This window comes from Hesperophylax consimilis, chromosome 15 (assembly GCF_061612785.1).
Source record: "Hesperophylax consimilis isolate HC1 chromosome 15, BYU_Hcon_1.0, whole genome shotgun sequence".
Classification (NCBI taxonomy): domain Eukaryota; kingdom Metazoa; phylum Arthropoda; class Insecta; order Trichoptera; family Limnephilidae; genus Hesperophylax; species Hesperophylax consimilis.
Genome location: NC_142850.1, coordinates 7,000,090 through 7,072,178, shown reverse-complemented (window position 1 = coordinate 7,072,178; position 72,089 = coordinate 7,000,090). Strand labels below are relative to the sequence as shown.

Genomic DNA, 72,089 nt, shown 5'->3' with positions numbered 1-72,089 from the left:
CCCGAAGCCGCTAGATGGCGCCGCAGTCGTCGGGTACTCCGCCTGTGGAGCGGTGGCGTGTGTCTCCGGTTGCCAGGCTGCAGGTGAAGCTGTCCGCGGGAGGCCCTTCAGCGTGGCGATCAGTTCTGCCATCTGTCGGGTGTGGTCCTCCTGTAGCTTCTGGTTGTGCCGCCTCTCAGCTCTCAGCTCGAGCTGCACCTGCCGGAGCGTGTCCTCGCTGGAAGCCTCGCTTCTTGACGAGACGTCGGCCGCGGCAGGGGGCGTCTGTGGTGGTGATGCGCCGGAGGGACCAGGCAGTAGGTCCGCTCGGGGATCAGAGGGGGCCAGGGGGGCGGTTGGCCGGAGTCCGGGGGGCGCGGCTGTGGCCGCCCCGGTTGGTGTGGGATCATCGCTTCCTTGCGATGAGTCCCCGTCAGCCTTATTCTTCCCAGAGCGCAGTGAAGGTGACATCTTTCCACGGAGAGATCCGGCGTCGAAGGACCACTTATGTGCCAGACGTAATGTGTGACACACAAGACTGTAAACAGGGCGGTGATCCCAATCCGTGGAGGCGTGAGATGTCTTCCTTCAGTGGCGTGGAGGGGTAGAACGGGGCCGTCTCTGAAGCCGTTGTAGCTGGTCCGATGCTGATTCTGGTCCTTGTCGTAGATCCGGGTCTTGTTGTAGAGGCAGAGAGGTCCGGGGTGAGGCGAGGGTCAGAAGAAGAAGAGAAGGCGAGTAGAGTCAGAAGTCGGAGCGAGGTAGAAGGCTGAGCAGAGAGAAGTGTAGAGCTGGTGGTGGTTGCTGGATATCTAATGTTTCAAGGGACTGTTCCCGTTTTATAAGACCCCGGCGGCCTTCGCTGGCCGAGCGACGCTCACACGGGCCTGCTTTCTCTTTGATTCCTGGAATCGAGGCCCGTGTTTTGTGGCGCGCCCGCGGCCCGCCGCCGGGTTAGCTACCGCCTCTCGGCCGGTAAGTTCGGGCCCTGTGGTCGAACGTGACCACGGCCTCTCTTTGTTCGGGCACGGTTCCCAGAATCGCGCTGGTGGAACGTTCGGGCGGCAAACCACCTCGTACGCTATGACGGCGCACGGCCCTTTGCTTCGGGTCGCGGCCGAACGTTCCCTCTCGTATAAGCACGATTCTCATAACCGTGCCCGAATTAAATGCTACTAATCCACCAGCTCTCTCGGTATACTTCTCTGCCCGTGTCTCCTAGCCAAGCTCCGACGTTTCATTTATTGTTTATATATTCATTTACATTACATTTTTACAAACAGAGGGTTATACAAGTTATCTTTTCATACATTGACATTTTCATTTTTACATAATTTACTCCAGTTTATTAAATTTAAAGACAGGCAAAGTTAAGGAAAATAAAGGATTTTAATATGGGGCGACCGCGTCCGATCACGGAGCAGTACGTCCGTTACAGGCATAGACTTAAGATATTTTGATTCGGTGGATCCTGCAGACAAACTGGCATGTGACAGCTTTGTTGGTCTACCTATTTTGTTAAATAAAAAAGTGTTATACATATTGTTTTAAATAAATAAATAAATATCAAAAACATATCAAATTCCAAATTGTCAATTTATTAGTATTTTTACCTTTGACGTAGCAGTACTAATCTATTGCATTATCAATATCGGTCTTGCTATCAACAGCACGACCGAGCTCGGGAAATCGCTATAAAAACGTCGAATGTTTCGCCTATCCATCCGAAACTATAAGGTTATCGATTTCACTGTGCCACCACCAGACCACCTGAAAATTTATGTTGTGGCGTATGATCTAATTATGATTTGACAGCACAGTGCTAACTGTACACACTTTTATTGGGTGTAACACACTTTTATGTGTATTGTACACATTTATTTTGTGTGTAACGGTACACGTAACTACACTATTTAAGTGTAGTCAGAATTTTAACAATGAAGCCTACTTTCTACTGGAACATATATAAAATTACGTTCGTTCTTCTGGAATCTACAATGTCAACAGTTTATTTGTATTTAACTATAAAGAAATCTAAACAACGTTAAGAAAAACGTTTGTTTATGTAAATTATCAAAATTTATCAGCCTGCGGTCTACCGAAAACATTTACACTATATTTACGAAAACTGGTAACCAAGAAAGATTGTCGGGTTTACCCCGCATTTCAGTAGGTACCGTAACTACGGTAGACAGCACCCTTTATTAGAACCGATTGTTGTGATTTTTATATACCAACCTTTCTAAATTATTAGCCCCGGCGTTGCTCGGGGTTGTGAATGGTTTAGATCAGAGGTTCCCAAAGTGGTCTATACAGACCCCTAGGGGTCGATATCGGCTTGCTGGGGGTCTATGTCAGCGAGAAAAAAATTTGGGGGTCCACGAGATTCAAATGGGGGTACATACGAGCGGACCTACATTTACCTCAAGTCAACATTTAGGAGTTCCGTAAATGACACAATAGACCTAACACAAATATAATAGACTGAGAAATCACTTATTTTATATTTGTATTTTTATACATCGTAAAGTTGTTTATTGAGGTATATAAATAGAGTCTTCGTTCTTTTTCTCGTCAGAATTAATATATTCAAGCAAAACATTGCACATTGGAAGCTGCGAATTTTCCTAGTTCCCCAACTTGTTTTTGAACAACGTCCAGGGTAATAATAACGTTCAACATTTAAATGCACTTTACACAGACTTTAAAACTAAGTTTGAGGACATTTTGACTGTGGAAATGGAATGTTGAAGAATCGGATATCATGTGACAAAAAGAACTGACCGGAATAAGCACTACAAAGAACTTAAGGGGCAGTTCTGTAGGGCCAGCTACAGAAAGAAATTCCCGTTGCTTATCCTGCTTTATTTTCATTTGGTGTAATACCTCACAAGAGCGCCCCTGTCTGCACAATGTAAAGACAGATGAACTATACCGCCACACGGTTGTTGGACAGGCAAGGGAAGGGAATCTTTTTACGAAAAAAATAAATGATTATCTCATGTTAATAGTTTTAGGAAAATTCAAAATTCGGCAGGCAGGGGGTCAACGGAAAAAAAATTTTTTGGCAAGTGGTCTACGGGGCAAAAAAGTTTGGGAACCTCTGGTTTAGATTAATGTTTTGAGGTTGTGAATTCTAGTGTACTTCAAAACTGGGTATATTTTCAAGAACACTAGATTATATTGACTTTTATTCGACTCCGTATCCCATTTCAGTGCACATGTAATGCGTTAAGTCTTTCTCGGGTATTCCCGACATTTTTCACTACTGTATACCACATCGTTTCTATTAAAAAAGCTACATTATAACTTTATTTGACTCTGTGTCTCATTCCAGTGCAAATTTAATGCGTTGAGTCTGCCTCGTCCCCAACTTTATCTACCACGCAAACAAACCACTCTCTAAACTCTGCTGACAATTCAATATACCTTTTAACGTAAGGTTTATCAGCCTGGGGGGGGGGAGCTGCTGACAAGTTTTTTAAGACCCTCAACACAACTCATAAAAAATTAATTAGGATTGTGTTCAAAAAACCATATTATATGCATCCAACGGAAAATCTCCTTATTACAAATAATATAATAGATATTAGAGAACTATTCATTAAAAAGATCATTCAAATAAACTGCATAAAATCCTCACCATGCCACGTAACTCACCCACATAACACAAGGGCAAAATCACAGAATCAACTTCAAGTGCCAAAAATTAATTCAACCTTTGCCAAAAAGCACGAATCCTTCCTAGCACCTTTCATCTTCAACACATTCCTAAAAGAAACCACTTATTGCAACACTCAGAAACACCCAAAAAGTTTACTCAAACATTTCAACACATGGTTACTATACAAAAAAGGGCATGCATCAGCAAGTTACTAGCAATCCCTTAATAATAATAATAATACCTGGATGACTTTTATAGCGCCGTTTTTGTGCAAAAACACCTCAAGGGCGCTGTACAAACTTATAATACATTTCTACAGTGTTATTACTTAACTATTTATGGAGAAAATATACAGTACAATACTTACCTGGTAGGTCACTTGAGATTAACACTTAATTAATATTATCTATTTGTTTATTGGCGAAATTTAGATACAGGGTTTAGGACTTAATTGAAAAATTGAATATAACTGGACTTTCTCTTAGGATTGGTATATTTAATTTAAGGGTACGACAACTTAAAAAGGTAAGTTTTTAGTTTAGACCTGAATTCATAGTCTAATTCTCATTCCTTATTTACATACCTACATGTGTTATTAACATTTATTGAGATTTACTCTTTCTTATTAAAACTACTTTAGTTTTACGTATGCCTAGTTTATCAATACCTAATACTGTTGTTTAAACTATTTTTTGATATGTTATTATTATGAGATTTAGACGCTACCATTTATGTAAATTTAAAGTTCCTACGAAATTCCTGTTTTTTTTTATGTAACTATATATGGAATGCTCCATGTATATATTGATATATTTGTATAAATGTATGTGTATGTGTAAGCATATATATGTACCTGCCTCAGAACAGAAATCTTCTAGTGAGGCGGGTTACTTTAATGTTTGTAATTTTAATTATGCTATTGCAATAAACGCTCGGGTTGCCGGCAATTAAAAAAATAATAATAAAAAATAACAAAATAACATTTTTTCATATTTTAGCGAAAACGGTTTAGTAGTTTTTGAGTATATAGGGGACAAACAAAGAAACATTCATTAATATACATATAGATTATCTACTAACGATCAGGATGATATTACGTAACATTTTACAACCCTAAAAGAATTATATTTTTTATTTCACCTACAACAAACAATACCTCAATCACTATTTACAAATTTTCGGTTTTACGCCTCACCTTTAAATTTATTTCTTCATTTTAAAACGAAAACACAGCATTTTTGTAACCTCAATAAAAAAACACACCCAACGATTTGGCGGTGTTACGAAATCTGTCATGTCCAACAGATTGTCGTGTTTTTTAATGTAGAATATTGGGAAGCTAAATTCGTATTATAAAGGTAATGTTAAATTCTCTTTAGAATGTTAAAATGATATTCCTTAGTTTGCCAAAAAGATAATAATTTTCTTCGTAATAAATTCTCCTCTCCTGAGCACTAGTATCAGCTTTATAAGAAGATTTCGTGTAATATAGTATAAACTCTCCTCTCCTGAGCATAAGCATAAGATTTATAAGGATAGTTCGTGTAATATAATAAAAATTTTCCTCTTCTAAGCACAAACATAATATTTGTCAGGAGAGTTCGTGTAATATAGTATAAACACTCCTCTCCTGAGCATAAGCATAAGAGTTATCAGGAGAGTTCGTGTACCTAATGTAATATAATTTTTTCCTCTTCTAAGCACAAACATAAGATTTGTCAGGAGAGTTCGTGTAATATAATATAAATTATCCTCTCCTGAGTACAAGCATAAGATTTATCAGGAGAGTTTGTGTAATATAATATAAATTCTCCTCTCCTGAGGAGTACAAGTATCCACTTTATTAGGAGCGTTCGGGTAATGTAATATAAATTAATACTACTATCTTGTGATAAAATTTATTATTATTATTTTTAAAAATGACATAATAACTATAACTTCCCACATAAGATTGGGTAGCGTAGTTTTTTTTTTGTGAACCTGCACCAGATTCCCAACTGATTCCAACCGTTTGGAGCCAGTGTGACAATGGCATCCCCAATTGGGGTATGTTGTGAGACTGAAGGTAGTAGAAGAAAGGGGAAAGAGATGGGGAAGACGAAGGTGGGGGAGTACCTAGTTATTCAGATCTGATCACCAAACATGGCTAAAGCCATTTCAAGCAAAGTTTCTCTGGAACAAGCCGCAATTATACTTTATATTATTTCAAATGAATTAATTGTGAAATAACACAAATTCATAACATTAAAACAAAAGTGGCTCACAAAATAATATAAGTCAAGTTATGTTTGATGGTTGGAAGCATTTGGGTATATTTAGTGCGATATTCACATTAAACCTCACTTCACCTCTTTATGTTTTTTCACAATTTTTTTTAACCTTTAAAGGCCACACTTACATAAGTAATTTAAAATTTACGTTCTGATTTATGTACGGTAAATGGTTGTTAATCTATATAGTATGCGTAAAATTTAAAAGACATTAATTAGTAACTTAGAAATATATTTCAACCAATGTATTTTCAGATACCTATATCTACCTTAAAAATCTAAATCTTTGTATTACATTACATCACTTGAATTTTTTAAGAAACATAAAAAACTAGATAAAACATGATGCAACCCTATAGCCATCCCAGTTCCTGTTAAAACCAAAACCACGAGGAAGGTAAATATGCGGAGTGCTGTACCTACTAATTTTTGAGAATATTCATGCACCATTTATGGAGATTCGAACACGTTGCCGCCTTCACTAAAGGGGGAACATAAGTTTTTTTGCCAATTAAACCGTTTTTTTTGTTATGTAAGATTCCCTCTCATTCTTGATTTATAATATCAATTACAAATAATTAATAATAGCACACAACTGCTGACCTTTAGCAGATCTTAGGTTTTATTATTTTATGTTATGAAATTATGGTAATATTGTCTTTTTTGTTCTTTTATCCATTTCTTAATTTTGTGTCTGAATTTATTTTTGTTTTCCTCAATTTTATTAAGTGTTAGACTGTTGAATGCTTTTATAGCATGGTATTGATAGTATCTTTGTCCAAAGCCCAAGAAAGCTTTTTTTTTGGAGCCCAACATACTTGAAAAAAACCATCGACTCTATGCCGAAATGGGCGATCCGTTTGATATATTGTCTTATCAAACGGATCGCATTCTTTAGGCGTCACATAGAAATGCTTAAGGTATTCTACCAATATTACAATAGAAGATGCTCCGAGGAACTAGAGTCGTTTTTTCCTTCAGCACCGGTGCATAGTCGGGTAACACGCCAAACACTCCCCAAACATTTGAACATATTTTTCGTTTGTTTCTACGACTCGTTCTTGAGGTCAACAGCTTGGCTGTGGAACCCCTCCACAAAAACGAACCCCTCCTCCAAAAAACCCTCCTCGTACAGAATCAACAAAGGCGACATAGGCTTGGAGTTAATGTAAATTTTAAAAAAGTGCTTTGTTTTTAAATATTTATATATTATTTATTCATTCAAATTCTTTTTTGGAGAAAATATTAATGCGATATATCACAAGAATTTCATATAAGACAATAGAAGAACGCGCACGCTGTAAGCGATTCGCACATAATGTGGGGACCATTAACTACTTTTTTGGATATGCAAATGTGACCAAAGAACCCTCGAATATAACGTATCATTTGTATTCAACAAGTTTCCATATGATTTAAAAAAATGTAGCTTGTTGCCAAAAGGCCTGCATATGTTAAACATAAAAGGCGTGACTTCATAAGGCATAAAAATTTAAAAGAGAATGGAATACCAACTAGACGAATATACCAATTATCTAATTACGAGATATTTTTAGACGAAGAAAAATGAGTTTTGCTGATTTATTCAAATCCTGTTAAAAATTTGATAACATGCCGTTTCCTAATTAACATTTAGTACATTCATTATATATCAGAATACGTCTTCATGCACCTGCGTTTATCCTGATAATATACAATAACGAAATTTTTTTCTCAAATTTTGATGAACTGAACTTTCGTTTTATTGAAATTTTATTAGGAAACACTGTCAATTTATTTGTTAAAGGCCTTCAGTCCTGTTTGCTAACGAAAATACGAATAATTTAAAGGGATTTGGCAATATTTTATATTAGTTAGTTTTCTCCGTGTACCGCACAAGAGTCCCAACTGCTCCCAACCGTCTGGAGCCATTGAGACTATGGGTAAGTTGTGAGGCTGAAGCTAGTGGGGAGGGTAAAGAAATGGGGAAGTGTAGTTTCATTATCATAGTGCATTGTCATTTTTTTTTCAAAGCTTGAGCAACTGTTTTAAAGCGTGTTTGTAATACAGCAAACATTTATTACGCTCGATTTTACAGAATATAACACTTTTAAAATACAACGGTATAAAATGGTGTACATTGGTATACAATGGTATATAATGGTATATAATGGTATACAATGGTATACAATGGTATACAATGGTATATAATGGTATACAATGGTATACAATGGTATACAATGGTAATGATAATGGTAACGGTATAAAATACAATACTCGGTTTTACAGAATATAACACTATAAAAATACAATACTCGGTTTTACATAATATGACACTATAAAAATACAATACTCGGTTTAACAGAATATGGCACTTCAAAATACAATACTCGGTTTTACAGAATATGACACTATAAAAATACAATACTCGGTTTTACAGAATATGGCACTATAAAAATACAATACTCGGTTTTACAGAATATGACACTATAAAAACACAATTATAAAAATTTCCAACAATTTCCACGGTTTCTGTTAAAAATATTCAAATAAATTGGTTTCTAAAAGAGTCATGCGAACTAAAAATACACTGCGACAACAATGTCCGAAGATTATTTGTAATTCATTTAATATATCTTTATAATATGCTTTTCTAAAAAACCAGCTTACTTATTTAGCGCATTGTTGCACCTGTGTTCTAAAATTAATTGCGAAAACACCAAAATAATTTTAATATATTTAAGAACTTCGTCTGGCGCTAATAACCTCCAAAAGAGAATATTATATTCTATAAAATATGTAGAATATGATATGTATGTATAAATAACTCAAACTGATTCGACTCCCAGCAATAACTTACTTCTATGTTACCTGTTTTTACCTTAACCTACAGAGTTTTCCAAAGATATTAGAAGAACGAGATATGCTATGTTGGCCGCCGGACCGTAGGCGGAGTACTACCTAATTAGGGTACTTTAAATACTATCGGGACGTGTACGCACAGAAATCTGTTCTATGTATTAGTGCGGATACCTAAGCGTAAGCGAAGGTGTGCAGTAGTATTGGTGAACAAAACCGGCGACACTGGGCAAAACAATTCCACACAGTATGAACTGCTCATAGCACATCTCGTTCTTCTAATATCTTTGGAGTTTTCTCAACTATATTTTTTTATTTTATTAATATTAACTTATCAGTCCCACCATTGACAACACGGGCAAAATCCAAAAAGTATATTTAAAAATGTATGTTAATTGTAAGTCTCTAATATGTAAGTCTAAAGTCTAACATAAGTCACTAGTTTTAAGGCAGTAGTTAGGAGCCTTAATTGTAAGTCACTAGATGTAAGTCACTAGTTTTAAGTCGGTAGTTATAAGCCTGTAGTGGTACGCCACTACTTGATTCGAGCGTAATTTTAGAAGTTTCGATTTTCTTCTAAACAAGCTTCTTGGATTTTTTATTTTTTGTTTGGCAATATCTACATAGCAACCAAAATGTTCGAGAAGCTTCTTCACCTTATAAAACCGACAGCGTGAAGGAACTAGTCTGTCAGTCAGTCATCAGTCGTTTAACAATTTACAATACTTTGCGAGTGACAACCCGTGCACCTCCGCTGAGCGCAGGGCAATATACCCGGCTCTGCCCGGTTCATTAATGGACTCCAACGGGATCACAGCGCCCTGGCCCCATCATTCCTTGCCAGCGCTACATCGGATCACACAGCGCCCTGGTTCCAGCACATCAGACCAGCGCAACATCCACGCACCTAGACCACGCGGCATCCTGCGGTCATCCGGTCTATGCACCTCCCGTACAACCGCCGACCAGGTCCACCGCAACTTCGGCTTCCCTGTTCAGTACTGGAGCACCCGGAAGACCCACGCTCTTCACCAGTACCTGATACGTCAACGAGTCCGGTCACCAGCAGCGGCGTCGACTCACTGACCCGCGCTTGACCAGCACTTCACCGCCTGCATCCGGAGTCTTCATTATCGGTCCTCAAGTCATCTCACATACGTCATCCTGACTCAAATAAAACACTGTGACCTTCACAACATCTTTCATTTCGCGCCTCCTCACCAGATCATCAAAAGCCTTATGATGGGTTGTTTCATAGAATTTTAACAATTCATCAAGTTTCAACGTTCGTTTCGGGTTTTGTGAATGTCCTATTCAAGTTCTGTTATTATCCTTTTAATTATTAGGAGACCAAATTTGGCCCCAAACATCATACGAATTTGGGTTCCTGATATTTAAAGGGTTATATTAATTTAGGCTAGAACTGAAATAGTAACAGAACTTAAAAAGAACTTTCACAGAACTTGATAATTAATTTTGAAATTTGAAGAATTGTTCAAATTCTCTGAAACAACCCGTTCTAAGTTTTGGATCACTAGATATAAGCTTAGATGTGTAGTTGTACGCCACTACTTGACTCGAACGTTATTCTAGAAGTTTCCAAACAAGCTTCTTGGATTTTCTTTTATTTTTTTAATATTTGTTTCTGTAGCAACTGGAATGTTCGAGAATGTTTTATTTTCCACCTAAATAAGCGACAACGTGAACGAAATGGTCAGTACAGTACCAGCAACCGCGACATCGAGATCGAATTATTTTGCCTACGTGACGCGCTTCTGAACATTCTCGAACCTTTCTTTCGTAAATCATTTTGTTGTATTTTCTACGTTTATTCATTGTTTTTGTATGTATTATTAAAAACCGCTTCAGCCAAATTTCGTAGTTATTAATTAATACAAAGAATACCGAACATAACTACAGATGTAAGTCATTAGTTTTATTATGAATCTTGTTTGAAAGCCAGTAATATTTATTATGAAATATGTATATTTGTACAGCACCCTTGATGTGATTTTTTCACGAAAACTGCGCTACATAATTCAGTTTATTATTATTATTATTATTATCAATACCAATTCGTTTATAAACTCCCTCATACCACGTATACACAGCTTAGCTAACCAATATGTAGAAGTAGCAGATATTTTTTATAGCACCAAAAGAACTTTCGAAAAATTATGTCACATATTCTTTTTAAAAGTTATTAGTTAACAATTTGTTTCCTAGAGCTTGTAAATTTGATTGTAAATTTCGGTAATAAAATTAAGTTATCATATTAGTATATTTATACTGTGTAATTGATTTGTAAAAAAGTTTTGTTCTGTACAGAAATGGTCACATGATGCCGGCCTAATAATAAATTCCAAAAAGACTAAATTGATGCATATACAATCTCCACATGCCAAATACACCATCACGCCTATAATAAAGTCGCATACATCTGAGTGTATACACAATTCTTCACAGTCCTGTAAATGTGGAACCATTGAACTGGTACAAACTTATGTATATTTGGGGATAACTGTAGATGCGCATATGAAATGGGATACACACGTTAGCAACATATGCAAACGCCTACGAGCTATTGTGGGGCGAATTTACAAAATTAAATATTTTATGCCTATAATTACGTTAAAAATAATCTATTTGTCACTAGCGGAATCTACAATCAGATACGGAATAACGTCCTGGGGAAACTCCTGCAAGACAAATATAGGTTACATCCAATCAATTCAAAACTCCATGACTAAGCTTTTGGTAAACAAACGTATTTATGCACAAAGAAGAGATATAAAATTATTATATGAGTCAGTTAACGTATTATCTGTTCGAGGAATATTATGGTTTAAAATTATATGTCAAAACATAACGTCAGATTCAATATACAAAGAAAAAGTAGATCATGCATATGACACAAGATTCAATAGAAATGAAGGTATGTCCATTCCGAAAATTATAAATAAATACGGACAACGGACTTTCTATTATCTTGTACATACCATATTTAATAAGATTCCAATAGACATAAAAATTCAATCAAATTGCACCCCCGAATTAAAAAATAAAATTAAAAAATGGTTAATAGATCAAGCTTTTTTATACTGATATTTTTTATAATCTTATGCATATATACATATGAATATGAGTAATTTGCCTGTGTTACAACTGACTGATTTGGATGTTATTATTTTGTATTGTAGTAAGTTAAAAGTAATTCTATTGTTTCTTTTTTATATATGGCTCTGTTTTTGTTATTATTTAAGTTCTTTAATGTTTTTACCCGTCTACACTAGCTTCTTAACGAATTAATATTTTGTTACGTTTGATTTGCAACTTCTCGCGGTTTATCAACCCTTCAATCTTAACGAATTAATATGTCACGTTGTGTCATTTTTTGTTTCGACAGTGATTAATTCATTGAAGGATCCTTTTAATTGGTTGTGGTAACTTTGGTTCTTTTTAGATGAGGCGTGTTACATTCTGTATGGTTTGAAAATAAGACAATGACCGACTACCCTGATTTTAACTACCTTTTCCTACCTTGTTTGCTCGCCCAAACGTTTCCGGTTGCTGCAGTCGATAATGTGCTAATACAGCTAATATAATGAGACAATTAATTACAAGTACATGAAATTCGCTATAGACAATTCAATTCAAGATGCACACAATTCTAAGTTAATGATTTGACTATGAATTGTTAGTTTTGTGAGTTATTTCTATGAGTAGGTATTTTTGGGAAAAGCTAGAGACAAAACATGTGTTGCTTTCGATTGGTCTCCGTCCAAATCCCATCCATCAACGTGACCAGCTCGAGAGCAGCCAAGTTGATGGTCCAATCCCAACACCTCCAGAAATTAATTGAATATCGCTCAGCGACAGATGAAATAATGACATGTTTTGCCTCCTGCCGATGGTGATGAAGGTGGGATGTGGGTCCTTGTTGGTAATTGATGATGTTGATGATGATGATGATTGAAGAAGATTCATCTTATACCGTTAGGTATAAGGAGCTGCTCCGGTCCGGTGGCATGATAGTCCGATGTCAGGAACCATTTGGGTCACGTGGGTAGCGCGAGGTTTAGGTCGCGTCAACCTCCCCCAAATCAATGATGAGTTAAGCTTCGCCAGTATGCCGAAAGTTAGGAGTCCACTCTACTAACCTCAAACATAAACATATACTGAAGTGGTTTGCATCAGCAACGTCAGGAGTTCGGGAGTCCCGTGAACACCCCTCTGGTTTACGCTCGTAAGAATAATGATGAATTCAGCTTCAGTTTGTTCGACTTCGCCTCTGCAGTCACGCTACTCCAAATAGCTTCTGGCTCCAGTCTATACAGCTTCTCGTTCCAGTAGAGGTAATGACACATATTTATCATATGTACAATACAGAAAATACTTCAAGTCTTTCGTCCACACTCAAAATAGTCATTTCAATATTTAATTTGAATGAGGGCGTCCATCCGACATAACGAATGTTTCCGAGACGGGAGATTTTACCCCACTTCAAAGTCATGGTCATTCGCTCTATCGTTTGTTACCCTCCGTTCGCTTCAAACATCAAAGAATGGTAGAAAATGATATCCTCGACTTCCGGCGCTAAGGATCAGGGATACTGGAATCATCAGGTCGTGAATCTGAAATCATCCGATCTCCGTCAGCTCAAACGGTTTCAGTCGGAGTCAATTTCCAACCTAATTCTGGATGACTTCTCCTCCTATAGTGGGGTAAGTGTTTATTGAATTTGACAGGAAGGACGTCAGAAATCACCGAAACAACTTCATATTCGTCACGATCCCTTCGTTCTGTCAGCGAGAAAATCCTCCTCATACGCCAGACAAGAATAGCATAGCCCTTATCCGCTTTGTTCCTTCGTCCACCAAGTTGACTCAAGTAGGAAAGCCCATTAGCAATCTTCGTTCCCTTCGATTTGAACTCCGTGAAAGCGTCCTCTCACCAGCTGAAAATACTCGAAACAGGGGTCTATTTAGGGTGACTATTTAAGGCTGGTCCCCCAACACCTTCGACAGAAACCGATGCTTTTACGGGAATAACTCAACCACACCTGAGCAGGGGAAAAACCGGCGCTGCTCTACTGAAATAGGCTTTATCTCGGTATCCAGGGTTATCGACTTTGTTAACACAAAAGTCCCTATTAGGCAAGCCAATTACAAATTTCGTTCCCTTCGCTTTTGTCGCTTTGGTAAGGTAAGACAGCCTACGGAAAATTCGTACACTTCGTCCCCGCCAAACTCATGAAAAATGAAAATCTCACTTGACAGAATAGGAATGCCAGACAGATGCATTCTCTCGGCGACTAACTTCAATCCGCTGTGTTAATTCCGTGAAGAACAAGTTGAAATCCCAAGGAGGACACGATAACTCATTGTCAAATAACAGGCATTGAAGCATATAATTAACCGTTCCATTCGTTACCACTCCGCCTATAGGTACCTGATTGTTTCGACTAATAACCTTTCGTCGAATTATAAAAACACCACATAAATACAATGGTTTGTATTTTATAAATTTTAACGCTAAATATAACTACTGGAGAATTATTAAATCATTTTAAATTGCAGAAAAAATTGTCTAACTCATAAATAATGTCTATTGTTGAATGATCTAAAGCGTTTTTTTTTTAGTAACACTCTTCGTCCTTTTTGTAATAGCCAAGACCCGGTCGGCTTCAATGCAATAGGTGATTTATGGCCTCCTTTGCTAACGGGTCCGGACTATTGTCGCAAGTTTTTCCGTGCAAGGTTTTAACATAATTACTTATAGTACTCAAGTTAGATACCCTTACTTCAAAATACAATTGAATTATTTGGTTTACATTAGGGAAATAAGTGTTAATAATTAGATTATAATAGACTTACCGATACATCTTAGTGTCAACAATCCAAATAATTATAAAAAAACAAACACAGTCACATGCAGTAAAATACTCATGCTGTTAGAAAAATCACTCCTTCTACACTAAATGACTTTAGCCGTGTTCGCGTCCCGACGATTAATTCTTGTTGACGCGCTTCCTAGTTTTTACTGACTCGACTATCTTAAAACGCTGACCGATCCTGATTATTCCTGACCGTCTCCCAAACCTTGAAACTCTGACCCCCTTGACTCTATTTGACCGCCTCCCAACGTTTTCAAAACCTGACTATCTTGAACCGCTTTTTTCACCCTCGACCGCCCCTTAGCTCTCACCAATCTAGACTATCCAAAACTGACTATCCGCCCGCGCTCCTTAACCACGACTATCGACTTCCTTCTCCCGTTCTTTCACGCTGACTGTCACGACCGTCTCTCCGCGCTTCCAAATCCAGACTCTCTTCCCAAACCAACCCCGCCTTTCGCCATATGCGATTTCTAATTTATGTCTCCTGAATTCTCGAAATTTCGTGTATCCAAGGACAGAAACGCACTAAAAGACCCCATCAATTGTGAGCTCTAGAACCCGTCACATTAATTTAAATCGTTTCAAAACCAATAAATTGTTACTTCTCAAGTAAACTGTCCAATTCTTTGTTCAAAGGATGAAACTTGACCCTTCCAGTCCAGTGGCGTGTTGGCCCACCAGCATTTTAGCTCGGCTTGCAATTATCAACACGGTCTAGGATGTATTAAATAATTATGATGTAATAGTTTTATTTTTAAATCTTCTTGCGAGATTTTAATTTAATTAGGCAAATTCCAAACTCGTCCTGTTAAAATGTTATTTACCTCGCTATTCATAATTATAATTCATCTAAATCCTTAGAAAATTACGTAACTATATTTAACGGCGTATTTCATACTTAGAAAGTCACTTAGTAGCATTGCTCAACCTAGTTGAATTGTTTCTTATTGATCTTGTTAGGGTTTTTTTTTTATCCGCCCCAAACTAAATTTGTCGCTACTCCACCGAATAAAATCTAAGAATTTTAGCACCACCCCGGAGGTCTCTGACGATACAGTGCCTGTTCCTGTTTTTTTCTCTAGTACCATAATAAATCTAAGCACTTGTTTTAAAATCAGTTGTCCAACATCTGGTAATTCCCTATGTCGTGAGACCAACTGAAAATTTCTTTCCCACCATAATAAATCAATAATAAAAAAAATTATCCCAGGGCGAGTCCATCACAGTTCTTATTTAAATTCTTCTGTATCTATTTTAAATATTGTGATTTCTCGCTTTTTGTATGCTTTGATAATATATTATGTTAAACTGACCTGCTGACAAACTGCTTGAGCAGTTTAGCGGGTATAAATAATAATAAAAAAATAAAAATTTTGTAAAATAACAATTCTTATTACCAAGTCTGGGTACGTGTGCACTGTGCAGCCTTTGAATGGGTGAAATTTTTAAATATTTATTTGCAGAAATAGGAATTTTATTAACCATTCAGGCTAATTAGTTCACTTTTTTAATTTTTTTATTTGGTTATAAAAATTACATTTTTATATCGAGTAGTATTAAACACCCTAGTTATATCTAGGGTGTTCCCTGGGTTGTTACTCAAATGGTATCACTTCCATGCTGCTGTGGTGAGAAATGTGATCTAAACGGTTAGAAAAAAACATGCTTTATATTCAAATCTAGAAGATAAAATATAACCACAAAATAATTAAAATTTGCACTTTTATGAAATCAAAATTACCGACCGCAATTTGAAAAAAGCTTAAGTAACTTAAGAGTGATTATATTATTAATATTTTTAATATGAAAGGACATAAAAGTGAGGTGATGATAATATTTAATTAGTCTAATAAAATAAGTCTTAATTTTTAATTTAATAATTAATTAATTTTATTTTTTTTTTCTTCCTTAGCTTTTAGTTACAAAAATGTTAAATGAACCATTTTTTATTTTTTATTTAATTTAATTCAAAATTTTATTATTTAATTTTTTTAAATTTCTAATATTAAAAAAAGAAGCGTATTTCATCGCCTTTTAAAAACAGTTTTAAGTTTTCGGATACGTTCAGAAATATTCCATTAATTTATATCTGACATAATATCGCCGAGACCTGAAGAGTTATGTTGGTTATTGTGTCCTCTCCAGGGAGCAAATATGTATTAGAATAAATCAAATAATTTTAAAGAGACGTTTCAGAATACCTTTATTAAAAATGCCAAGCACCGGCAGTAATGCTTTTAAACATTACCGAAACGGTCACCACTCTCAACTGGCAATACCTCCATAATCCCAAATAAACTTTACGAGAAAGAAAGGATGAACGGAATATTTAAATAGCAATATTTTATTCAAAACACGGATTGCTAGGTATTTGCCTCGTTATTCCATTCAAGGAATTCCGTCGTAAAAAACCTTTTTGTCTAACGGAACGAGATGTTTGAGAAAAGAAACAAGCCTGTACGCAAATATAATAATAAATTCACCATTTTCATGAAGAAACTAGGGAGCCTCTAAATTTTCCCCGTTTCTGGGGTAATTTTTCGTTCGTTCGGGAACATAAAGAGTGCGCATTGCTTACGTTATGCCGGAAAGTATGCGTAAACTGGAGTTATTGCCGGGAATATGGATACGAGACTTCTGCAGAAACAGGTTTGGCATACTAAAGAATTTTTATAAAAGGGAATGCCATCTCTTTGCACTTTGCCTGAAATGTTAGTGCGGACCTACTGAGTGATATTCTTTATAATAAAACTAAGAAAACCCAAAGTTCGCATAAGTCAAAAAAACCGAACAATGATTTGTATGTAATACTAAGAGAAAGCATTTTACTTTAAAAAATTATTTACTCTTTCTTATCCCTTTTCACAATGTAGCCATACCAGAAGACAATGTACACGTAGAAAATTTTACGGATATAAAACATTGCTGATTAATTCTTAAAAAATTATCAAATATTTCCTATTCCTATTAAAAACGGGACTGCAGGTCTTTAATGAATGAATTGACAGATTTTGCAACAGAGTATTAGTTAAACAGGAAAATGTTATATGGTGGAACATAAACAATTTAATATTTATCAGGAAAAGAATAACTGCATGAATACGTGTTCTGACATTTTCTGAATGGACCATTATGATTTTAGGCAATTAACAATCTCGTTAACAGTATTTTAATAAATCAACCATCCTCATTTTTCGTCGTCTACTTCCACTGATTGTACATATAAGAAGTATAGGTCTATCAACCTTAGTGAACATCACAGTAATTCATTAATGTATTTTTTAATTTAAACGCCCTGATACATGATTTACTGCATAAACAGTGCCAACAGAAGATTTTTTGTTATTTTTAAAACAACAACAAAAAATAAATAACCAAATAAAAAAATAACACAATAAATAGTGCATAAAATTATCCATTCAGAAAAGAGAAAAAATAAACCAGTTTTAATAGTGCAGATGGCATAAAAATAATATAAATTAAAAGAACAGGTTGAAAATACGTAATGTATAACTGAATACAAGTGTACAAGTAATTTAAATGAGAAGTAAATTTTTAAAAATGTAATCGCTCCTACGAGATGCTCCTAAATAATAATATAATGCTGCATAAAAACATCATTCAGGTATGCCTTATAAAATGATAAACATATATTAAATATATGTCAATATTTGAGGTGAATTTATTTCCAAGTTTCAATTTAAAGTGTTTAAAGGCGAGATATAGGTGCGTGTTTGTGATAGTTAGAAGCGGAACTATTATTGAACAATACTATATTTTACCTGGTTTGTCGATTTGGTGCTTTAAGGTCCATGAGATGCAGGAGTTCACAACCGTCTAGTGATTTAAAATTTAAGTAATTTATTTTTCTTATATTTTCTAGGGTATTTATTTTAATAATAGGGTATGTAGGGTATGTTCTTAGATGAACAACTTGCATATAGCACGTTTCGTTTAGAATTTAATTTAAAACATATTGCGTTATAAGGAGGAAGCTGGACTATGCTAGTGGTGTGTGGACTCCGCACACTAAATATATGAATAAGCTGGAACGTATCCAGAAAAAATTCAGTATGCGAACGCAGGAAAGTTATCCGGGGTTCTTTCACTGTATAGACTTACCTGGGGGAACAAATAAATTTAGCACAGAAAGCAGATGCTATGCGAATCTTGCAATACTTAGTTTTAATATAATTCATAACTCTATTTATACGCCAATCCTCTTGGAATGCTATGGCTTATACGTACAAAAAAACTTCAGCCGTGATCGTCGTCACGACTTGTTGTTCTACACGCACTATTGCTACATTTATGAGTAACTATACTGAGTTTATTGATCTCAAGAAAACAATGTCCAAGAAGTCAATGATTTGTATCATTCACTGGGAGTCGACTGTCTAGGCTTTCTATCACCTGGATGGAGAAATTTCCCAAGATCGAGTTCGACAGAGGGCTTTGGAGTTTGGTCTAGATTCTGTAATTTAATATTGAAGTTCGACGGAGGAAAAAAACTCTTCAGCGGTAGTAGTAGGATCAGGGATTTTGACTATCTAGTTAGACAGTTGAATTTATTCGGTCAATAAATACATTCTACGTAATCCACGTGTTGTCATTTCTATATGCCTCGTAACATAACATTCTTCAGCATAGCACGGAGCCATAATCATGATCTGGCTCCTACACATGTTAGTGAGGCATGGGAGTGGCAGGAAGGATTAAAATAGGCTAAAATCTCTAGTAAAACCTTATGTGACCGAATTACAAAAGAAGAAATCCAAGATGGTTGCAAGGCCGATTTATGCTTAGGTAATAAGATTAAGATAAAAGAAACTAGATGATTTGGACAGGTAAATAATGACAAAGAAAGACGTTTTAGGAATATATGGCAAGATAAATTTAATCAAATATTTATATTTGTCCTTCCTCCCAAAGCAAACTGGCTAAACCCTTCCCGTTGGCCAGGTGGAGAAAGTTCCCACAATACGACCATCTTAATTCCGCCCTTTTCGGTGGGACAATTTAAGAAGGCGTGTCGACTGAGGACTGGGAACTGTGGACTGCGGACTACAAACCGTGGCCCGTGCGCTCTACAGCGGCAGAACCTTCCCGTCCGACAAAAGGCTGTATAGAAAGTTCCGACGTGGGTGAAATTGAATTTGAATTCGCCGCAAAGCCTTTGCTGCTAGCCGCTGATACTAAACGGACAGGATTTGTTTTATCAGTGCCAAAAATATACCAATTGTACACTAGATAATGAAATACGAATGTTTCTATGAGTTTTTCCTAACCAGGAAAGCTTTTATTTTATATTTTGTTGTCTTATATTATGGAACGAAATGGAAATATTTCGTTATATTAATACACTCTCTAATGAGACGAATCCTCTCCGAAGAAACTCAAACAGATTCCAATAGAAAAATTACGACTTATACCTTTGCACACTGTATACCCAGGTCATTTCAATCACTTTGTACCGCGTTTACAGGGTTTACAATTTGTTCATATATTATGCACCTCCCCATACAATAATTCTTTACTGAATTAATGAATGGACTAGTGCGTAATATACTTTTTTTCTTAAACTTAGAATTTTTCCTAATCTGATAATATATTTCCTAATGCGCTTAACAAGTTCATATATACTTTGAAAAAAATACAGAATAAATAGACTACTTATATAATATTATATAATATTTACAGATATTGGTAAAAGAAACAAAAAAAAACAATTACATTGATTAATTTGCTTCGTATCATAAGTCACGCCTAGTTATTTTTATATCCTAGAGCACACACGAGTAGAGAGCCGCGGTAACGAAGCAATAACGGAGTCGGACCCGGAGCTGAATATATCGTTAAGGACACTTTTGGGAGACCCCATTCAGCGAAACTACTGTAGTTACCTACAGCCTCCATCCCCCACGCCTGACGCTTCCGCCCACAAAACGCCACCACCGCAGCACCGGTCCGAATCAAGGGATGCTTGCTTAGCCGCGCGGATGAGGAACTTGACAAGTCAAATAAAGTACTTAGATAACTTTTATACGCATTTCATTAAACGTGAATATTATTTTAACTAACTAACTAACATTCTTGTTTAAATAAACGTACTCGCTTATGCGTGGTGACGTTTCTCTTGGACACCCGTTGAAACCTCGTTAGGAATATTTTCCATTGACGACCACCGTGGTAAGGCTCTCGACTAGCAAACTGGAGGTCACGTGTTCAAATCCCGGCGTGCGTAAGTAAATTTTATTTTATTATTTTTTTTGGTAAACTTATGTTTAAGACAAGATTTTTTATGCATAGCACAAAGGGTAACAATTATTTTTCAAAGCAATAATTATTCGCCTGAAACACTCATCCACATTGAAAAATCTCCTAATAAAAGATACATGACGCCAACGGGACATGAACCCGTGTCCTTTCGATTTCCGGTCGACAGCTCTGACCACTGAGCTATGGCGGTTTATCTCTTATCCGCGAAATAATTCAATATATACTTTTTTTGGATTTCTTTGGCATTCACTATGTAACAATTTCTAGACATTTTTTTTTTAATGAGTTTTTATTATTCACAATGTACATTTGTTACATATAAATTTTTTTTATATAAAATTAGCGACCGGTTTCGACACGTCCGTGTCATTAACTAGCTATTTTAAAACTAAATTTTTTAAGTGCAGAAATGTGGGGTTTTATTTAGTTTGGTTCTTTGGTGGGAGGGATTTGAGGGAGGGGGAGGGGGTTGAGAGGGAAATGGAGGTAGGAGTCAACATAACGGGGAACATTGTCAATAGAGGTGATTTGCAAGGTGCTATTATTTTATTTACTATATTAATGCTTGAATTATTTTTTTTGTTGATTTCTAATGTTTCTAATGCGCACAAATTAAAATATTTATTAATGTTAGAAAGTTTAAACTTAGTTTTAAAAAACAATATATACTAGTGTTTCATTCAACAATTACTGCTTGTTACATTTTTCACCTGAAACAACCAACTTTATTTATATGAAAAAGGCATTGTAAGTGCTAACTCTCTCACTAGAACAACTCTCACGTCCCGTTGGCGTCATGTATCTTTTATTAGGAGATTTTTCAATGTGGATGAGTGTTTCAGGTTAATAATTATTGCATATAAAATAAATTTTATTTTATCAATTTTTCAAAAGTTACTTAATAATATATAGTATATTTGCGGCACATTCCAATGTGGAAGATACTCTTAGTATCGCCCTGATGTAAGACGACTATTCAGAATAGAAACATTGCTTGAAATGGCTTTGGCCATGTTTGATGACCAGATCTAAGTAACCGAGTACTTCCCCACTTTTATCTTCCACATCACCTACCCCTCGCCATAACCTTCAGCCTACAACATAGGTACCCCAATTGGGGAGGGGATGTCATAGTCTCACTGGCTCAGGACAATTGGGAGCAGTTGGGACTCCTGCTCGGATTCACATAAATTTAATGATTTTTTGTTCTTTTTTATGTGAACACAGCACAATAGTGCCAAACGCTCGCAGCCAGATAGACTTCGGCCTTATCAATTGGGGTATGTTGTGAGGCTAAATGTAGTAGGGAGGGAAAGACGATGGGGAAGAGGAAGATGGGTAGTACATGGGTTTTCAGATCCAAAATCAAACACGGTTGAAGCTACTTCAAGCAACATTTCAATTCTGGGTGGTGGGTCTTTCGCCAAAGCGACACAGAAAGAATATTTCACTCTGGAATTCCACTCACTAATTAAATAAAATGTATTTATGCACGTCTGGATTTGAACTCGTGGCTTCTGGATTCGTAGGTAAGGATCTTAACCTATCTGTCTATTTTCCGGATGCTCGAATTGTGAATATAACTTAAAACCCATCGATAGGTCCTTGAATTGACGATCATAGATTGGGTAGGAATTCACTTGTTATACTCGAATAAAGTATTGTAACATGTACAGGGTTTTACAATAAGAGGTGTTATTTTGATATTCAATCGTAAAAGATCAATGGTTTCATTGCTTTTGTGGCACGTAGCGCCGTCGTGTTGAAATTAAACGTTTTCCAGATCAATACCATCTAATTTCGGCCATAAAAAATCATTAATCATCTCTCGATAGCGCAATCCATTCACCGTAACTGTTGCTCCAGCCTCATTTTCGAAAAAGTAAGGTCCAATGACTCCGCCGTACCATAAATCGCAGCAAACAGTCACACGTTGAGGATAAGGAGGCTATTCAACAATAATTCTTGGGTTTTCTGAGCCCCAGATGCGACAATTTTGCTTGTTGACGAAGACGAGGTGGAAATGGGCCTCATCACTCAAGATGATTTGCATTTGATTCACTCAAGTGAATTTTAATAATTTCAATGCATTGTTTAAGCGTGTATCGTTCCATTTTTATTAATGGCGTAGTTTTTACTTGTCAAATGTCAAAAATGACAGCTTTAAAAGTAACATCTACCGAAATAGCGGGCTATTCAAAATAACACCTCTTATTGGAAAACCCTGTATTTAAATTTACTTGCACGCTTTACCTACTTCGGAAAGTATCTCAGTTAGTACATATTCTAGGCAATATTATCAAATGGAAAAATTCCCCGCATTTTCTTTCGCATAGACTGGTACTTATGCAAGATAAGTAAGCTTTCTTCTAATTTAATTCTTAAATCTACTTGGCCCAGACCCAAATTAGTTTTTAAGAAACTGGCCGAGAAGAATATTTGGCCTTCTGACAAAATTATATCGTTATTAGATACCTACCCAACGAGCTCAAATGTTTTTTACACGCATTTTTCTTCACTGAATCATAATTAATTAATTAATAATGATGACGAATAAATTTTATAAAGGATTCGTTGACTCATTGTGTTTCAGATAGTGTGTCTACAATCATTTGTTTAAAATCCGGGTCCTAGATAGTCCACTCTGCCAGTGCGGCATGGAAAATGAGACTCTTGATCATGTATTCTTTAATTGTAAAAATCATTCATCTTTCAAAGGCATTTATCGTTTACTTATAAAAATCACCCACCTTATTTACTTTCTCTCAACAATTCTCGCATTTTCTCAGTTCTATACAAGTTCATAGACTTGAATGACTTCAATATTTGAGATTTTCTATTCCCGTATAGATTTCCCATAAAATTATAACCATCTCCCTTAACTTTAACGGCACATAGCACTCTTTTTAGGGTGAATTGCCTAATACAAAAAAATAATAATAATACATTTGTACATATATAATTTTGTATTTTTAATGTCATCTATTTTTCGGTATGTTATTCGGAAATAGTTAGCTTGAAAATTGCTGAGGTGTGACATCTAGCGAGGTAATGTAAAACGATCTAGTGACCATTTAATTTAAGGTTACATATCCGCTATCCGTTATCCGTGAATTTTATTGCTAGTTCTATATTGAATTCATAGATGTCTCGCATTCTCAAATTATTCTAAGCAAAATTTTTGTGAAGAACTCATAAATGTCTCATAGAAATCGTTGTATTTCCCTTACTGTCGTGGTGAGAAGTATTATCTAAACGGGTTTAGAAAGAGAAAACACCACACCTTAGATTTCATTGTAGAAGATAACCACACAAGCATTAAAATGTGCACTTTTGAAAGCAAAGGTTCATGAAGTTTAATTTTTTTTTTAATTGTTTTTCTATGAAACTAGAAAAAGTAAGATGACATTAACGTTTGTAATAAATTTGTCTAATTAAAGGCTTGTTTTTAATATATATTTTTACTAGTAATTTTAGTTACAAACAACGTAAGGTGAGCCAGTTTTATTTTTTTTTTATGTTCGCATTTAAAATTGGAATATATCAAAAATTACAAAATACGCATTGAAAGCGTATTTTATCATCTTTCAAAGGCAGTTTTAAGTTTTAGAATTCGTTGAGAAATTTTCAATTTATATAGAGTTTATAGCAAAGCGGAAATACTCCGACCTTCTGTCAAAATATGGCACAGGACTGACGAGTACGAATGACCTGGTAGTCCTAGTCATTGGAATTTAGGCCAATTTGTGTTGAATATTACAGTATTATTACTGCACCCGGCGTATGTCGATTACTTACCGACCCGTGAGGGAGCAGTTTAACATAGGATGAAATAGCATACATTTTCATGTTTTAAAATTATTTCTTTAACGGATAATCAATTTTATTGGCCTATCTCGGGTCTAGGAGTCGAAATCTTATGTAAATTTGCGACCTTAGTTTCATGCATTAATTTTAAGAAACCAAATTAGTTTCTCAATTCTGCTAAGCGGGATTCTGATTTTGTGTCATAAACTAATGATAAATATGTTTACACTTGAAACTAGCAGTTCAACTAATGTCATCAAACATCTTGTGAGCAATTAGTTGCGGAATGTATGGCCGGCATTATAATGAAGACTTCACGACATCTTTTTTTTGGCAAATTCCCTACTCTTTAGCGTAGTGAAATGAATACAATATGCACTAATGTAGTTTCGTAATGTAAACTAAGCCTATTATTTTTTTGTGTGCCTGTCATAATAAGAACAGAAAAATTGTTTCAACCAAAATATATTTATAAATTAAAAACATTAACAATTTTATACAAAACACAATAACTTTAATTAAATTCACAGATAATAGAAACAATGGTCGAGCTACGACCAAACTGCACGGACTGTCAAAACAGCAATGCAATGAAAGTTGTGCGTTTTATTTTGCCGCGGAATGGTCATGTATTCAACAATGATTTATGATCCAATGTTTCTCTTATTTACGAACAACATCAACCAAATAATATAATACTGATGGCTTAGATCAAAGACTTATGATCAGGAGTTGCTTCATAAAAGCACTTATACAAGACAAATGCTGTGTCGGCCGCATCGACTCCTCTTTGACTCTTGCACAGTTCAATAATGACTCTAACAGCGATGGGATTGGTGTCCTTGGGCAGTTTGGCGAGAAGGACGTCTTCCTTGAGATGGCCTTTGTTGTTGACCAGCTGGGCCCTCTTTAGGAAACAGAAGACGAACTTCTTTAGGAGCGGGTCGTCGGAGAAATGACCTTTCCGAGCGCTTTGCACCACGGCTGGGTCCACCTTGGTTTCATCGAGGCACACGATATTATGCTGCTTTACTTTTGCCTTTTGTTCAGGTGATAGTTCTAAGGCCTGTAAAAAAAATGCATATTAGGTGACAAATTCGTAATAATATATACCTACGTATTTTAAGGAAAGGAGTGCGTTTTCTTGCAACATTATTTGTTGTAGTGCTTGACATCTATTGAATATAGAATGTAGAAAACGGGCATATTTTGTGATCCAAAAGTTTGACCATTCTTTGCTTAAATTTCAAATTAAGAAATTCGGACTCTCAGCACAAATTCAAAATCAAATTTTAATGGCGAATACGATGTCAGGCAGTGTAAGATAGACAGAGTACCCAAGAGTCAAAAGGTATTTACTAAGTCATTGCTGACATTGGTTCCCATTCAAATCTACATGGGAGGCATTTCTATTAGAAAGTGTAAATTACATATTCAGTATCGACAACGTTTTTGAATGAAAAGGAGCGTATTTTGGGCATTTTAAAATGATTTTCATGTAATGTATATCATTTTCCTTTTTGTCTCCCGTCGAAGGAGACAAACGCATGTTATTTCGGTTCGATAAGCAATGGAATGTCGTAATTCTAATTTAACTATTTAAAATTTGACAAGACGGCAATTGTCTATTCCATATTTTCCGAATCAAATATCGGGCATAGCCGGGTAATATCACTAATAACAGTGGCATGTAAATGAAAAAACGTTTTAAAAAAATAGTTTAAAAAAAAAAAAAAAAAATCTGACGATAACTAAATTTTTTAAATATTTTAATGTTTGAAACTGTTATTTCGTGGTGGAATTCCATTATAAATATATATAAAGAACACAATTTTAAACTTTTTTCCACTTGTTTTTTATTTGACCGTGACCGGTTTCAGCCTGTTAGGGCCATCTTCAGACTGGTACAATTTTTGTCTTAAACTAGGGTTTATATACATAGGCAAATTACATTGAGGGGAGGGGTTAACATAGTAGGTTGATTTGAATTATGAGGGGTTTTTCGTGAAATATGATATTTCCCAAATAAGTATTGTTATTAAAATCAAATGAATTTATCTGTAGAACTATGATAATTATGCCTATTAGGACTATCAATTTAAGGATTTACCCAACATATATTTCACGAAAAACCCTTCATAATTCAAATCAACCTACTATGTTAACCCCTCCCCTCAATGTAATTTGCCTATGTATATAAACCCTAGTTTAAGATAAAAATTGTACCAGTCTGAAGATGGCCCTAACAGGCTGAAACCGGTCACGGTCAAATAAAAAACAAGTGGAAAAAAGTTTAAAATTGTGTTCTTTATATATATTTAAATTTTTTTAGTTTTAATTTCGCAATGTTTTCAACGGCTGTTCAACCTCTATGGAGAATCTGCATACCACTGACAAATAGGTATTATAATCTCTCACAATTTTAAGTACTTCTTCCAAAATTAGGTTTGGTTGACAAAATCACGTTACCGAATTTATTGAATACTAGCTGTACCCCACCACGCGATGCTGCAGCTCAGTCTGTCTGTGCAGATAGAGAAATAATGGCGCGTGTTGCTTTTACATCCAACAGATGGCGCTGTTTTTCAAAAAAGTATATAGTGCTGCCATTAATTAGTAAATAATTGTATCGCTAATGTTTGAAGTATTATTATAATAGATTACCGATAATATATTATTATAATTGCAATTATATAAAATAATAAATCAAGGGGTTATTATTTATTGGTTAACGCCAGCGTGTCTCTGGAGAACATGCGAGCATTCTAATATGATCCTTGTTAGAATAATTTGCGATGCGATTTTGAACATAATGCTTCAAAAAATGTATGACTAACAAAATCAATCTCGTTTGGGCTAGTTAAACTTCAGGTTCCACTAATATTTTTCTGCACATAGCACTCTTTTTAGGGTGAATTGCCTAATACAAAAAAAAATAAAATATTTTTCTGTTTTATCCTTGGACCTTCAATAGGTTAATGCACAATACAAACACGTAGACAAATATATTATCAATACTAAGCAATGTTACACGAATCAATCCGTTGTAATATATTCAACAAGAACAATTAACAATTAATAATCATTAAATTACTTGTGTACTTACATGTAATTAGAATTACAGTGGAAGTGGTTAACTAAGTAACTATTTAATTTAATAAAGGACTTATTTATCAACTTATATACCAGCAATTATAACGGTTCTGGTCATAGATTGCGAATCATTGATTTTCACAATATTTCACGTTTCCAGGATATGAAAAATGATATTAATCCTTTGTTTTTCGCCATTCTTATTTTTTTTACATTAACTTCACACTGGAGGCATGGAAGTAATTAATTTCCTCCAGGTCCCACGTCATCTTTGGGGATGCTGTGTGGTAGTTCCATTTGAGGAGAAGAAGAAGTGACCAATCTTGAAGGAGGGAGGAAACACAGTGGCCGGAAAATTGTTCGACCGCCGAGATTTTGATCTCAAGAACGACTCGTTCTCATGTGAAAAATTTCCGTTCCCGACTATGCCCCGGTGCCGAAGAGGTCAACTTCGCTAGTTCCTCGGAGCATCTTCCATTGAAATAACGATAGAACAGTGACAGAATTCTCACCTGACGTCTGTGCTCTAAGAATGCAACCCGTTTGTTATGATAGGGAAGACATGTTGCAATATGAATCATTGCAATAAACTTGCAATGATTTTATAACCATTATTTTATATGATGTTTTTATTTTATTAGGTATTGTGTTTCCATTTTAATTACTACGTTTTACTAGCTAGGAGATTGTTTTTTTACAACCGTAATATGACCCATCAACAATGAAAACTGGACTTTGATATTTTATATTTATAGGACTGCAAATGTTTAAAGTAAATATTTTGTTGTTATAAGCAATAAAGATTACTCAGTGTGTACGCAATATACACGGTGTACTGAAACTTGTAACAAGCTGTTAACTGATGAATCTACTTCACATCGGGAGTCGATTTTGTGGTAGGTACTTATAACTTTTATTTATTTTAGCTTTCGATTTTAAATAAATCAAGTCAGAAGTTGAAATTTTTTAGGTCAAATTTTAAAAGAGTTTCTAAGGGGTTAATATTAGATGTTTAGTGTATTTAGTTGTTTAGGTAGAATTATTTTTAGTTCCCAAATACCGTGTGTATCTCAATGATTCACAATACTTTTTCAATGCTTTCAGAAGGCGAAAGAAGTGTAATGCTTAAAAATAAAAATAAATATTATCACGGAGAAATGAAAAAAATAAAAGAAAACAGAATATTATTATAAGCAATGATAGTGAGGTTCGATAGCATTACAGGAAGCAAGCTGGAGTTTGCTAGTGATGTATTGACCAAACTACATAAATATTTAAATACGTTCGAACAAATCCAGAAAATAATCTTCAGGTATATCCATATTCGGAAGCATGGAACTTATCTGCGGTATATGCACTAAGTGACTTACTTGAGGCAACAAGGCAAGAAATGCAGCCTGGAAAGTTGTGCAAATCTTGCAATTCTTAGTTTTAATATAATGCATAACTTTATTAATATCTTAGAATGATATGGCTTATGTGTGCCTGGAAACTATAGGCGTAGTCGTCACCAAGATACCACACGATAGAACAGATGTTCTAGCGCAGCTTAGCATGATAATAGGGATGGTGCTATTAAATGAATTTTCAAAATAGTAGATATATATAAATTAGTCGTTTTAACCTTAAAACTTATCTTCTCAAATGTTTTCTAACAAAATTAACATGAAAAATCTTGTACTACAAATTATGAATGCTTAAACTGTTTAACAATAATTTCTAAATAGTATAAAACAAAGTAGCTCTCCGCGTATGTCTGTTTGTGCGTTTAGTTCTCCTAAACTAGCAGTTTTTAATGCTGCGGCAAGAATGATTTTTGGTGAATCTAAGTATTGCCGTATAACCCCACTTCTAAGGGATCGCCTCCACTGGCTTCGATGCCCTGAAAGAATAGAGTTTAAGATCTGCTTAATGACCTTCAAAGCATTGCAAGGAATGGCGCCAGCATATATATCGGAACTATGTATCCGACAAAACTTAAGCAATAGACAGCTTACTCTAAGGTCAGCAGATCTAGATGTTAGTAATCGTCTAATCGAACTTTCTAGGTCAAATCTAGCTGTTTACTATGATCGTTCTTTTAGTGTAACAAGCCCTCTCATCTGGTATAGACTTCCCTCAGCTCTTACTAATCTCCAGAATTTGGCTGAATTTAAACGAGCTTTAAAAACAAAATTATTTAAAAAATCTTACCATTTATAAATTTTAACTTCTTTTCAATATTTTATAATGAGCCATATTCTAAAACTTCCGGTAATTGTTTGGTTTCGGTTGTCTCCTTATTGTACCTTTTTAAAGTGTCTGCTAAGAAAATTCTCATTTCTGAGCACAAACTGCCTCCTGTTTTATGTTATGTTTTAGTTTTAATATTCGTGTTTTGTCCTGTCCTACTGTAATTGTTATTCTAAGTTTTGTCATCACTTTATATAAACAGTGTATTTAGTGTTATAATATTAGATCTGTATTGGGTAAGGCACACTGTAGGAATAATTTTAAGAACCATTAATACTGAATTACCTTTTTTTTAAAGTTTGTTATACGAGTAGTTAAGCGCACTTGAAGTGAAATGACACTAAACTGCGCTATATAAATTCCATGTTATTATTATTATTATTATAACAGACTTTGACAGTGTTTTCACTATTAGTTAGAGAATTTCTTCAGGAAGGTTTACATATATGAAACAGGCATATTAATTTATAGAAAGTAGAGAAATTATTAATTTAATTATTTATTATTAATTTATAGAAAGTAGAGAAAAATCGAGCCACGCCGGGCATATGTCAGCTTTTTAAAATAAATAAATAAATTTCTGAAAAACAGTGTTAAAACTAGCGCAAATTCGGTGGTAAACCTGATATTATCTGAACTGAAATTACAAATGATTTATTACTTTCAGAATGGATCGTATGTATTAGCGCGATTAAAATGACTTATTTAAGGCTACCATAAAAATGGACAAAATCCTGGGTAAGTACTTTTGTTGGATGAAAAAATTCATATAATTCACACCAAGCGATTGAAGATCAAGATCAACAGAAAAAAACTGTTTATCGACCTTGATTTTGGCGCGAGTCATGTAATCACTTTGAACATTATTTTGTGCAAATACAATCTATGCTGCGACAAAGGCTGCGACATAAAAACACTTAAGGCGATAAAGACTAAGAAATACTACGAGTAAGCATCAGATTTTATTTTTCTAGACGATGAATTATTAACTTCCCGAGGTATCCAATTACAAAACATAGACCGTAAGTCCGTCCATTACGCCGCTATGCAAATAATAATGTTTTTACACGACTTCAGCACTTATGTCGTTATGATTCTAACTTTATTTTAGAGATTTGAGAGGCGAATTCAACCGCATATTATATTCTGGCTTTATTGTCTCGTCTTAAGTAGGTATCATTTTACGAAAAATATTTTTTTGAATCGAAACAACAGTTAATGGTTTTTATATTTTAAAAAATCTATTGTTGTTACAATTTGCCAAACATCATCATAACATAATGTTCTAATGCTTTTATTTAAATCACCATTTTAGTTATTGTGTAAGTAAGTAAAAAATCTAAAAGATTTAAAAAATACTTGAAGATATACATTTTTTATGTGAATCCCGCACAAGAGTCCCAAAAGCTACCAACCGTATGCAGACTATGGCATCCCCAATTGGGGTATGTTGTGAGGCTGAAGGTAGTTGTAAAAGAAAGGAGATGGGGAAGACGAAGGTGAGGGAGTACCTGGCTATTCAGATCTGGTCACCACACACAGCTAAAGCCATTTCAAGCAACGTTTCAATTCTGAATGGAGGTCTTATATCAGGGCGATACTGAGAGTATCTTCCACTCTGGAACGTGCCGCAAGTATACTTTATTTTATTTTAAATGAATGAATTGTGAAATAACACGAATTAAACAAATAAAAATTATTTGCGCATGCCGGGATTTGAACCTGCGACGTATGGTTTGCTAGTTGAGAGCCTTACCCCTCGACTACAAAGGCCGTCCTCAGTTAAGCTGGGAAAACACTACTTGGGGGATTTTGCGACCTTGAATAGAGTGGAGATGAGAATGATATGGGAATAGAATGGATGGAAAAGACCTGGCCATTCGGGTATATACAATAGTTAAATCCATTTAAAGCAATTTTTTCACCCTGGTGAGGAATTTCCAGTCAGAACTCACTGCGAGTGTACATTTGTAATAATTAAAAATATTTTTAAGAATTCTGTTCTCTTGGTATGCAAATTCTTAGTCGAAGTATGATTCTGTTTATATGACCGGAGGAAATAGGGTCAAATTAGCTTAGTGGTATAGCAAAGCCCCGGCCTTGTCTTCAATGATCAAATATTATTTTAATTATGTGGGTGAAATAACCCAAATAAAAATACACGGGGTGTTAAAGGACGTACTTAACTAACTTTAAGCAGTGATTCCTGACATTATTTGGAGTAAAAAGTGGATCCGAATGAAGAATAACACAGAAATATTTTTTCAACTAAAATTTTTAAAATCAGTTGTAGATGGACAGTTAGGGTTGAGGTTCCTTGGGAGATTGCTCAGCTGTATGACAATATGTGAAAGAAGAAAAAATATTTTTTGAAAAAAAAAAACATAAAAAATTTCTCAGAAGACTAAAGTGTCTTCGACATTTTTTTACTCCAAATAATATCAGGAATCACAGGTTAAAGCAAATTAATTACGTCCCTTAACACCCTGTGTATAATAAATTTAGAGTGAGTGGAACCTTGAACATTTCTAGAAGCTCATCGCTGTTCCATGGATGTAAATTAATATTGATAATTTTTATGAAATCAAATAATTTATATACTTTTTAAACTTACATGAATAGCCACAATCACAGACAGAACGAAAATAAGAACACACTTCATTTTGATGAATTAATATTTTACTGCCGACAGAGATCTCGGATTTGCAATGATATACCTTCAGAAGAGTACGTCGGTTTTTATACCATTTCTCAATGTCGTCTTCAATCAAAGTCGCAACTTCTGATATAGATATTTACAAGTAATCTATAGATATTTGCATTGGGAATACAAAGATAGACAACTTTATTCGCTTTTCAACATTTTGTCATAAACCTTTGACTTCTTCAGTGGAGTGCTGTTCCCTCTCAATTAAGAGGAAAAACTTAGTATTTCTAGGTACAAAGGTGGTCTTATTCTTAAATTAATTGTTGAATCAATATCAGCATTAATCACTCGCCACCAATCACGTTTCTTCATATTGCACATTGTATTTAATGCAAAGAGCAGAGGTTAGATTACTAATGGAAAAAATTGCTGTGCAAATTTTGTAGTATTTTTGGCTGGAAATATTTAGTTAGGTCATTAAATTTTTGTGTGTTTCACGTCAAGCTAAGAACGTTTACATCTTCTTTGATAATTGCGAAAACGCTTTGTGGCATCATTTGAAATTAAATGAAAAATAATAAATCAACCCGTAAAAAATTTTTTTTTTACTGTAATAGGTTCATCTATTTTTATAAATACATAATATTGATGTTCAAATATTTTTTTGGTTTGACTGAGAATTGAATCTGTCTCCCCAGTGACTAAGTCAACTGCGCCAAATCATAATTGAGCCAAATCTCAATTGGGTAGGACTGACATTTATTTAGTATATTAACTGCTGTAATTTCATCCAATTTGAAAGAAATGGATACATACATGTCAGCATGTGTATGCGTGATTGCCACCAAAATTTGATATTATATTAAGTTGTCGTCGATAGAAATTCTATTTTGATGAATCTACAACTTGGAATTTTATCGTTACATTCTGAACACAAAACTGGTTTTAACTTAAGAGTCAATCCTTGTGCGAGTTCCGAACTTTAATTTAAACTACGCCCAGGACACGAAAGTAGTATCCTCTGATTTTTGCAGCACGTCGTCTGCAACAAGAATTTTGGAACTGCACTTCAAACACGAGAATGTTTTTCTTATGAATTTTGTCGGCAGATGAATCCACAATTGTAATTTTATCTGTAAGTGAGTCCCCAGTTTAGTTTTACCATCATTATTTATTTTTACACATTATTATATTAAAAATAATAAATTAAACAGAACTGTCGGACCCATAGACATATGAATATTAGTAGACCTGCCCTAAGTGATTAAAAGCGTATTATCCCCACTCCCCATACCGGTTCCATTGAGCCGGCTGGGCTCGCGTACGGCCTCAAGTGATATTTGAAAACGTGACGTCATCATTCTTGTGCGAACTATGGTCCAGGCATCATCGGTTCATTTTACGAAATAACACGGCAAAATGTTTACTTGTACTATGAAAACTGGTAAAAATAGATGCGAAAAAAGAGAATAAACCCAATTGTCGTATTACATTCCATATATAAGCATTATTTTATTTTATTTTAAGCATATTCACATCGTATAATATGAATCAGTTGTTACTATCACATCGAGAAACGTCTGGACGCGAAACACAAAGCTGGTTGGTTGCTGGGAAGTAAATTATGAACATTTATAAAAGTGTCTTAACTAAATACTCTGAACTAACTATGACTCTGAATATAGAAGCTGCCTTACTTTGCCGAATTTGGACTTCGCAAATTTGTTCATAACGTGGCGAGTAATTTGCGCTCCCATGTAAAAATGTCTATTCATTCAAAGCAGATTTTACTTTTAAGAAGTAAATGGTGATATTATAATGCGAGATGCCTATTTACTGTCAGATTGATTTATTGACGAATCACAGTCATCTTCACTCCCTTCGTTCTTCAACAGTTGATTTTACCCCTCGCCTTTATCTTCTCGTCTATTAATTCCTATGTCTGTGGTCGGACCGCTTACTTATTTGTGTCTAAACTGTTTTCTAGTAATATAGGTGCGTACGTACGAGTAAGTACCCGTTAGCTATGTTATGCCTTTCTCTGGGTTTTGTAATAATGCCTTAATCTTATCTGAAACACTGTGAAAGAAAACCGTTCTCGCTTTCTGAAAATAATTTTTCCATTCTCTCTTTGCGGTCTGTTTATTTTAAGTGGTAGTGCAAACAAGAGAATGCGCTTGATGCTCAATGAAACTCATTTTGATAGGATGCTGGGTCCAACGGAAAAAATCAACAATCACTATTCTGACAAATAACTCCGGCAAAGCTACGGAGCACATGAAGGGCCGAGTACATTCTTTAGTTTGCCAAGCTCTACCTACATAATATTTTTTATTAGGAATGTTAATTGGTTATTTTTCCACGAGCAGCCACTGCCATTTGTTTGCTTATTCCCCAGTTCATGTTTTTTAATTACTCCAAGACAAGTAAGAACTAACTATTGATATAAATTTAACTTCACTATCTGTCGTGGGAACTTCGATGTCAAGGCCCTCAATCTGTAAGCAGGTGCTCTAGGCTGTTACTAGAATAGAATAATTAATCATTAACTCGCAGATCGATATTTTTACAGTATTTAAAAGTTTATAATCTAATTGTACAGTGTGTTAAAGGACGTACTTGACTTACTTTAACCAGTGATTCCTGACATTATTTGGAGTAAAAATTTAAATGAAATTTAGATCTACGGTGTCTTTAATGATGATTTTTTTTTCAAAAACATAGAAAATCAGTAGGAATTGGACAGCTAGGGTGGATGTGAGCAGTTGAGAGGTTAATCGGCTGAGTGAAGAGTGTCGACATGTATTTTCGAAAATACAAATTAAAAAAAAAAAAAACATCAAAAAAGTCACCGGAGACCATTTTCTTTTCATTTTCATTTTCAGCATTTTCTAACCCAAATAATGTCTTAACACCCTGTATATCAACTACTTCAAAATTGATAAGTTTACGAGTTACGATAATTATTTTTCTTTTTGTTTTCGTTGTGAATGAGACTTACTTATAACTTGTGTACATATTTTATTTAGTAAAAATCTTATATTATTTATTACTAGCTGACTTGTACCCGGGGTTGCTAGGGTGTTATCCTTTAGAGATAGATATATTTATTATTATATTATTTATTCCATTTTAGATCCCGTTTGGTTTTGGGAACAATAAATTTCTTTTTTCTTATTATTTACCAGTTGCTTTACAAAGATCAAAGCAACCATACTGAAACGATGCGATTGGGAAAAAAAAACAAGAAAATTAATTGCCATTAGAATTTTTTTCCGTTGAACACAATCATTTTTAACTTTTTTTCGTATATTTTCCTCATTCATTTTCTGTGATAACAAATTATTATTTTAATAAATTATTTATCATACATTTTTTTTATTAACATAATAATAAAATAACATGGTGTTTTTTAAATAAACACACTAAAAAAAGAACAGTTTTTTTAAGCCCAAAATCGTTAAGGTTTCTTGCAATATGATTTTTTTTGCAATTTCTTATTTATTCTGTACCTAGCTTTCAATCTCCGGAATCCCGGACCTTTGTCGGCACCGTAATCCCGGTGCTGGGCTTGTCTTAATTTCGGGATTTTTGTTGGTTTCTCGACCTTGTTTCAACCTTGGGAATGTTTATTGTTTATTGGCAGCATGTCATTAATTGAATTGAGGTTGCATCTTAAATCTCCAAATATTTTGAGATTTACAATGCTACCTCAATAATATATTTTTATTGTACTATGTATTTTTCCTTATTTAGATTTTTTTCGTTTGAGTAGCTACTTTCATATTATTAGAATTGAAATAGTAATTTATGTTACCTAATCTAAGTATAATACCTGATAAATAAAAACAAAACATCTGTTACAGCATATTTTTTTAATAATTATTTTAATATTCAAATTCCCGGGATCGAAAAAAATAATCACCGTTATCCCGGTGCTGATAAAAAAACTCCCGAGATTGAAAGCCCTAGTACCTACCCGGGCAAGCATTATTGTTATTTCATAATAGATTATTATTTCTTTGTAAATTATCCTCACGGAAATTTTCCAAGCTAAGTAACGATTTTTTTTACTACATTTATGTGCAAATTTGCTATCATAAATCCATACTAATTATTCATTAAAGCGAATGAGTATCATAATACTTTGTAGAAAAAATTGTAATTGCCGTATTAATTAATAAACAATACGTTAATATATTATCGTGATACACTTACATTATGTTAAAACAAAATCATTGTGACTCAATTGCTTCATAATGCCTAGTGACTGCAATAAATACCTTAGATGATAAATCATTTTTATAACAATTTGAATCCATGTATGATTGACTTCACATATTAATCTAGGTATGTGGTAGCATTATGTAGGAAGTTTCCAAGAATCTGGAATCAAATTAATATATTAGTAGTCACAATCTTCACACTCAAATGGGACTACGATGGGCACGTAGCATGGCTAACAAAATAATATGATCGTTGGAATTCCATAATTCCAATATCACCGGAGTAGTCATTGTATTGGTAAATATCATGGTTTTATGAGGGGATACATTTGAAGGTAATCCGTGGTAAGACAAATATGTTGAAATTTTCTATTTTCAAACGTAACAAAGAATTAAAAATTAAATCATATTTTTAGTTTCGTGCACTTGTGCGAATCCTTGCTCGGTTTAGTTTAGACAATCGTGTATTTTTGATTGTTTGATGATGTTTTTTGAACAGGGAAACTACTACAATGCACAATAATAATTTTTTATTATTATACATGGTGTCCGGAAACTCGTAGTACAAGCCGGAAACTGGAAAATGTATACCACACGGGGAACCCAAATAAACATAAAGTTTTTTGATTTGAGCATTTTTATAAAAATAAAAAAAAAAACAAAAAAATATATTTTTCGGCTATTTCAGGGTTCAAATTTTTTCGTCATTATTTCTTTTACTTTTAAATTTTTAAATAGTTTAAATTAGTTGGGTACTTTGATCTTCAGTAATAATTTATAAGAATTTGATCAAAAAAAAATCAACTTCTGACTCGATTTACTCGAAAACGAAAGCTCAAATCAAAAAAAAAATACTACAAAATCGACTCCAAATGTGATGTAGATTCACCAGTTTCCCACTTGTACTACGAGTTTCCGGACACCATGTATATTACACACTTTACAAATAAGGCAAAAAAAGTCCCGATAAACTGCTTTTTAGCAGTTTGTCTAACGGGTTATTTACATTATAAATCTTATTGTGATGAGTTTACAGTTACATTTTTAAATTAAATGTATAAAACATTTTTTTTAATTTTATAAAAATATAGCAAAAGAAAATTATGAAAAACATAAATAACAATTTTAAAAGTCTTTAGAATAATATATCATTATAAGCTAATACAAATTAATTCTTTCAGTAAGCCAAGTCTTCAGTAAGTTCACCAACTGTTTGTTTTGGGCACAGTTTTTAATTTCAGCAGGTAACATTAAAGCAACTGGGAATCATATAGTTTAACGTTCTTTGTCCATATTTATTTGTATGCTTAGGTACAATAAGTCCTTCATTAAAGTTAAAACGAGTATTATGATTGTGTTCTAGCCTGTTTATTTAGAAGGGGTTATTTGAGTGCTGAAATATAATTTTGTACAACAGAATTGCATTTAAATGAAGTTATTGACAGCTTGATTTGACCAACAACAAAAATTAAAACTTTATTGTTATGTTGCTACATAACAATATTAGATATTTTTAAGTGGGTTAATTTCCACTTCCAAGATTTGCATTTATTCATTCCCGATAACAATAAAAATTCAAGTAGATTTATTTAAAAATAACCTAGATATATATGTAAATGCTCACCTCAAAATGAATGATTGAGAATGACAACATGGGTAGATATCTACCTGAATTTTTTAAAGAAATCCTAAATCACTTTTTTCCTCTGTTTTTCTTGCAATAATGATTGCACAACTTTTAAAATATTCTCGGGATATAAAACTAATTATTTGAGTGAATAATAATATATTAGTTCCATGTTAACTCCAAACTATGACAATTCAGCACACATTTAAAAACTGCTATTAAGTCTTTAAAATCGATGAAAAAAAACGTAAACTTCACCTATTGATCTAGCTATTGTTTCACAGGTAAACTTTACATACGTAACCTATTTGATCTAGCTATTGTTTCATAGGTAAACTTCTCCAACGTAACCTATTTGATCTAGCTATTGTTTCATAGGTAAACTTCACCTACGTAACCTATTTGATCTAGTTATTGTTTCATATGTAAACTTTTCCAACGTAACCTATTTGATCTAGCTATTGTTTCATAGGTAAACTTCTCCAACGTAACCTATTTGATCTAGCTATTGTTTCATATGTAAACTTTTCCAACGTAACCTATTTGATCTAGCTATTGTTTCATAGGTAAACTTGACCTACGTAACCTATTTGATCTAGCTATTGTTTCATAGGTAAACTTCTCCAACGTAACCTATTTGATTTAGCTATTGTTTCATAGGTAAACTTGACCTACGTAACCTATTTGATCTAGCTATTGTTTCATAGGTAAACTTCTCCAACGTAACCTACTTGATCTAGCTATTGTTTCATAGGTAAACTTCTCCAACGTAACCTATTTGATCTAGCTATTGTTTCATATGTAAACTTCTCAAACGTAACCTATTTGATCTAGCTATTGTTTCATAGGTAAACTTTACCTATGTAACCTATTTGATCTATCTATTGTTTTCTTAATTTTATATCACTTTTTAAAGGTGTGTTTAATTGTCATTTTGATGAGATATGCGGTCATCTCATTATTATTATTCGTATGTAGCGAAGTTAAATTCAAACTATATAACTATAATATATACATAATTTAAATTAAATTAATAACATTGCAAACACTATTATTTAATCAAAAAGTATCGACACTTAAAATGATAACGTTTTATTATATATTATTTATACGTCTATCCTAACGAAGAAACCATTGGTTCTGAAACATGTCAATCCTTTTTGATTAAATAGTGGTGTTTACAAAGATATGAATTTTATTTAAATTAAAATAACGCCACAAAGCGATTTTGCAATTATTGAAGAAGTCACAATTTAATGTTTGAAATTTTTTTAGGGTGGTATGACTATGGCTAAACAAAAAAATGTTATTAGGTTATTACAAATATTTTATTATTTATGATTTTCTATTGCTTAATTATTTATTGTTTAGTTAATTGGAGAAGTGTTATAACATGAGATTAATTTGCGCAAAGTAACGAATTGCATGATAATGAATTCATTATTTTTTGCCGTGACATTTCATTGGCTAGATCTCCTCGCCCTTATTAAGCTATGGCATCAATAGCATTATCACGTTAACCTTTACCGTCTATTATATAATACATAATCATAACATAGTGTTATCAATACCTGCCTTCTACCTTCGACAAGTGCATTGGATTTGTTTCCCGAATACCACATGGTTGAAATGCATACTAGGCAATGACCAACTGACTGCTATAATGACCTTGTTATTGAACTGTGTTAGTCATTGTAGGAAGTAGCAAATTCTCATTAGTTCTAGTTGTTTTTATTGAATTATATAGATTTAAAAAGAAGCAAAGACAGTTAGTTACATATGGCCTTGTAACTAAATGAGGTTGTAGATGAGGTAACATAATCTATTTAAAATTGTAAAAAATTATCACACGAAACCCATTTTATTTATTATCTTCATTCTTACGTCTGCAGATATGCTAACACATTTTAATTCGACGTAACGTGAAGTGTGAAGTAATGCAAAATCATTGTATGTTTGGTTTGACAATTTGATCGCATAGGAATATTGTAGATGCATCAACTAAATACTACAGGGAAAACACATCTTGACCTTTTGCTGTAATCGAACACTCTTTTTGATAAGTATCCTTAAAAGCCTATCAAACAATGTATCAAGCCTGCAAAAATTGTTTTAAGTGTAAAATCTCTTACTTATGAACCTTTTTTCAGGTATATTTTTATTGAAAAATGTGGCAAATTAAGTTTTGTAGATTTTGATCGGAAAATATTCCAATATATGTGCCTGAACTTCCCAAAATAAAATAAAACATGTAATTTGGCGATGTTTTTTTTGGACAAATTAAAACTTCATTTTGCGTTAGCTCCACACATGAGGCCCTAAGGACAATAAATCCCCTAAGGGCTTATGTCATCTTTGGAGATGCTGTGTGGATGGTATTTTTATGATAGGAAGGGGAGGAAAAAAAAGGTATGAGTGACGGATGTAAGAATCCATCCCTTCCACCGCTGTGCAAGGCAAGGATAGGTATGTAAAATATAAACGGCGAAAATGTAAGTATTATCGATAATCATTAATCAATATTTATCAACGTCAATAAACAAATAAATTATTCACATTAGTGAGAAGAGTTTATGCAAGGATCTCTATCTGTGGAAAGATTCTCTTTGACACGACCTTCACTGTTTGTATAGTTAGTTAGATCAATTTATGTACGTTAAAGAAAATCGATTTTCTTAGAATTCTGGAATAATATTTAGTTTGTAATGAAGACAAACGAGTACGTATTTCGTATTTAGCATCACATTATTATAAAATTTATGTTTAATTATTTGGCAACTTTTGTGACTGTCGATTTGCGTCGCTGCATGGGCTGGAAGATACTCTTCAGAATTGAAACGTTGCTTGAAATGGCTTAAGCTGTTATTTTTTAATGATAAACTAATGTTAAATATAAAACCTTGTCTTATAAACATTAGTTAAACATTAAAAAATAATAATATTTGACAAGTCAAAAATATTTCACCAATAAATGAAGATATTATGTCTCGACGCCATCTAGTGAGAAATTTAGCACTAACAAAGCCTTTCCTACAAAAATAAAGTTGGTTGTTTGCAAGTGGAAAAAATATAATAAGCAGTAATTGTTGATTGAGGTACTAGTACATATTGAATCATTTGGCGGGTTGGAAATAAGCCGACATAGCTCAGTGGATTCAGAGCACCTGACCGGACATTAGAAGGCAGGGGTTCAATTCCCGTTGGCGGCATTTATTTTTACTCGGGAGATATTTTCAATTTGTATTAATATTTCAGGCGACTAATTATTGGTTATAATAATTTGGCTTTAGCTGTGACCAGATCTGAATAGCCAGGTATTTATTTCCTACTTCCTCTCACCAACTCCTTTCCCTCTCCACTACCTTCATTCTCACAACATACCCTAATTGGGGATGCCATAGTCTCACTGGCTTCAGACGGTTGGAAACAGTTGAAACTCTTGTGTAGTAAAATAAAGATATTATATAGCTGTCCCCTTTCCCCATGTTTCGAAATATTTTTTTTTTATATTATGCTTCTGCTAACGTCAATTGCTTTTAAAGCAGGTATCAGACGGTTTAATCGTGTGATCGTTAATTTTTTTTCCATTTCGCGTTAACACGGCCCATGCAGAATGATATAGAAATGAACATTCATCCGTACTTTCCCACTATGATGCCGTCGAACGAAGTATTTGTACATCTGCACGAATAAAACTGCGAATTGTACTGAGAGAAGTGAGCGAGTGTTCATTCCGTGACGTTTCATTTTTCTTTCATTCCGATCGCCAGTGAAAGATGAAACTGCAAGTGAAATCCAACATCGACGAATCGGTTCACTAATGAATTCTTTCGGCACTTTTCTTTCATTTTGTGTTCAGACAGAAATTAACGAAAAGGGAACCGTCTGACTCCTGCTTAAAGAATTTATTCATTTTCGTGAAGACAAAGCATCGACTATTTTTTTTAATTTTAGTAGAACGTTCGCTGATAATATAAACAAAATACAATGGATTGAGTGACAAAATGAATAATACTGAGTTGAAACTCGAGAGAGCTGATAACTCATCATAGTTCTGTGTGAAGACATCGACTGCGACATGAAAAGATAGACGCCCTTGAGAAGATTTCATGTTGGCAAATACGGTTAGGATGTCATGAACTAATCCTTGGATTTTCAAAGAGCTTGACAACCGACGAAACTTGCCAATAATCTACTAGTCTTTCCTACAAATCTTTAGCACATATTTCTCAACCGCCAAACCAAAAACAGAATACTGGAGACACTCACATTTTAAATCTAGTTACAGGCAAAGTGGAAGACAGAATAAAGGAGAAGCAGACAATAAATGTCCAAAAAATATTCTAAGCGAGCATCTTTCATCTGAAAAATGGTATTTCACCAACCAACGTAACTAAAAATGAATTATCTTTGTCCTTACCTATAGGTTCAGACGAATATTATCGATACCTACCACGAAAATTGAATTACCGACAGACGCAAATTATGGCATTATATATTTCTCAAGTTCTACCTACCTATTTATATAAGAGAGAGTGCATGTGTGTTTGTGGCAGGCGGCCGCAGGGATGTGATTTAAAATAGTGTGATGTAATTTAGCACACTTGACCATCAAAACAAGAAGGATGTCACTGTTTACATTAGATTTTGAAGAACTTCAGCTAACTATTTAAAAATAAAGGTTCCATGATAACTCAACACAGTGACAATTCAATACACTTTTAAAAAGTGATATAAAGTCATTAGAAACGATGAAATTTTTTTTTTTAACCTAACCTAACCTACTTAACCCAGTTAATAAAGTTTTTGTTTCATCACTTCCTCTGACTTTATATAACTTTTTAAGGATGTGATGATTTATCCGGTCACCCCAACAAGTAATGCTTGGTAACGTGTATTGCTGTCTTGTCATAAGTCCGCTGGAATATAAAATTATTGGGTGATTTCTAGACACTAATAATAGAAACTACAAGATAATAGAACATAGTAAGATATGGCATGGAAGTGAGCCGAATGTCACCGAGAAACTATAAGGACTTTCAAGCGGTCACACTAATAAGGGTTCGTGGCCCATCACGCTTGTTTTATCTGTGCTCACTTTATACCCGAATAGAGATACAGGGCAGTTGACTCTATTGTTCTCTTTCTACTAAAATAAAATTACGAATAAAAAAAACAAACATATTTTTTTGACAAGCCAATACGTCATAATACAGGATGTAAAGTGATGTACTTGACCTACTTTAACCAGTGATTCCTGACATTATTTTTTTTATCTTCCACATGTCAACTCAGTCGAGTAACCGCCTGAAATCCCACACCGCCCTTCCTGTACCTGTCCATTACATACTGATTTTGTATGTTTTTAGTTTTTTTTTAAGTACCAACGCAAATTGGCAATATATTGAGTACATGCAAAGATATTAGAAGAACGAGATATGCTATGTTGGCCGCCGGACCGTAGGCGGAGTACTACCTAATTAGGGTACTTTGAATACTATCGGGACGTGTACGCACAGAAATCTGTTCTATGTATTAGTTCGGATACCTTAGCGCAAGCGAAGGTGTGCAGTAGTATTGGTGAACAAAACCGGCGACACTGGAGAAAACAATTCCACACAGTATGAACTGCTCATAGCACATCTCGTTCTTCTAATATCTTTGAGTACATGATAGAATCATATCCTATCATAAGCCGGTAATCTAAAATGCGGCATTAGACAAGGAGGCTCAATGTCCCCAGTGCTGTTCAACGTGTATATGGATGAGCTCAGTAAATAATTTAACAAAACAAGAATCAGATGTTATATTGCCCGGGTGTGTATTAACAATATGAGTTATGCAGACGACATGGTCGTACTAGCCCCATCGATAAGAACAATGAGTAAAATTCTGGCCATATGCGAAGCATACGTTCATATTCACGGGCTAAGGTGCAATGCCAAATAATCATTACTGCTGATATTTAAAGCAAATACTGGTCCTGCTGTCATTTCGCCCATATGTCTCGGCGGAGCAAATCTTAAAATCTACAGTGAAATAAAACATTTGAGACATGTGGTCACTGATGACCTAAACGATAAAAATGACATAGAACGCCAAAGAAGAGTACTGAGCATGCGAGCCAACATGCTCTCCAGGATATTCAACAGCTACAATCTTCCGGTGAAGAAGCAACTCTTACAAACATACTGCGTGACCTTTTACACTAGCGAACCATGGACAAGGTACACACAAGGCGTCATGAACACACTCCGATTTGCTCCAATTACATATAACCACACACACAAGGCGCTGCTCGGCCTCCCTTGGTGATGCAGTGCCTCAAAGATGTTTGCAGAGGGAAGGGTGCATGGGTTTGCTGTTTTGATGCGCCACGAAGTAGCCGGGACGAGTCAGCGCTACCGGAGATCGGAAAACACTCTTGTGCAGGCCGTTGCCCAGTGGCAATGAGCGCTCCTATACCATAGATGGAGAATTTCTCTCAAGCCACTGTAGTAGTAGTAAAAGTGCTAAAATATTTTTATTTTATAAATATCATGTAATGTATTTATTTATTGAGATGTTTTTTTTATATGGCACCTTTATTTAATATTGCACTCACCGTTCTGATCAGCTGAAATAAACAAACATTCTTTTAATTATTTTTTTTAAACACATCAAAAAGTCATCGGATACCAAAATTTCTTTTATATTTTTAATACAATTATATCAGGAATAACCGGATAAAGTATGTCCCTTAACACTCTGCATATTGCTCTGTATCTTTAAAATTCAAACACGAGAAATCATTTCTCAATTGAATTGGACATTTTCGTAAAAAAAACTATCTTTAATTAGCTTACATACCTAAGTAAAATAAATTTGATGTATGTTTAAATGAATTTTAAAATGTGCATGAATATTTTTTAGTAATAATAATTTAAAAATATGTATTATGAAGAGTAATTATGTATCTTTTTACATCACGTGAAAGAAAATATCATGATAATTATTATATCAACCAGAAAAGTAGCGATTAATTTTTAGGTAGGTACATACAAATAATTTGAGTAATCATTTATTATATTTAAATTACGGATATTGTGTAAAAATAATTATCATATTTAAAAAAAAAAACGGTGGTCTCCGGGAAAAAATAATTTCTGTCCTGCTTTTTTCTTATTTGTTCTTGAAAATGACAATAATAAACAAGATTGTGTAATATTGTGACCTTTTATTTAATGCATGAATTAATTATGTCACAGTGGCAGGTCACGTTTACCTTAAATGAACTGTGAATTTTCATACAGTTTCTATGCAGTTTTCCATGGAAGTTGTTTAGATTACGTAAACATGAGGTCAAATGTTGGAAAAATGGATTAATAACCTTCTCAACCTGCTTTGTTACTTATACCAGTTTTACACGATACCTTTTTCATCCAGTTTGTGTGATCGGGATGAAAAAAGGGACGCGTTCTATTTTTGTTGTTGGTACCCTGAGTGACGTGTGTTTATTTAATTTTTAATCTTAAATTAGCTCACATCGTCGTGTGCGCTAATAGTTGATATTACAGTTTAAGATGGCGGACATTATTTGACATCTGCCATCTCTCATTGTTTTACATTACGTGAAAATTTTGCATGTTTATTCAGTCACATATTTAAAATATTTTTAAAAAGACTATAAAATGTAATTTTACTGATTGCGAATGTGTATTACTGCTAGGTATTGTGAATTTCGCATCTATGTTTGATGATATGACATTTTATTTGAGGATATAATACACGTGAACTTTACATACGTATAAAAATAAGTAATTATAACAAATTTTTTGTGTGGGTCCCGATATGGGGGTCGCTATGAGAAAAAGTATCGTGTAAGACATGTATTAGGCAAGGAACTAATATGTGTTTCCTATAGGCATGTATGTAGTACACTGTGGGTACATGTAGATAATGTTACAAAAAAATATGTATTTCAATGCGAGGAATGGAGAAGATTTGTAATAGGAAGATTTGAAAGTACCTAGATATTTAGATGTAGTCACTAAACAAGCCTAAAACTATTTCCAGCAATGTTTCAATTCTGTATGGTAATCTTTCTCGGAATCTACTCTGTATCTTTCGAAACTTTCCTGCCGCCGTTTTAGCCACGTCAAAAACACGTATTAAACCACGAACTCACTGGTTTGTTAACCCGAAAAATAGAGTAGGCCCCCAGGGCGATACTGTTTGGTGACCAGATCTGAATAAACAGGTAATTCACCACCTTCCTTTTCCCCCCTACTATTTTCATATTATAATATGAATATTACAAAACAAAAATTCAAATACCTTCAAAACCTAACGTGCTACAAAAAAAATAATGACAACAGCACACCCCGACGCATTCAAATCAAAAGTTCTTAAAAAGGAGTTGACAAGCGTTTACTTTATACTATATCAATAAGTTCACTTATAGGTAAGTGCGAAAAAAAGTTTTTATAATTTTTTTATTGATCATGTTTAATTTTCAGAACTCCATTTTATTATTATCTTTTATGGACTCATTAATATTATTATTCAATTTACAATAACCAAAATTTTTAATTTATTAGATTCTTTTCAAAGGGGAGGGTTTCGTGAATGGTCAAAAATATATAATAAATATTGTAAGATTACAAAATAGTTTGTGCTACGATGGTCAGGCCGTATAATGAAAATAAAAAGTAAGATATTTAATTTGCATTGTACTGGTATTTTGAAAACTATTAGATGCTTGAGGATTCCAAATACAAAATGCTGTTGAAAAATTCAAAAATACCACGCCGCTGTTCAAGTGAAGATTTTTCCAAAATAAACCACTCACATTTTTTCGAATTACTTACGGAAATAATTTGCATTTTATTTTAATAGATGCCGTTACGCTCTCTTAGTTACAAATAAATTTCAAAGATGTCAGTCTACGCAAGATGATGAGGGAATAACATTGATTCGGAGGAGATCGTATTTAATTTGTGTTTGAATGAAAAAGAAAAGACAAATGAGAATAATAATTAAAAGTTTTTAATTGTTATGATGATTAAAATGTATTTATTTCTTACTCAATTATTTTAAAAACCTTCAGTTATTACCTGCATTATTTATAATATTTTTTTAGTAAAAATATTTTTTTAATTTTTTTACTAGCAACACTCGAATTTCAGAGCTGTCAAATGTCATGTGACGTTTCGTATTGCAACATACTTGCGTTGAAACGTTTCAATAGTTTTCTTTAACTAATAATTTATAGGATTTAGTGTAATCCAAAAGCCCATAGGAATCAAGTGAGTGCTGATATCGGTAAATATTTACCTACGACTACCGTTTTTACTACTACAAAAAATTGCCCCTTTAATAACGCCTGCTCGCGTCCCCTTTAGAGTTATATCCCAGTTTTCAAGTAGTTTGTGGGCTACGCTAGGTTTGTATAGACTGGTTTGTGATTTAATTCTACCTAATCCAACCTAACCTAACATGTACGGAATATTTTCTCAAACGGTAGTCGTAGGTAAATAATTACCCTGATAATTTTTAGTAATGACAAAATTACTATCGAAAAATAGTTTGTTTTCATAATTAAAAATTTAATGAAAACATGTACTTATTACAATCTTATTTTGCAGCTTGGACCATTTATTAAATCTACATTACGAAAATCATGATGGAAAAACAAGAAGTGTGTGTTTTGCTAGACAAATTAACCCTCGAGATGTTAAGGTTAATGGAGGACAGAGTCAAATGTCAAATCAACGTTGAAAATGCGACAAACAACGCCAGCATCCATTTGGCAAAGACTCGTTATATCATGGGTCAAGCCACCATTTCAACTGTACAACTTCCAACAGAAAACACGGCAGATTTCTACGCTTTATCCACCGTGGAGACGAAACCAGCTGAGGACTCCTTACACGATTCTGTGATTCTAAATAACAGGCCGTGCGACCCAGAAGCAGGTTATGTTAACCCTATTCGATGGTTTGGGATCCTGGTACCTCAGAACTTATATCAAGCACAGAATTTGTTTACCAATGCTCTAAATTATATTGTAGAATCAGTTAACATACAAAAACAGATTGATGCAACTTATACCGCCATATTAAAGTTAAAACAGTTGAAACTGAAGCTTGCACCGGAAGAATAAAATATATTTTGTGTCGATAATTTATTTATGTCTATGATTAATTTAATATGTAGTGTATTTTTACCACTGATTTCAAAGTTCTAGCCTCTCTTTCTGTTACATGCATCGTTTATGAGAAAGAATGAGAAGTTACCAACTGACCCATCAGCGGTACGTCTTTTTATGATTTTTATTGTTAAGTTATCCGCATTTAAATTCTGTGTGCAAAAGAAAGAATGAGATAGTTCAGAAAACTTCTAACGAAACAATTACACTTGACGCTTCATCCTTTCCATGTTTTTCTAATTTCTGTTGCATAATTATTCCTCTGCTTTGATGAAATTCCATATAAACACTATGACTCAACTCTTTTTTCCTAGCAATATGCGTACAACAAAGGGGCGATTTAAATCAAAAATTGATAAACTAATTGTTCTTTCTTTCGTGTGCAGAATTATCAAAGACTATCTAAGACCTGAGTACTTATACCATATACCAACCTGAAAGACTGTCACGCGGAATATTAATGACACAGCAGAACTTGTTTATAAATAAAGTGCTTTTTTATAAATTGAATAATATTATTGAATATGTACAAGAAAAACAAAAAATTTAGGTGGAATTCTACAAATTAAACTTGATAACAATAAATAATCTGAAAACCTATTGCTGAATCAATGCATTTCATCGTTGCGCTTGCAAGACCAGCTATGTGAGTTTTACCAAATTTTACGGGGGAAACGTAAAACTTCCCAGTTTTGTATTCGGATGCGTCGACAAACAACGTTTGAATGAGTTTTGTGCGATATTGGTTAAACTTTTCTTTGCTTTTCTTTTTAAGTTTTGCTGAAGTCTGCAACATGGCAATTTTTGCAAACGCAACAACGAATTTCTTAATCCATGTTCTTTCCTACCAAAGTATTATGTTTGTCGTATATTTGTAATTTAAATAATAATATTATTTTTTTTTGATAAATTAATGTTTTAAAGACAAGATTTTATTTATGCATAGCACAAAGGATAACAATTATTTTTATAAGCAATAATTGTTCGCCTGAAACACTCATCCACATTGAAAAAATCTCCTGATAAAAAATACATGACGCCAACGGGACTCGAACCCGTGTCCATTCGATTTCCGGTCGAAAGCTCTGACCACTGAGCTATGGGGGCTTATTTCTTACCCGAGAAAATATTCAATATATGCTAGTGTTTCATTCAACAATTACTGCTTTTTACATTTTTTTCACCTGAGAACAACCAACTTTATTTTTATATGAGAAAGGCATTGTAAGTGCTAAATCTCTCACTAGATGGCGTTGATACAAATTGTATACATTTTTTTAGGTGAAATACTTGGACTTGTCAAATAATAAATAAATAATAATAATATAATATTTGACAAGTCCAAGTATCAATGTGGATGAGTGTTTCAGGCGAACAATTATTGCTTATAAAAATAAATAATAATATATTAAATGTATGCGTAAGGCTTATAGTAGTCACAAAAACTCTATTCTAAAACATTATGTTCTCCTTTACATTCATAACTAGAAAACAAGAAATAACAACTAACACATATATTAGAAACACTACTTCTCAGGGTCAAACACATATCCAACAAGCAACTACAAATACAACATTAGGGCAAAAAATCTTTCTTTACTGTGTTATTAAACTCTACAACAAAATTCCACTCTCATTTAAAACTCACAACAATATTTTAATATTTAAATCACAAATAAAAAGCTGGAAACAAAACGTAGGGAGATCTGAAATAGATAATATACTGACACCAAAAACAGACCGAAACTGAAACCAATCAACTGAATCATTACTTCATTATATGTATTGGTTTGTTACAAAAAAAAAGAAGATAGTAAAACACTTATTATTATTTATTTTTCCATTACAGTAATTTTCCATTAAGATTTAAAATAAGGTAACTAAATCTGATTTGATATGGTTTTTATTTTTCCTTCAGCTCATTACATTGTCTACTTCATGTTTATTATACTGTGCTATTAATAGATCCAATATTCATTTAGTTAATATTTACAATATAAATTTAAAGATATACACAATAAAACAATGCTATTTATTAACGTATATGAAGATGGATGTTGTATTTATTGAGCATATAAGTTTATTGACAGATAATACTTATAAATAGAAAAAAAATGCTTACAGTATTTGGGTTGTCCAATATCAGCAAGAAGATTGAAAAGTAAATGGTATTTACTATTAATAATTATTTAATGATAAAGTAGTATTATTAAGGTGATATTTTATAGAAGAACTGGCTGACGTGTACCCGGCGTTGCTTGGGTTTATCCTTAGGAAATAGACATATATCATCACCACGGACCACGAATGTACAATTCCATAGTACATAAAGGTAATAAGGTTTAGCCAGCGTTAGCGATGTAGTGCCCAAAAATATAATTTTTTGACTTGATTATAAAACATCGACTTTTCTCTACTTTCTATAAATATAAAATGCATGTATCATATATTTAAACTTTTCGGAAGAAATTCTATAAATGATAGTAAAAACTCTATCAAAATCCGTTGCATAGTTTAGAAGAACTGAGCGGACAAACAGACAGATGCGAATAGCGATTTTATTTTGTACTATTTAGAGATGTGATATTCGGTTAACATGATGACTATAACCTCACATATCGAGGGTGAGTCAAAACCAGAGATGTGCAAAATGAGTATCCAAAACCATTTTAAATGGAAATGGGTCAAAACTTTTCCATTTGAAAATGCAAAATGGTTTTTAGAAAAGCATTTCAAATGCAAAATGCAAAAAACCTATTTTGAAAATGCATTGAAAATGCAAAATAGTTTCTCAGGTCAAACAATCAAAATAATTATTGAATTTTTAAACAATTTTGTCATTTAATAATGGACATCAATGTAGAACAAACATATTACATGATGGTAAACCCAAAAACACCACGACTACAGATTATTAAACCACAAAGAATTTGCGCGGGACTGATGTTGCCAACGTAAAAACTGCTATCTAACATTTAATATTACAGCGTCATGACCCCATGTTCAGTATTTGAATCAGTATTTTTTGTAATGGTATCACTCAATTGCCAGGGCTCCTACCAGGGAACAACTTGACAAATATAAATTATCTCCCATAGCGAGGTTGAGGACTGACTGATATTTGGGGCTTATGAAAAAAAGATGAGTGGAGATAGGAAGAATGTTGCAAAAAAGCATTTAAAATGGAAAATGCATTGAGAAAAGCATTTAAAATGCAAAATGGTTTTTAGAAAAGCATTTAAAATGGAAAATACACATTTTGCATTTCCATTTGAAATAAAGCACATCACTGGTCAAAACACACAGTTTTTTTACTGAAAATATTTAAAGAATCTGCCTATTCATATCCCGTAACTCAATACGACCAAAACTAATTCAATTCTGAATTTTGATCTGTCACTGTAGAGTACTGAGAGTATATTGCGTTGAAACTCGTTACTAATATAGTATGTTTTATTTTATTTCTGACTAACTAACCAGCTGTTTCTCCGCAGTGGTAGGCAGTGAGGGTAGACTGCCACACAACACTGTCTTGGCATACACTCCTTCCTTTATTCACATCCATATCTTCTGTTATTCTAACTCTTGATATGACCCGACTCGAGTATTTGATTCACATGATCGTGCCATGTCTTCGTTGGGCGCCCCCCATCTACGAAATTTTAAGAGAAAATAATAAAATATTTAATGTTCTTGGTTTAAATGTGGGGTCTTGTTTGGACAGAGTGTGTGCTTGTATCTAGACAGCCCTTATTTATAGACGTTAAATTGATTATATAATATACCCGCTGCGATGATGAGATAAATCATCAAAAAATCATGTTGCTGAGTATATATACATAGTTATATAAAAGTTTTATGTAAATTTATTATCTTATCGCCTGTCTGCATATAGTATTTAAAATAACAATATTATGCTTTAGAAGACTTTGTAAGAAAATCGTTGTTATGGAAATTGATAGACCCGAATGGTTTTAGCCCAACTTAGTGAAGGTAGTTCTGTTTTGTCCTTGCACTAATCTTCTTTCTTTCTGAACACTAATCACATTGATATTACATTTTTAGTTTTGTTCTCATGAGTTTTAATCGCGCGACCTTTGGGTTCAAAGTTAAGACGCCTACTGCTCTGTCATAGACAGTACTGTTCCACTTCCGATTATTCACCCTTTTAGAATTGAATTAATACTGGCAGTGGCAGAATATATTTGATGCTTGATAACAAATGGTATTATTGATGTTTTTTTCTATATTTTAGAAGTTATTGCTAATTTCATTTCAAAGAAAATCAGTTCTAAGAGGGCCTGTATGACATAAAATTAAAAATTGCACACTGTGTCTAAAAAAATCTATTATTATTATTCAATTTAAAAAAATTACATAAAAATAAAACACTGAAAAAGTACCTCATCTTAAGGACGATATTCAAACAAGACAATAATAATATACTAGCAGTTATCAAAAGTACAACAGTCAATTACAACAGTCATAATATTTTTGCTCTGCGTTAAAATAATTACTAAGTGACAAAACACAAAAACCGGAAAGTTAACGATAGTGATTGCAGTTTGTGACACCAAGGACTAAAATCTATAAACTTCATATTAGTGATTTACCGTACCTACGGAGTGTAATCAGCAAAAACAAAAAATATAATTTAATATCACTAAGGTGTAACGCAGGTAGTAATTAAATTTGCTTATAAAATGCATTGCAATATTTGCCCGGATCCAGTTATAACAGAAGAGTCAATTTTTGTGTGCTCTGCGTGCAAAGGATCATTTCATTTCGCCTGTGGAGGAATAACAGAGTACAGTTACCGTAGGCTCACTCAGGAACGACGTGCGCTACTGAAATGCAAACAGTGCAAACATTCGAAGACAGCAGTTGCGGCCACTTCTAGCACAGCGGAGACAATTAGCGGTAACGAACCTTTGGAGCCAGGTAGAAAAATGAACAATAAAGGACCGACGATCACCGCTCAGGCCCAAACAAACTTAGAAGATCTGCAAGGGTTAGTCATGGATATGACATCCAATCTCGAAAGGAAACAAAATGACATCATGGAACAAAACATTAAAATCTTAGAAAGCATTCAATTTATGAGCTCGCAATACGAGGACTTCCTAGCCAGGATCCGTGAAATTGAATCAAGGAACGAGGTACTTACAAAAAAGAACATAGATTTGGAAGCCAGGGTTAATGTACTGGAGGACCGTCTTGAATTCCAAGAGAGAGCTCTAATGGCCAACAACTTAGAAATCAGAGGAATCCCGGAAAATAAAGGAGAAATATTACAAGACGTCATCTTTAACATATGCCAAAAAACTAAGTCCAACATCCAAACCAAAGACATAGACGCTATTCATCGAGGAGCAAAAAAAATAAATAACAAATATCCGAGAGAAATAATAATCAAACTCAAATCGAATATGGCCAAGGAACAACTGTTAGCGGATGTGAAAACATTTAACAAAAACAACCCGAATTTGGAAGACAAATTAAATACCTCTAACATTGGTATTGCTGGACCGACTTCTAGAATCTACGTTTCCGAGCAGCTGACATTTCGGGGCAAGCAACTATTTTGGAAGGCTAGACAAGAAGCGAAAGGGAAGGGGTACCGGTTCACGTGGACACGTGCGGGCCAGATTTATGTTAGACGCGATACAGGTTCTAATGCAATATGCATATCTGATGAAAGCAAGCTTGCAGCGATGTAATACAACGGAAAGAATCAAAATTTCGAGGTATGTACCGTCTCGCTCGTTGGCAGGTATATGCAACAAAGCGTTAACTCGGCGATGCAGCGAAGCTATCAGTCCCCAATGTACTATCTACCAAGATGTAAAACGATTAGCGTTAATTAATTACTTCACTAAAAAATTGTACGAACACACCCCATCCCGCCCATTTAAACTTATTATTTTGTTACCATCAACATATAATAAATTGCTATCACGACGTTTCAGCGACTTTAAACATTCCGCATTATTTTATCAAATGACTGTCAACTTATTTCCATACTCATCTATCTATGCAACTACATTGGGAATAGTCTTTAATTTTAATAACATATTATTTGAACGCTGTTTGATATTCTTCAGTCAACTAACTTTTAATTATGTTTGATTTACCTTGCGATACTAGTAACCATTCAGGTATATTCTGTACCTCGAATATTATTGATAGCTTGAATAAGTTAAAAAACTATGATTGGGGCTCCTACAGTCTAAAGATTATACATCAGAATATTAGGAGCATATCTAAACTTGACGATTTCCTAATTTTCTTAGATCAATTCAATAACGCATTCGATGTAATAATCTTATCGGAATGCTGGATAAATAAAGAATACACCTCAAAATTAATTAATAATTACTCAGAATATCACACTAGCATAAATTTAAATAAATCAAGTGGAATTGTAATTTACATCAAAGATGGTCTACAAACTCAAGTCGATGAAATATCACTACCACAAGCAAACTGTATGAAAATCGTATTGAACAATAACTTATGTATTTTCGCAATCTACAGATCACCCTCTTTCCAAAATATTGACACTTTTTTGAATTCCCTACAATCAATCATCAACAACTCAAAACAATTAGAACGGCAAATAATTTTAGGCGATTTAAATATTAACACGATTCCTGAGTACCATCGTCAATCCGATGATTATCTGTGTCTGTTAACGGAAAATGGATTCATGCAAACAATTAACAGCCCTACTCGAGAAGAGGGTTCAAGTAAATCTTGTCTTGACCACATTAACGTTAAAAAAATTAAACATTGCGACTCATTTGTTATTCACACCACAATTTCTGACCACTACACTACAGCTCTCTGCCTTAAAAATAAGCCTCCCACCGCAGCCAAAATTAAATACATACCTCGAATAAACTACCTTAACCTACTTGAGGACTTAAATTCAGAAAAATGGGAAAACGTTCTAAACCAAAGAGATACTGACTCAGCAATGACGGAATTCATCACCAAGTTACATGATTATATATCCAAACACACTAGTAAGAAACTCATATCCAATAAACAATTAAAACTTACACCATGGATCACCCCAGGCCTTGTCAAATCAATTCATAGAAGGAACCAACTACACAAAAAGGCGAAAAGTAGCCCAGAGAATAATATATTACAAACTCGCTATAAAAAGTATAGGAACTTGTGTAAAAAATTAATCATTTCAACTAAAGAAAACTATTTTAAAAACATTATTTACGAAAATAACTTTACACCAAAAAGGCTATGGGAAGCATTTCGCAATATTACTAAAACCAAAATCAATAAATCATCTGAAATTAAATCACTGCACATTGATAACACTATCACGTCAGACCTAAAAAAGATAGTAAATTTTGCAAATAACTATTTTACGTCAGTGGGAACCACTCTGGCACAAAAAATTCTCGATAAAATCAACACAACTGAAACTGATCTCGCTAAGGAAACAGGCCGTAATCCCGAGCATAAAATAGATAACATTCGAACTACGACACACGAAGTGATGAAAACTATTGACGAACTTAAGTCATCCAATGCGTGTGGCCCAGATAAGATCTCTACAAACCTGTTAAAAATTATAAAACCAGCCATAGTATCACCCATAACGTTCATTTGTAATCTAAGTTTTAACTCTGGAAAATTCCCCAACCATTTAAAACAATCAATCATTATTCTACACCACAAAAATGGGGATAAATTACAGATCAACAACTACCGACCTATTTCTTTGATCAACTCTGTGTCTAAAATTATAGAAAAAATTGTTAAGAATCGGCTCACCCTATACCTTGAAAACAAAAACATTCTTTCCAATAATCAATACGGTTTCCGTCCTGGTTTAGGCACTGAAAATGCTATTGCTAAATTGACAAACATTATCTCTAATAACATAGATAGAGGTACAAAATGCATTGCGCTCTTCCTGGATTTAGCTAAAGCATTCGACACTATCTCTCATAAAATTCTGTTAAAAAAACTACAGCGCATTGGTATACAAGGACAGCTCTTCAATCTGTTGTGTAGCTATTTAGATAACAGGAGCCAAAGAGTGCTTATCAACGACACTATAAGCGATTCAGCTAATATTAAATTCGGTGTACCCCAAGGAAGTACTTTAGGACCACTTTTATTTAATATATATATTAATGATCTATGTAACAGTTCCTTTGCTGACCACATCATCACCTTTGCTGACGACACAGTTTTATTATTTGAAGGCAAAAGCTGGAATGCTGTTCACAGGAAAGCAGAAGTAGGTTCAAATAAGGTTAAACAATGGTTAGACAACAATCTCCTCACTCTTAACTTAGATAAAACCAAATTCCTCCGTTTCAGTGCAACACAAGCAGGAAAACCAAAAGAAATACACAACATCCTTGTACACCATTGTAATGACCAAACCACTTGTAATTGCTTAAACTTAGAATGTGTCGATAGCATAAAATATCTTGGAATCATGATAGATAAATCTCTGAGATGGGACGAACATATAGTCTCAACTTCCATAAAGATCAGAAAACTTACTCATCTATTCATGTCTGTTAGAAATATTCTTCGCGTAAAAGATCTGAAACAAATGTACCATGCATTGTGTAACTCTTTGCTAGAATATGCATCCTTGGGATGGGGCGGCTGTTCCAAAACAATAATGGACCCTCTCGCAAAAGCACAAAAATCACTTCTAAGGGTCATCCTTAAGAAACCCTTCAGGTATCCCAGTGATTTATTATTTGGAGAGATGCGAGTTCTTGATGTACGGCAACTATACATAAGAAAAATTATTTTACACACACAAAAACACCGACACCAATATTCATCCATTGATCATCTCCACAACACCCGCCATGCAGGGAGGAATCCAGTGGTTCCACCTACTATAAACACATCACATGCCCAAAGACAATACTCCTACTTAGGGCCTAAATTGTTCAACATCATACCCGATACATGGAAACTGAAAAGTGCAAGCACTTTACGGAAATGGGTTAGCAATTGGCTTCTAGACATGGGGAGAGTCAAGAGCGAACATATGCTAACGCAATCTCACATACCTAATATGTACTAAAAAGTCTAAGTTATGCAAAAAAAAAAAAAAATATATATATATACATGTATGTAAGTATATATATGTATGTATATGTGTGTGTGTGTGTATATGTATGTGTGTGTGTGTTACATGTGCACACGCATATGTGTGTGTGTGTATGTACACACACACATGTGTGTGTGTGTATATGTATATATATGTATATGTATATATATGTATATATATATATATATATATTTTGCTCTGTTTTTATTATCCTTGTGATATAACGAGTGTTCTTTGATTCTTGTAAAATAACGACTAGCCATTTCAAATATAAATTTTGAAATTCCCTTGAAATGCTCTATACAAATACATTGGATATTCATATGTCATAAATTTATTCTGGTTTATAAATGGGTTTTTTTTTTCTATAACTTACTTATGGTACTTACTAAAAATTAAATAGTCATAAATACAATGTGAACTAATATGTCATATATTGATTTAAAAATGTGGAAACTCTATTATGCAATTGTTAATAATAATTGTGTAACTTCTAAAATGCAATTGTTATGTTCTACAAAAAGACCTGAAAAGAATTTCAAAATTGTGATCGTCTTCTGAATGCAATTATCGATGTAATTAAATGTAGTAATTCTTTGAAAAAAAAAAAAGGACTTAACTCCTTATCTAAAATATTAAAATCCACAGTTCCGAACCCCTGCAACTACAGGAAGGTAGCGAGAGGTACCTAATGTACATAGGTACTCGACTCGTACCACAGCGCTTCGGCAGTTTGGCACTGTATGAGTGGTTTGGTATATTTATGGGCACTGTGATTAAACGTACTCGTGTTATTGAGGTTATTATTGCAATTTTGGAAACATATGATCACCTACTTATTTTTTCTTTGTTGTATATATTTTTAAATTATGTATGTATTCTTTCTCATCTTAAATATTTGATAGAACATATCTCACTGTACCTTTTTACTATTTCCTTGTTAAAAATATTATGAACTGAATATACAATTTGGCTGTCCTGAAACGGGTATCATTCCCAGTTGGACAGACAAAGGATCATTTTGAAATGTATTGTAATATATATGTACATCTATGAATAAATAAAAAAATAAAAAAAAAAAAAAAAAAAAAAAATAAAAAAGTTAAAAACCCTGCTAACCCTGCTAAACCCTGCGGGCGGCTCATAGGTGGGCTTCGCCCATTTTAAGTGATATTAACAACAGTTACATTTAATAGATAGATATTAGGACATTCACATAGAGAGGGTGAGTATATATATTGTTAAAACACGGAACAGGAAGGAGTTAATTAATAAAAACATGCTAAATTTACACATAATAAGAATGACAGTTTTTTGAATAAATGAAATTTTACTTATTTGTGATGGATTATTTCAAATGAAACACTGTTATTGACTACATGTCTACAACTGATATTAACTGTTATCGTACCTAACATAATTAGCTCATAGGAGACTTGCAGTGCTTAAATATGTGTTACAACCGTCAATGTCTATAAGTTGAATCAATATCGTTTAGTTTGTCACAATTAAAGATAGTTATAACAAAGTTGACTTAAATAATAGATTATTATATATTGATTATTGCATATTATAGAGAGATGACTCGTACAATGACAATACTGAACCCCCTTCGCTGGAAGAAGTGAAGCAGGCAATAACACAGCTGAAAAACAACAAATCCCCCGGGTCAGATGAGCTGGTGGCTGAATTATTTAAAGCAGCAGGTGGAGAGCTTACTCAATACCTGCATAACCTAATTCAAAAAGTATGGACAGAAGAAGAGATGCCCGAAGAGTGGAGACTAGGAATTGTTTGTCCACTACACAAGAAGGGCGACCAACTCGAGTGCTGTAATTATAGGGGAATAACGTTGTTAAATACTGGCTATAAAATTATGTCTAACATCTTGTACAAAAGATTGCTCCCAATGTCCGAGGAAATTATTGGCAAATACCAATGTGGCTTCAGGCCAGGCAAATCATGCATTGATCAAATTTTCTCCTTGAGACAGATCTTAGAAAAAACGTTAGAATACAATGTCGAGACTCATCACCTCTTTGTAGACTTCAAGGCCGCGTATGACAGTATTAATAGGAACGCATTGTATAATGCAATGAGTGAGTTTGGAATACCGCGTAAGCTGATCAATCTGGTGAAACTGACAATGTCCCCAGTAACGTGTAGAGTCAGGGTTGGCAGTGATCTGTCCGAACCATTTGAAGTGCTCTACGGGGTGAGACAAGGAGATGGATTGGCCCGCCTCTTATTTAACATAGCCTTAGAAAAAGTTATTCGTGACTCAGGCATTGAGAAAAGAGGAACGATATTTGACAACTCTGTGCAACTATTGGCTTACGCTGATGATATCGACATAATTGCGAAAAATCCCGATGATTTACAAGACGCCTTCATAAATCTTGAAAGCTCTGCCAAAAATATGGGTCTTGTAGTAAACCAGCAGAAGACCAAATACATGGCCGTAGGATGTACCCAACAAACCCCATCTCTCGCAGGTGGATGCCAAAATTTTGAAACAGTACCAAGATTCACATACCTGGGCTCCCTGATAACAAACAATAACAACACTACAGAGGAGATCCAGAAGCGCTTCGTGAATGCAAACCGCTACTATTTCCACCTACAAAAACAAATAAAATCCAGACTGCTTTCTAGAACCACCAAGGTATTAGTGTACAAAACACTAATTAGACCAGTGCTTACGTACGCAGCCGAGACGTGGGTTCTAACTAAGAAGAATGAGCGAGCACTGGACGTTTTTGAAAGGAAAATTTTGAGGCGCATCTTCGGACCGGTTCTAGAAAATGGATTTTGGCGCAGACGTTATAACAATGAGCTCTATACTCTGTTTAAGGAGCTAAACGTCACAAAGTTCATAAAACTGGGAAGACTTCGGTAGCTAGGTCATGTGGAGAGAATGACCGAGCATCAAGAACCAAAGTCCCTGCTGAGCTCAAGACCGATAGGGAGAAGGAGCCTGGGAAGGCCAAGGTTAAGATGGAGCGACAACGTCCTCAAAGATTTGTCTACCTTGGAGCTTCGAAACTGGAGAGAGCTGGTGCGGTACCGAGATGAGTGGAGGAAGACTCTTGAGGAGGCCAAGACCCACCAGGGGTTGTAGAGCCAAAAGTGATGATGACATATTGATTAATTGTACCCATGTTTATGAATAAAAGGAGGGTAATTGTGCGATGAGATTAGCAGTCGGTTTAATTAAAAGGTGTTAATTTTACTTCAACTGGTGGTAATTCTTTAGCTACAACTGTTACTATATCTAATAAAGTTTAAAGTTAGATTATATATACACCTTCATCAGGCGAGTAAAAATCTATATATAAAGGTAGATTATTACAACATAGCGCCCCTGAGGTGATATCTCACAAAAGAGGCGCAATGCAAATTGTCCAATAAATAAATAAATATAATGTTTACATTTTATTGTGTATACACCGAAGTCAAAAATTAAATATATATTGCAATTGTTAAAGAAAAAGTGGAAGGAGGGGGAAGGGTAAGAGTAGGCTGGGTTTATAATAATTAGGAATTACAATATCGTTAGACGGGACAGACCAGTTAAGTGGGAAAATATTTAAAAGAGAGTTTATAAAAAAATTCTTGTTAATTATATCTGCTTTTATATTAACATGTTCCCTAATTTTAAAATTTCAAAATTATTTATTGTGATGTATTTTAAGACCTGAAAAAATAAATAGCATGTAACCATAAAACAATATATTCATAAGACAAATAGCATTTAACAACGGTTATTCTAATAAATTGATAGTTTAAATAGGTACTAAATAAAAAAATTAAACATATTCTATTCAAACGGTCTTTCTAAAGATAGAAATAAACAATGGCGTAGAATTCTGTTTGTGGATAACGATACTTCTAAAATTATATATAAAAACAATCCTGGTACTATTCAACTGGCGTTTTACACTAATAACAATGAAGAAATATATTCTTAATAATAAAGCAAAATTCAAACAAAAAAATCAGGAGTTTAAAAACTCAATTGGGATGATTGTAATTTCTTTTACAGAGGTAGAACCAATAGAAACTTTGAAGTCAGAACTAAAGAATATCGCAGAGCTCTAAATGGAAATAGTGAATCTGAGTTTGCAAATCATCTTTTGAATAATGATCATTCTTTCGATAAAAATTCAGGTCTTAAAATACTTCACTCAGGATATAAAGCATCGCAAATAAATAATTTTGAAATTAGAAAACATGTCAATATAAAATCAGATATAATTAATAAGCAAAAAAAATATAAATAATAATGAAAAATGCCATTACAAAGTGATAAGCTTCCAGAAGAAATCTTCTTATTAAACGCTTGTTAATGGTAAGTAGTCAAGTATTGTGAGCTGCATATTTAAATATTCGCGCCGGTCATTTGGTTAGTTTTTATACCGCCAGAGGTGCGCTCTGTCGGCCATCTATAGCCGTGCGTATCGGCCATATTGAAGGAACGCGTGATTTTTTTATAAACGTCAAACATAATCACGTAACTGTGGATAATTTTCATTGTAATGTAATTAATCCAATGGATTATGAACTCTCTAAAACATATTTTCTTCGATATTATCCAAAAATTATATGAGCAGAAACGATGCTTTTGAAGAAATCTGGTGATCCTATTTTAGTATGAAATTGGGTCTTAATTTTCAAGTTAGCGGAATTTACCGGAAACAAATTATTTGAATTCGACCAATCAGAGGGCCCAGACCGTCCAGACGATCGCATAATAATATTATAGATAAATATTATAGATATTATGTTGTTGCTGTATTGCGGTATGAGATGCATCACAGAGCGATGTAGCAACCGGTACAGGTACAGTTAGTAATGCGAAAACTCAATAAAGTCATCAAGGAAAACTAACGTCAAATGTATACAATTGATGTTTACTTATTTAAATACATATTTTAGACGTAAAAGAAATTCTGAAGATGGCTGTGATGACTGAAACCGGTGATTGATGATACATTGAAAAGAAACAGTGAAAAAACATATTCCACTTTTGTTCGTCCATTTAGTCCGATTTTGGAAATCACAAAATCCGGTGTATGTGCATCGCGCACCGATTATCGCTAGTAGAACTTGTTTCAGTGAAATATTGGTAAGCAATAGTGTCACTAATTGTATAGCTAAGTGGATTTCAATCCTTAAATGGATTTTGCCTTAACAATCGTATACAGACTATAAACAAACTCTTTATAAAAGTAGTGTTTATTATAAATATGTTCTTCTGTACCACGCATTAGATTTATCTTACTAACGAATATGCAATAAATAAGAATAACACTCTTAGGTCACCTCTATTAAATTTCTTTTATTTCTGCAAAATTTTATTACCGTTTTTTCAATTTGGGAAACTTTCATCATTCAATTAGGGAGGCGGTTTTGGGTACGGCCGCCCTGGGAACCATTTATTGGATAATCATCACCGCTGCCATAGGTCATCCCAAGTGATTCGCTCATAGACTAAATTAGACGGTTCGCTACGTTTGGTGACTGAGCAAGGATGACGAGCAAGGTGTGTTCAAGATGAGCCTGTCCATCAGCGGCGTAGCATGCCAGATCGGGAGAGGCTGGTTTGGGGAGACCCTTTTACCTCTCCAACTGATCTCTCGATCCATCACCTTGCACTACAGTGGAAGGGATAGATTCATAAGTCCGTCAATCCTGGACACACTGATCCCTAGATTCCTACCCACCCCTCATACCTTATTCCTTCCCAGAACTTCCTCTCCTCCTTTCCTTAAAAAGACACTCCACACATTGTTATATCTCTGCTTACTAGCAGATTTAGTGTGTATCGGGAACTCTTGATTAAGTAAAAGATTCTTTACTCTTTATTGCGTTATTTACGTTACAATAAATTAAGTCTGGATTTAGCTATACTGTTCAGTACCCGAGGGTTGGTAATTCTCTGTTTCTTCAAGCTTGAAGTCTGACAAGGATACTCCACAGGCAATTGCTACACTCTAGCGACATCTGTCGGACTCTGGAGTAAGCTTTATGGCTGGTGCCATCTATCGCTAGAATACCCAACTTTTTACCATACATCACAGGGATGCTTCCCCAAAGATGACATAGGCCCTGAAGAAAGTTATTTTCCTCAAGGCTTCCTGTTAAAGTTAAAAAAAAGGAATCGTGTTCCACAGCGAATGTGACATTAGCATTTATCTATCTATAGCATGGATCTATATAAACATAAATAAATATGACAATTGTTCGTTTGTTCAAAATCTTAAATATCTGAAAGTTCTTCCCCGATTACTTTGAAATTTTCAAACAATTGTGCATTAGAATATGTGTATTTTATATACCTATATCACATAGATGTCACTTGTGACAGGTAAAAACAATTGTGCATTAGAATATGTGTATTTTATATACCTATATCACATAGATGTCACTTGTGACAGGTAAAAACAATTGTGCATTAGAATATGTGTATTTTATATACCTATATCACATAGATGTCACTTGTGACAGGTAAAAACATGCTTTTTTTTTAAAACCGTCATCTGTTGGAAGAAATGGCAAAATGCACTATTGTTTCACTACCTTCACAGACAGACTGAGCCAAAGAACAACAATTTTCCCTATGCGAAAATAATATTATGCATTTCTTTCTACTCCCATGTCAACAATGCTCGTTATTTGTAACTTGTTTCGAATATTTTAAACAAGCATTTCTCATTTCTTCTTATTTGAGTACCGCACAAGAGTCCCAACTGCTCCCAACCTTCTGGAGCCACTAAGACTGTTCACATTCCTAATTGGGGCATGTTCTGAGGATCCTTTCAGTCATGCTTTATTGGCATTCGTTCCAGACAGTTGGGGTTTTTATTGAGAATTAAGAAAATATTAATTAAATTTCATAGAAGGGAACTTTCTTATTTACTTTCGAAGTATTGTGATTAATAGGTACGCCGAAATTTATTCAACTGTTTATAAAAGATAATCAATATTTTACCAAAAGAGAGTGTATCTGATCATTGAAGACAATATTAACCACTCTCAAATGAAAAATGTGAAAACAGAAAAGGTTCGGTCGCATATGGGAATTGAACCCAGGACCTCTGCCTCGTTGGGGTATTGCTCTGGCCACTAAGCTAATTCGACCATATCAACTTCCTTCATCTTTAACTGTAACATACTTCTATGAAGAGCTACCAACACTATCCTCGTTTTATACCAATGCATATTTTTTGGCTGTTATTTTTATGTAGAAGCTTTTTCTCTCTTTTCACATTTTTCGTTTGAGAGTGGTGTTTTTTTATATAAATACCGCACAAGAGTTCCAACAGCTCCCAACCGTCTGACGCCAGCGAGACTGTAAGTTTTTCGTCGCTTTTAATGACTGTATATCACCTTTTAAAGGTGTGTTGAATTAAGGCGGGTATGGGTACCGCCGCCCCGAGAACTATTTTTTTAGATTACCAACTGGTATAGACTGGTAGATGGAGACCTTTTGACCTCTCCAGCCAGACTCTCTCTTGACGTAGTTAGAAGGATGGATTTATCCGCGCGTCACTCATGGACCACAGATTTCTACTCACCCCTCATACCTTTTTCCTTCCCAGAATTTCTTCTCCTTCCTTTCCCTAAAAAGACCCTCACACGGCATTCCCAAATTTGACATCCACACAAAATAATTTTCCTAATGTAAAAAAACATTATTATCTTCATAATGCTTCTGTGACAGAATAATTCACTAGACAATAATAATTGGGTACAAAACGTCAAATCGAAACGCATAGGTACCTACCCACTCCAACAAGTAAAACGATGATCTAAATCTACCAAATCACGTTGTATTCCGACAAAAGATTGATATCCTTTATAAAATAGATAGGTATCTATTCTACACAATGAAAATATTAGCTAATTATAATAATTATTGCGCTCATTACGAATTTTGTGATTCGTGGTGATTTACGGTCCAGCGATAATAATCTAATGCCAAAATGATTGAAAGATGGTACCCATAATATTTGTAGGTAGAAAAATGGAAAACATAAACCAAATTATTGCAAAAAATACAACTGTTTTGAAGAATTGTAGCACAAAATGATCGTAAGCAAACTGATCGAATACAAAATGATCATAATCAAATGAACGTAAGAAAATGATCGTGGGCAAATAATAAATAAATAATAGTGTCTCACTCCAGACGCTTGGGAACGCTTGTCCGGTATTCAGATAAAATAAAAAGAAATAAAAACATCAAAAATCCACATGAGATAAAATTATAAAATATCAGGAATCACAGGTTAAAGTAAGACCGTCGCCCCACGTGTCGGTAAGCAATCGACATAAACCGAATGCTGAATTGTGCTGCAAACCGTTACCTTTCTACAGCGAACTTAATTTTCTGCGCAGGGTTTTGCACCACTCGGTTTATGTCGACTGCTAGACTACCCGTGGGACAACGAGTTAATTCAAGTACGTCACTTAACATCCTGTATAAATACCGATAGTTATAGTTGCTATGGTCTTTTTTTGTAATAATAATTTGTCACTTCTTGCTTGTAAATTGGTACCCAGTGATCCCATTTGGAAGAAATTATTGATAGCTTTTGGGGGTTATCTGAACATTTACGTGCATGCTAACCGCCGTAATAAAATGTGTTGACGACAAAGAGTTATTTACTTTATTCCTATCACAATTAGGTGGGTAGAGATATGTGAGCGTTAGTGTTTAAGTTTCATTTGAAAGTGGTCTGCTCAATACCAAAATTCGATAAAATGGTGAACTTTACACCGTATTTTAATTTTAATTATGTTTTATTATTTATTGTGTTAGTTCTTTCCACCATTGGTTAGTTCGTTTTAGTTGATATATTATTGAAATATTTATTTATTTTATTTTTAAAGGTTAACAAATATTTAGGAAAAAAAATAGTGTAGCCTGGTTTTGAATAAGCTGACGTAGCGCAATTGGTAGAGCGCCTGACCGGCAGTCAGAAAGCTGCGGGTTCGATTCCCGTCGGCGGCATGTATTTTCTCACTGTTTTTTTTTTTTAATTTATATAGTTGTTTCAGGCTAATAATTATTGCTTTATAATAATACGTTATTTATTCATTAACACCTGGAAGACTTTTACGTGTACCTATATAGGCATAATTTATTTTAATAACCTTCCATTAAATTTAAAAAATATCGAAAACATTCTGGAATTTCACCTTAAATTAAAAAAATACCTTAAACTATTATAAATCCAAAATACGTTCACTACTTACATCTAGAAGTAATATTGTTTAAATCTTGTGTTGTTTCTTAATAATTTATTTACCAATACCAACATGTACATAATTGAACTAGAATTCCCTCACCAAACACAAGAGCATCTTTACGGTGAGGAAAGGCTACTTTAATTTCTATTGTTTTATATCTTGTTAATATCCTGTATTTATCTATGTAAAAAAAATATATTTTTCAAATATTAAATAAAAAAAATATATGTACATTGTTATAGGTAAGTTGTTCAGGAGTACAATAAAATAAGTGTAGGTATTTATAATAAAGTTGTATCCGCGCCTGTCTGTGTGTGCGCTTAGTTCTTCTAAACTACACGACGTTTTTGATAGGGTTTTCACTATCATTTTGAAAATTTCTTCCGGTAGGTTTATATATATAATACACTACCAATACCATGCTATAAAAGCTTTCAACAGTCTAAAAATTGAAATTAAAATTGAGGAAAATAAAAATAAATTCACACACAAAATTACAAAATGGATTAAACAACAAAAAAGACAATATTACCAAAATGTCATAGCATAAAATAAAAATAAAACCTACACGTAACACACAAAACCAATATAAACACACATCACTCACAAACACACAAGATTATATATTAAATGTATTATTTTATCTTATATTGTAGATTGTATTTAGATTATATTTTCATATTATAAAATGAAGGCCTCAGCACGGGCAAGCCACCCAGTGAGGCCAACATTACTGGAAAACTTTGAAATGTAAAAAAATATTGTACCAAATAAAATAAATAATAAATAAATATTTATGGAAAATATAAAAAAGTCGATGATTTGTAATCAAGTCGTAAATTTGTTTTCGGGCGCTTACAGCTGACGCTGGCTAAAATTTATGAGATCATCACAACCTCAAAAATTTACTCCAAAGCATTCATAAGTCCCCGAGCAAAACCGGGTGCACGTCAGCAAGTAACGTACTAAGTTTAGTATGAACAATATAAGCAAGTACAATTTTTTTTTTTTTTAAAAGAAAGACAAACATTCCCGGGTTATGAATAACCTGACAATATTTGAAAATCTCCTACTAGCACCACAGTAAGCTGAAAATGTTGCTTGTGTTGTGATGGAGGACTTAGCCAGCCGAGGAATTGAACACACTACGCCCGAGTGGGACCCAAGCGCGATGTCAACTCGGCCACCGACCGGTCGTACAATACAAGTTCTGTTGTACAAAAGAGTTCAATAATTGTATATAATAAATAATAACATAAGTACGAAATAATTACTTAATTGAAAGTAGTTACAGAACAATGTGTAGTAACATTGTTGATATTAATAAAAATAAACATGAACATGAAAAGCATGTTTGTATTTAGCAAACCTTTATTACGCCAGATTGGGTGTTTTATAGAACATAGCTACATTAATACAGCGATAAAAGATAAGAAGAAGTGAAATATATAATGATGAATCGAAAGTTGTACAAGTGTATTTTTTTATTAGTAAAAAAAGATACACGAATTACATTACACAAAATAATACAGTTATTAATTACATAATATAATATAAGTATTTGATGTACCCCTATAAATAAGCAGGGCTTGTGTGTATGGGGGGTATGTATCGTTCCATTTTTACTAATGGCGTAGATTTTTACTTGTTAAATGTCAAAAAATGACAGCTTCAAAAGTAACACCTACCGAAATAGCGGATAGCAATTAGATACACACTTCAACAACGCATTGAAATTATTAAAATTCACTTGAGTGAATCAAATGCAAATCATCTTGAGTGATGAGGCCCATTTCCACCTCGGTGGCTTCGTCAACAAGCAAAATTGTCGCATCTGGGGCTCGGAAAACCCAAAAGTTATTGTTGAAAAGCCTCTATCCTCAAAGTGTGACTGTTTGGTGCGGTTTATGGTCTGGCGGAGTCATTGGACCTTACTTTTTCGAAAATGAGGCTGGAGCAACAGTTACGGTGAATAGATTGCGCTATCGAGAGATGATTAAAGTTTTTTTATGGCCAAAATTAGATAGTATTGATCTGGACAATGTTTACTTTCAACAAAACGGCGCTAAGTGCCACACAAGCAACGAAACCATTGATCTTTTACGATTGAATATAAAAATAACACCTCTTGTTGGAAAACCCTGTAGCTCCATTTTTGCCAAATATTTTGAAATCCAAATTGATTCTGTTTACCAGCGAAATTGCCCTCCCCACGGCATAACCATTTGTAAGTTACTCCTGCAGGTTGAGAGATAAAACACTCTATATTCTGTCGGTGACGGGGAGGACCACGGGGAGCATAAAAATGATTGCATAGTTTTTAAACCATCCGTCACATAAATTTTTTTCGTGAATTCTACATCTTAACACAAAAAAATGTAATTTAAGAAATAAGTAGGTAGGTACCTAGTTAGTTTCTAAATATTCGCACGTTTCAGAACACCTTCGTAACCTTCCCTGGCTCAAGTGCCCTGAAAGAATCCAGTACAAATTGTGCTGGATGGTGTTTAAAATCCATCAATGAAATGGCCCCACCCTACATCTCTGAACTATGCGTCCCGGAAAACACTGGTCTGAGGCAGTCAACTCTGAGATCAGCAACATTTTCAGCTGTAGGCCGACTGATGGAACCTAAGCGCAAGTCAAATACTAAGTTTGGTGATCGCGCTTTCGGAGCATCTGGGCCGAAGGCTTGGAATAAACTTTCTCAGAACTATGATCCATAACAAGTCCTACAGCATTCAGGTCTTAACTAAAAACTTACCTTTTTAAGCTGTCATACCCGTAAATTAAATATACCATTCCTGAGAGAAAGTTCAGTTATATCCAATTTTCCAATTATGTCCTAAATCCTGTTTCTAAATTTTTCTAATAAAAACTTAATTCAGTGTTTATCTCAAGTGACGTACCAGGTAAGTATTGTACTGTATATTATCTTCATATATAGTTAGTAATAACATAGATCATTGTAGAAATGCATTATATATTTGTATAGCGCCCTTGAGGTAATTTTGCACAAAAATGGCGCTATACATATCATCAAAATATTATTATAATTATTTATAACAAACTAAAATAATATATATCCTTGTGAAATACACATAAAATATCTAGGGGTCATCATTGATCAACATCTTCGCTGGGATCAGCACTTGGCCAGTCTAACCCCACGTACCCGCAAGCTCTCTTATGCTTTTCGAAATCTAAGAAATATCCTTACCACCTCAATTCTTAAAACTTTATACTACGCTCTCTGCCAATCCCTACTAGCTTAATCGGGAGTGGCTGTGCACAGTCTACCATTGAACCTCTTCTAAAAGCCAAAAAAATGGTAATACGTGTCATTAACAAGCGACCGACAAGATACCCCTCCACTTGACTTCTCATAGAGTATAAGGTCTTAAACATACGACAACTCCACCTAAAATTTTCGCTAGTACATTTCCTGTTCAAATATAAAAATAAAACTCTCTTACAACACAACCAGAACAATAACCAACGGCCACTAAAAAGTACCTTTACTACATACCACGCCAGCTCAAAGACAATTTTTCTTCCTAGCTCCTAAAATCTTTAACCTTATCCCTGAAAACCTAAAAACCGTGAGTCAACCCCATTCCTTTAAAAAACACGGAATACATTACAACTACAATACCCATTCATTCTACACTCTATCAATTTAATCACCTTTCAGACAAAACATAATATATCTTTATTCCCTAACTTAGCGGTATAGTATGTAGGTACATAATTAATTAGTGTGATCTATTTACATAAAAAATTCTGAAATTTTTCAACTTCTTATAATTCTCTAACTTCTCCATCCTCTTCTTGCAACCCAAACTAGCTTTACATCATTTTTCTTATTTCTCTATTTTATATTATAGTAATGTATAGATTCTATGTCCGCAAACTGTAAAATTCACCCGCCATAACACATGGTCAATGGTCATCCCTAGCATGGAGCGTGAAATATCACACAAAACCACACATACTCTCTAAATCATGTATCAATAAAATTAAAATTAAATAAAAAACAAAATGAATGTCAGCTTTTGCGGTAGTTACTGGCCAAAATAAAAGTAAAAATTATACAATTATTTTTCATTATATTTATCATCAAATTATATTCTTATCGATGTAATTGCCGCACTTTAAATGACCCACGATATAACATCGTTTCTTATGACTTTGTTCTTATAGCAACCTTGACAGCCAAAAAGCATACAAATTTCACGGATCTGCTTCATTGCATTACGGTAGGTCATTTTTTACTGATCCATGATTAATGATTAAATCATTTATGTTCGACACTTCCACGAAGGCTATGTCTATCGGGTAGGTATTATCTAATGAAAGCCTCGTAGTAAGCGTTCAAAGATGGTTTGAAAAGGAGATATGTAAATACGAATGTTAGAGGGAGCGCGCTAATGTTAAAAAAAGGATAATAATTAAGCGAAAATTGAGAAAATATTTAATAAAACACGACTCGTTTTAAATATAGCAAAAATCTCTCAAAAAATGCTTTAGTTGCATTTGTGTGAATTTTGTCATGCCTATAACAGAACAAAACGTGTTTTAAAATATTTTCGGAGCTTACTTTGCGATTTTTTTTTTATCAAGGGGATTTTTTATAATTAACGTTTCGGCATAACAAACGTATATATTATCTTCAAAAGTAACATATATTTTTTTGGAACTTAAAAACTAAGAGTTAACGAGAAACTTGTTATAAATCGGTAGAAATTGGGTATGCGGGGGGTTAATGTTTCTGTCCAATTTTAACAGTTGCATAAGCTTTAAAAATAAGGGTTTGGTGCATTGTTAAAAATAGGAATCAAAGAACTTTATTTATAACAATTGCATAAGCTTTAAAAATAAGGGTTTGGTGCATTGGTAAAAATAGGAATCAAAGAACTTTATTTATCCAGTGATTAATGATTTTATTTCATAATAATGTGGGTAT

The 72,089-nt window shown here is 34.1% G+C and overlaps 3 protein-coding genes across 4 annotated transcripts in view; 1 reads left to right on the top strand and 2 right to left on the bottom strand.

Annotated features, from left to right (window-relative positions):
• Positions 1–25,424: 25,424 nt before the first annotated feature.
• On the bottom strand, positions 25,425–32,762 carry LOC149417248 (general odorant-binding protein 56d-like). Its single transcript, XM_089640176.1, has 2 exons — positions 32,676–32,762; positions 25,425–25,802 (listed from the first exon to the last, which is right to left on the bottom strand). Exons 1-2 carry the CDS (start codon positions 32,721–32,723, stop codon positions 25,443–25,445), a joined length of 408 nt encoding a protein of 135 aa, XP_089496302.1. The 5' UTR covers positions 32,724–32,762; the 3' UTR covers positions 25,425–25,442.
• Positions 32,763–47,732: 14,970 nt separating this feature from the next.
• Positions 47,733–49,556, top strand: LOC149417247 (uncharacterized). Of its 2 annotated transcripts, XM_089640174.1 has the most exons (2): positions 47,733–47,848; positions 48,188–49,551. In XM_089640174.1, the coding sequence occupies exon 2, from the start codon at positions 48,223–48,225 to the stop codon at positions 48,703–48,705; it is 483 nt and encodes a 160-aa protein (XP_089496300.1). In that variant the 5' UTR covers positions 47,733–47,848; positions 48,188–48,222; the 3' UTR covers positions 48,706–49,551. The 2 variants fall into 2 exon arrangements, with proteins under 2 accessions (XP_089496300.1, XP_089496301.1); XM_089640175.1 differs by lacking the exon at positions 47,733–47,848 and having other exon boundaries at positions 48,217–49,556.
• A 22,485-nt stretch (positions 49,557–72,041) lies between these two features.
• LOC149417246 (B2 protein-like) overlaps positions 72,042–72,089 on the bottom strand; it is a 3,626-nt gene continuing 3,578 nt past the window's right edge. Inside the window, exon 2 of the mRNA XM_089640178.1 lies at positions 72,042–72,089. This exon is cut by the window's right edge and continues 579 nt beyond it. The gene's annotated coding sequence lies outside the window, so the exon portion shown is untranslated.

What these genes read in the sequence shown, in the direction of transcription:
- LOC149417247 (XM_089640175.1), top strand. Translation starts at nt 48,223, where the DNA reads ATGATGGAAAAACAAGAAGTGTGTGTTTTGCTAGACAAATTAACCCTC.
- LOC149417248 (XM_089640176.1), bottom strand. Translation starts at nt 32,723, where the DNA reads ATGAAGTGTGTTCTTATTTTCGTTCTGTCTGTGATTGTGGCTATTCAT. An exon ending in CTGTGATTGTGGCTATTCAT is followed by an intron (nt 25,803 to 32,675) that starts GTAAGTTTAAAA and finishes TTTTTTTTACAG; the next exon opens with GCCTTAGAACTATCACCTGA.